We start from the raw sequence: 54,272 nt of genomic DNA, 5'->3' as shown, positions 1-54,272 counted from the left end.
CTTTCAAATTACTTTCTAAAATAGTTTCAAATCCATTATCCTATTTTTGAGGCCCCATTATGAATCTCTAAAGTTAGTTTCCTTTCGTGTCAAACCTCATTGCCAAGTTTGACATGTTATACCTCTCATCATCCAAGCCAGTGATGCTGGCGCCCTGCTCCTTAGCAAGATGCTGGAGAAAAGAAGTCTGTCTCCAGATGCCGTGGTTGTTCTGGGTCTGCTGTGACTTCTTGCAGTCTTATTAAAACAAACTGTGCTGGTGAGCTTCTCTGAAAACCTAGATGGAAGGATATTGCCTAGCAGTCTAGTGGTCACTGGGGGTTGTGGGGAGGCTGACTTTGATCCCTGCTCAAGGAACTAGATCCCGTGTGTGTGTGTGTGTGTGTGTGTGTGTGTGTGTGTGTGTGTGTGTGTGTTAGTTGCTCACTTGTGTCTGACTCTCTGAGACCCCATGGACTGTAACCCACCAGGCTCCTCTGTCCATGGAATTCTCCAGACAAGAATACTGGAGTGAATAGCCTTTCCCTTCTCCAGGGGATCTGCCTGACCCAGGGATTGAACCCAGGTTTCCTGTATTGCAGGCAGATTCTTTACTGTCTGAGCCACCAGGAAAGCCCAGATCCCACATGGCACAACTAAAAGTCCCACGTGCTACAGCTGAAGATCCCATGTACCACAGCTAAGACCCGGCCCAGTCAAATAAATAAATACCAAAAAAAAAGCTAAATGGAAGTTTTCAGCTTAGAAGCTCATAAGCTGACTTCTCCTGAGGCTTCATTTTTAAACTGAAAGTTTGTTGTTAGGATTTGCCATTTGACTTTTTAGAAATAAGAAAAAATTCAAAGTTCCCATAAATAATCATTCATTATGAGGTAGAAAGCAAGAAGGAAAGGGCAAGAAATGAAGGATTATTATTTACTACATGCCAGGCCCTGTTCTACAATATTTGTATCATCCATCTTCCCTTATCCTGATAACCTCCCCAGGAATTGTTCTGTTGTCCCCATTACAATGGCTGAGACTCTGAGAGGTAAAAATAACTTGTGTCTAAGACCAACTTGTAAGCGAATGGAGATTCAAACTCAGGTGTGTCTGATTACCACTCACTCAAGTACAAAACATGTCAAGACACATCACAGACCAAGCTGGTCAGTGTTTTCTGCCACAGATGTTGTTTGAGCATGTTAGACAATGCCTGTACTCATTCATGGAGAGAGTCTCTCTGTCCATTCCAGCATGTTATCATTCTCTGCTCTCTGGCTCAGTTATTTGTATATTTAGCTGATAGGATCAACTTCAAACATTCTCTACACCCTACCCAACAGAGTGCATGAATCCCTTTGCTCTCTCTAAGGTGATCCCAGCACCAGCTAGGTCTCTCCCCCAACCCCCAGATGTAAATAGCACTTTCTCACCTTGCCACTGCCTACAGTGCTGCCTGGTCCTCCTTGAGGCGTGTGTCTAGGCTGCTCTTTACAGAGGACTGATATATGCCCTGTGGGCTGCACTGTCATTTATTGGCTTGATGTGCACACTCTGTGATGCATTTTTATACTTTCCCATTTCTTACATTCTGTCTCCTAACTCAGATCTCATTTACATGGTGATTTATAGGGACTCTGAATATTATAATCTAAAAGGTGTATGTGTTTAGGAGGAGTGAGCACATCTCCTATTTATTAGGAAAAATCTCCAATCTCACACTTCTTTGAAGATCTGCCCTTGAAACTGCATAAGTGAGAGCTCAGTCCCGGGTCATATGAGGACCAGGGAAAAGGGACCAGGTGGTCCAACTTGCTCAGCTTCTACTGTATGCTGCCTTGGGTTTTCTCTTCTCACAGGATGGCCTAGCTCCTCAGTTAGATTTTAAATAGTTGGAGGGCAACAGCATGTCTCACCAATCCTTGTGCCAAGCAGAGCCCCCTGCACATAGTAGGCATTTAATAAGTAATTGGAGGTTGGTTGCCGATCTGTGACTGCTGCTTAAACCTCCCCATCCCCCCACCACACCCCTGACCCTTCTGGTTTAGCTTTTGCAGGACAGTTTCATTAGAAATGGTAACATGATGCATCAGAACGCCCATGCTCACACTGGGTTATCAGAAACTTCCGCTTTGTGTGTCTTTTCAAAGAATAAGTATATGCTGGTCTCCAAAGACCTAGTTTAGAATCTTGAATTTCAAATGTTTGAATATGGGAATGCCCCCTCCCTTAAGCCTACCTCCCAGCATGGTTTAGTGCCTGGCCTTGGTGATGCCACTTTGCCTGAGAGGGTTTGTGCATGAAATCATTTCCACACTGATACCATAGCTTAAATCCATTCTTCAGGCCATTTTTTTCTTACCAAGCTTAAAGATCAGGCGATGCATGGAGGGGCAGCAGGGGGGATAGGTCTCTACAGAGGGGCAGGAGCTGATGTGGGCCATCTTATTGGAGGAAAGAAGCAGGGGGTGCAGGGTAGTGCTGTGGAGCAGTAACTCCTGCCTGAGAGTTTTGGACACACCTGGTGGCACAATTCTTCTTGGGTTGGATGTTTTGCCCAAACCTAGTGTAAAACTGGACTTCCCTGGTGGCTCAGATGGTAAAGAATTTGCCTGCAATGAAGAAGACCCAGGTTCGATCCCTGGGTTGGGAAGATCTCCTGGAGAAGGGAATGACAACCCACTCCAGTATCCTTGCCTGGAGAATTCCGTGGACAGAGGAACCTGGTGGGCTACAGTCCACGGGGTCACAAAGAGTCAGACACGACTGAGCAACTAACTTCACTTTCAATATAGAATTGTCCCTGTCCTAAGAGCCTGTTATGAAACTCTTGAGCATCTTGTTTTGAAACTCAATTTGAAGCCAGAATGGAAGTTTTCCTTTAGTCACAAAGTGAGAGCAATGAAAATAGGACCATCCTGCTGTGTTGGTTTTGGCCTTGGAACAATACAGTGTCAACTTCTCTTTCTGATTTAGGAGGGTTTTACAAAATCTCCATATTTTGTGTACATTTTGGACATGAGAATCTGTCACCTCAGACCCCATCTCAGATTGATTTAAATCTCAGAGAAACAGCAGCTCTCTGCAAGTTTCTGAGTAACTGAACTTTGTTATAGCAACAGACTGGGAGATAGAATCAGTTAATCCCTGAACTCAAGGAACCCTTGGCCCGTATCCCAGATAATGCAAGATGCTGAAAACTGGTCAGGTCCCAGACTCACCTAAACACATTTCTCCTCTCCCTGGAAGATTGCAGCTTTTGACCACCGCCAGCATGAGAGCCCCACCTCCCCATCATACTGTTGAACACGTGAACGGGCAGATTTCTGGGCCAGACATCACCTGGAAGGTGGCAAAGGCCAGACAGGTACCTGTAGCCCAGCTGCTGCTCAGCGATGAGGCTGGCGGCCAAGCCGAGTGCCAGCTTTTCAAAAACAGCCCTTTTGATAACACTGATTACATTTCGCTCACCAGAGCCTTGGGCTGATTGAGCAACAGCCAGCTTCTCCCGGTAACAAAGAGGAGGGGAAAGTAATCCAAACACAGGTTTTATTATAAAAACCTGGGAGTGAGAGAAGTCTGTTTATTCTGTAAGATAACACACCTGCTCAGGGCCCCGGAGGCTCATTTCCATCAGTTGCCATGGCAAACTCGTTATACTTCAAGGCCATGTGGCTTTGTTTCCTTTTGAGATCTGGTCCTTGTCCTACCTTTCCTAACAACTCCAGCACAATGACATGAGGCCTGCGACAGCATAATTGATTTCTCCCCTCTATCAACGGTTCACATTTGCTGGGCACAGGACTGAGCCTGCCTCCTCCTTTGAACTCCTAGCTCACCATGAAGGCATGCTTCAGAGAGCCGTCCTCATTAACATTCCAGCTCCCCCTTCCCTGTCAGCGATAAACAAGCCCCGCATCAATGGCCTCCTTCCTTCCAGCTTTACAAACGAGTGGCTCAGTTCCCTGTCTTGCTGCCGATCCAGGTGCCCGGGTGTACAATGCGGGGTTGAGAAGCACGCGGGAGGGACTAAAAATAGAACAGCAGTTTTGGCCGCATACCAGAGCAGCTACTTCATCTCAACTTGCTTTGCACACTAAGCCTAATGGGATCCATCAGGCATGAGTTCTCTCGCCCTCCCTTTCTCTCTCCCCCGCTGCCATCTACCATCAGCACCTTCCTGGTGAAGGGAACCAAGGGAGGTCAGGCCAAGGACAAGAAGCGTGTGCCCTCCTGGTCTTAGTTCACAGGTTCTAAGAGACAGGGGCTGCAACTACTCCTTCCATACAAGTGTTTCTGGAAAAGAGCAGGCAGGTCCAGACCATGGTCACCTTTGCCCAGGTAGATGCCGATCCTAGACTTCCATTGTTTAGCAAAGGCTCAAATATCACTTCCTAAACACCTGTGTAAGTGTAACCGAGCCCCAGACTCAGACGGTCCTTGGGAAATTCAATAGAGAGCTGAACTACACTGAGCATCCCCCTTGCAGGTCCCACCTGCTTGGCTTGAGGCTAAAGATTTGGGAGTAAAAGCATGGCACAGATGGAGGGGCTGTGGCACATGTGGGTGGGTTGGCAGCACGTGACTGCCCAGGGTCTTTGAAAGCCTCCCACCAGCATCTCATGATTCTATCTGAAAGCCTTTTGCAACAGAAAATTAAACAAATCAGTATGACGTTAGGAACATGCTGTCCTGCCTGGGCACCAGGCCCTCCCAAATGCCAGCTGTATTGAATGAGCCGGGCTCCTTTATGTTGTTGACGTTCATCTCTTCCCAAAGCCTCCCCGCTACCCACAGGAGAGGTAGCCAGACCCATCCATTTCTCATTGCTTCATCTGAAAGGTAGTGCAGGTGTTCCAAACAGTTATGTATCACTCCAACCAGGGTCACTCATAGAATCAGAAGAGGGGAGAGGCAAAAAAAAAAAAAAAGAGGGAGGGCAAGATGACTATCACAGTAGTAAAAAATAAAAACCTTTGCTTTGTTGTTGTTTTGGAAATTGACAGATACAACAAAAAGAAACCAATCTCCTAGCAGGCTTTGTCTGTAGGCTTCTGGAAGGTGTCAAGGTCTTTTCAACTGTGCCTCAGTTTCCTGGACTAGCAGGATGAAATAAATATGCCAAGCGACTTCAAGAAAAGTCACACTCCGTGTAATCACAACCATAATTAATCCCCCAAAGAATTTCCCACAGAACAAGTTGCAACGTGATCATTTATTCCTTCAGCCACCGAGGTGCAGCTTCCCTCAGGCCTCCTATGTTCTTGAGGCTCAGTTTACCTCTAGGAGATACGGGGTCATTTGCTGAATAAATCTACCTTCAAACCCTAGAAAAGTTCTAGGTTCACAGAATAAATGTCTGCAGATGGGCAGCCAGGGTCTCTGGCTTCTAGCCTGAGGATGAGGCTTTGGTGGAGCCACGGTTTCTCTGTACCCCGTTTTTTTCATGCATAAAACAAAACTGCAGAGGTGCGTGAGTTTTAGGTCCTTTCCAGACCGAAGACTCCAGGGCAGGAATAAATGATACAAGAATTAAACTTATATTGGTGATTTCATTCATCCTTTTTGGTTTGGGTGGTTGTTTATTGGTTGGTGGGCCTGGACAGAACTATTTATCTTGAAAAATACTGCATGATTCTTCAAGAGAAGAAGCATTTGTTCTTCGTGGGACATTTTCCCACAGTCTCACCTTCCTTCTCTTTCATTTGCCACTAGGAGGTGGGTCTCCCTGATTCTTCTTGGTTAATTAAGAAGAAACAGAAAGATCCTGTGTTTTGAGGGACTTTCTGGATTATTTCCCAGTGATCACAGGGCTTTGCAATTCATTTGGCAAACTTGATGGTGGCAGTGGGGCATTTGGCAAAGTGGATGAGGAGGTTGATGAAGTGACTGAGGTTGAGAAGAATGCTATTGGCAAAACATCATGAACCAAGTTCTGGAATGTTCAAAATGGAGAGCTTGCCTCTCTTGCTGACATGACTCTGAGAAAAACCCAGTCTTTAAATAGGTGACTTATTTAATAGGAAGCAAAGAAAAAGGGTATCGACAATTTTTCTGAGCACTGAGCTGAGAAAGACTTTGACTGTAGTCTAATACTTTTGACTATAGCCATGAACTGAGATGTCTTTGAATAATACGGAAGTTAAACAGATGCTTTGGAACTAGTCACTGAAATTAAAAATTACATTTAAAATATTTAAAAGTTTGTTGTTTTTTGGCCACCGTGCAGCTTGTGGGATCTTAGTTCCCCAACCAGGGATTGGACCTGGGTTCACAGCAGTGAAAGAGGGGAGTCCTAACCACTGGATCACCAGGGAACTCCCTAAACATTACATTTTAAATATTCAGGTCAGGTCTGAACAAAGCCTTGAGGCTAAGAGGTTTTTTTATTGAGTCAGACCTACCCCACTTCGACCAGGGTAGTGTCTAAATAAACCAAGTGTTAATCTCTGTGTCGGTGCTCTAAAACAGTTGCTGTAATTCCTCTGATGTTTCTATCAGATGTCATAGAAACTCCAGGGGTCAAATATCCATCACTTGGCTAGTTGTTGTGTGTGTGTGTGCACCCTTTTTGTTGTGTGTGTGTGTGTTTTCATTACCAGTGCTACCAGCTGTAACACTTTAATGACTATTCGTGGAACACGAGGGACCTTCCCTCATCATTCACCTAGGGGGAGAAATAGTGGCTGAGGGCTCACGACAGGTCTCCAAAGAGAAGGAAAGGTAATAACATCACACTATTAAACCTCCGCAAACTAGAAACATTTCAGAGTAATCCTTGCTGATGCCTTTTTTTTTTTTTTTACAACTGTGTGTAGAATCCTTGATGATGCTGTCACCTCCAAAAAAAAAGATAATAAAAGGAGAGAAAGAAGATTTAACGTTTGTGTGTGGGGTGTTTTCCAGGCAATTTGAGTTAATTAAACAAGCACATCAGTTTTATCAGGTCTCAAATGCTATGATGCTAAAGGTACTCATAGAGTCTTAGGAACGAGGACTTCCAGTATATGAGCTTTTCCTTTCCTAGTTTTAAAAACAAAGACATTCACTGTACACAGTAGACATCTAGGTTATAATGTAAAGAAAACTAGTGTTCTTTGTAATTCATCAGCAAAATTCCTTATTTCCAATTGATAAATATTTTTCTTTCCTATGGTGACGTATGGGCTTCACTGATAGCTCAGTTGTAAAGAATTCGCCTACAATGCAAGAGACCCTGGTTTTATTCCTGGGTCGGGAAGATCCACTGGAGAAGGGCTAGGCCATCCACTCCGTGTTCTAGGACTTCCCTTGTGGCTCAACTGGTAAAGAATTCTCCTGTAATATGGGAGATTTGGGTTCGATCCCTGGGTTGAGAAGATTCCCTGGAGAAGGGAAAGGCTACCCACTCCAGTATTCTGGCCTAGAGAATACCATGGACTGTATATAGTCCATGGGGTTGCAAAGAGTTGGACACAACTGAGCGACTTTCACGTTCATGGTGACATATAAGGGTTGAACTATATTGTAATACAATTTAGCCTTGTTTAAGAGGTTAGGACTGCAAGGAGATCAAACCAGTCAATCCTAAAGGAAATCAACCCTGAATATTCATTGGAAGGACTGATGCTGAAGCTGAAACTCCAATACTTTGGCCACTGATGCAAAGAGCCGACTCATTGGAAAAGACAGTGATGCTGGGAAAGATTGAAGGCAAGAAGAGAAGGGAATGACAGAGGATGAAATGATTGGATGGCATCATCGACAAGGGACATGAGTTTGAGCAAACTCCGGAAGATGGTGAAGGACAGGGAAGCCTGGTATGCTGCAGTCCATGGGCTGCAAAGAGTTGGACACGATTATGTGACTAAACAACAGCAACAAAGAGGTTAGACAGAGAAGAGGAAGCAGTGGCTCTCAGCCCTGCCAAAAGTCTTCATACCGGCTTATTATCTTGGACCATAATTAATTTCACCTTGTTCTGTGTAGTAGACTATATATACTATATATATTCATACACATACATATATGTATATATATATATTTCATATATGGGTGTGCTGCGTATGCTTTCTGTGGACACCAGATGCTAAGCTGCTAAGTCACTACAGTCGTGTCCGACTCTGTGCAACCCCATAGACGGCAGCCCACCAGGCTCCCCCGTCCCTGGGATTCTCCAGGCAAGAACACTGGAGTGGGTTGCCATTTCCTTCTCCAATGTGTGAAAGTGAAAAGTGAAAGGGAAGTCGCTCAGTCGTGTCCAACTCTTAGCGACCCCATGGGCTGCAGCCTACCAGGCTCCTCTGTCCATGGGATTTTCCAGGCAAGAGTACTGGAGTGGGGTGCCATTGCCTTCTCCGGAGACCAGATGAGCAAGGTATTATTCATGTGAAGGTACTGTTGAAGGTGTTTTAAAAAGAAGAAAATATCCCTGTTGAGAAAATGTAATTTCAGTCCCTTAGGAGATTATTATGAAAATGAGAACTCTGTCACTCCTCAAGAGTATTTATAACTTAGGTTCTAGGCTTTAAACCTTTTAGGATCATTAGGAATATTTTTGTCCACATAATTATAGAAATGAATCTCTGGTTTTTCAGAAAAGGACTTGCTTAAGGTCACACAGCTAGTGTCACGGGAGATCCCTGGTGGCCTAGGGATTAGGATTTGGCACTTTCACTGTGAGGGCACAGGTCTGATCCCTGAACAGGGAACCATCCCTCAGGCCATGTGGCATGAAACCATAGCTAGTTAGTGGCAGACCCAAGACTAGAACTCAGGTCTCCCAAACCACAATTCTAGCCTGCACTGTACGTCCCCCTGTCTCTTCATGCAGTTCACAGACATTCTGATATATGTAGCCCGGGCCTTAAGAGCTATGATTTTACTTAGGATCATGGTAGTATGTGGTACAAAGTCGTATTTTTATAAAGTTCTACTGAAGGAATAAAACTTTCAAGATGAAGTTAAAAGAGGATGCTTAACTATCTGGCCTTCATCTTTTAATACAAAGCAGTCTGTTACATTGGTCTAATGTTATACTGAAGTAGATTTATCAATGTCCCCGGAAGCAACTGCCCATAAAAATTAATATACATCTATCTCCTTTGAGATAAGTGAAACACAGTTTTACAAAAGAGTAAACCTTTTATTATTTGTACATGAATCAGTTTGGTCTGAGGACACACAGCGTCTGGCGAACTCAGAAATGTTGCCCTAAGCGGAGAGTGTTTGCGGTCGCTGGTGTTTACAGTCATGTCACTTGTATTATCTACGTGCTGGGTGCTGAGGGCCCATTCTGGATACTCAGAGTGTTGGGGGAACATGCACGGTGGTGGGTTTAAGAAGCAGGGAATGCAGAACAGTCATGGCCTCCATCTCAAAGACAAGGTCCTTCAAGGTCTCAGGAGGAAGCGGCCCCTGCAGAACAGGTTTCCTGGGGTTGGAAGGCCCCTCGAGGAAGGACGGAAAACAACAGCCCTGAATGCTGCCAGCCGGCCTCAGCCACAGGAGCTGTAATCTGGGGGTGGGGGTGCGGGGTCACAAGGGGACCACCTGAAGGGTGGGCAGAGGCCCTCGGGGAGGAGCCACGTACTCCTCCTCTCTGAGCAGCCGCAGAAGGATGTTCTTTTTATTCTTGGGCCAGCTGTAGATGTGAGTGTTCTGAAGCCAGGTGGGCACATGCTCCTAGGGCAGGGAGAGAATGACAGAAGCAAAAGCCATTAGAGAAACCTGGATTCCAGATCCCAGCTCAGTTCCCCAGCATCCGCGATTTTCCCTTCACAGGCATCTCCTGCTAAACTCTCCTGGGGGCTATGCTGTTTTGCTTTCGGGAGGGGTTTGTGTGTGAAATGCTCTTGGCTCCGGGTGCCAGCTGTGTAGCTCATTACAGAAAGCACATGTGCACGGCATGTCCCATCAGTCTCCCAGGCTACCTGCCCTTCGCCTTTCAGCATGCTTTTCACCACCCTCTCCTGAGAGGGGTAGGACAGCGGTCACACAGAGCCACGTGAATTCCCCAGTGGCTCCGGCAGAAGTGTGCCAAGGCTGTGGGCATTCATCCAACTCATTATCCTTTCACTCCGGCCCCAGGTCTGACCCGCAGAAGGAGATTCCCCCACCGCAGATCCCAGCAATCCGGCAAAAGCCGAACCTGGTAGCCAGGGATCGAAGAGAGCGCGGTTTCAGACTGCCCTCAGGGAGTGGACATTCTGTTGGGGGCAGACAGATGACGCAGAGGTATAGTGTGTTCGATGGCAATGCAGGCCGTGGAGAAAAATAGAACAGAGTAAAAGGGGTAGGGAGTGCTGGGCAGGGATGAAAACAGCTGTGGTTTTAAGTCGGGCATTAGGGAAAGGTCTCCGCAAAGCTTCCTCACTCTACTTGTTTTCTAGTGAGATCTCTCCTTGCATGTTTTCAGTTGCTCAGTCGTGTACAGTTCTTTGAGACCCACGGCCTGTAGCCCGCCAGGCTCCCCTGGGGTCCAAGGGTCGCAAAGAGTTGGACGCAACTGAGAGACTGAACACACAGGGAAAGGTCTCACTGAGAAAACAAGTGAAGATGTGAAACAGTAGAGTGAGGAAGCTTTGCAGAGCCAGCTTTGACCCCTGGTCGGAGAACTAAGATCTCACATGCCGCAGGGCAACTACTGAGCCCACAGCTAAGACCCAGTGCAGCCAAACAAACATTTTCTTAAAAAAAAGACACAGTTACTGCCTTGAGGAGTTCATAGTCTTATGACGGAGTCAAAATGTAACTATTCTCCAGGCAGTAGCATGCCAAGGGGACAGGTAGACGGGAGCAGTCTGCCCTGAGTGTGGGTAATAAGAGGATTGTTGGAAGAAGTTTAAAAAACATTAACAAAACCAGCTAAAAGTGGGTCTGCTTTTTTCTGTCGCCAAGCTCCAGTAATTCTAAACAATTACTCCCAACACTCCCACCCCCAGCCACATACTGTTGTTGACTCCAGGTACTCTCAAGAGAAGGACTGTTCAATATTTTGGGCATGAAGGGGGAGCAGTCAGGAAAGGCTAAGAAGAGATTGGGTGCTAGAGGGCTAAGTGAGAGCTCACCAGACAGACAAGTCAGGGGAGGGCGCTGCAAGCAGCGAGAACACAAGTGCAAAGACCCAGTAAGCGCGTGGCATGTGGCAGGACACCTGAAACGGCCCACAGTGACCAGGGCGCAGTGTCATCTGTGTGCACAGTGGCAAGGCAGAAAGCTGAGTGGGCAGGCAGAGCCCTCTTCTCAAGGGCCTCGTATGCCATACAAGGAAGATGAACGCGATCTGTAGTCGGTAGGAAACCCACCACAAAACTTCTAAGCTGGAGACAGATAGATCAGATCTACATTTCGGATGTTCCTCTTTGATGGCAGAGCAGAGGATGGCTGGTTCAGAGTCAAAGTGGACACAGCACAATGAGGAAGGAGATCGTGCACTGAGAGCAGTCAGAGGCTGGGCAAGGGACAGGAGCACGCTGTCGGGCACGTTGTGAACTGGGCCAGCCCAGGGGTCCTGGTCCCATAAACTGGTCCCTCCTTTATCCAGGGCAGGAGTCTCAATGCAGTCCTGACATCCAGGGATACTCCAGGGTAGGGTTGGGCCTGAGCTCAGGGTGCTGGGATCTGGCTCCCAAGACCTTCACTACACAGCTGCCATCACTTCTCCAAGCCTGGCACAGGCTCTCAGATGTTTTTCGTCCCTGTTCTCCAAATCCGCTGGCCTGCCCTTCTAGTGAACACAATCCCTCCTATGAGCCACAGCAAAGTTCCCTTTGGTAACTGTGTAGGTTTAATTCCTGTATTCTACAGCTTTGAGCACTGAGCTATGTTCAACAAAACATTTCCGTGCAACAGCCAGCCAAAAATGCTCACATCTTGACTTTTATGTACAAGAGATAAGAAGTATCAGATGAACAGCCTCTTTTCATCTCATGGGCTAAAAACACAAACTACTTCTTTGTGTGTAATGGCTGTTTGAACAATTAGGACAGCGATGGTCTATCAGATAAAGCTTTAAAATCTTCCTGATTCAGGCTTCTTCACCGAGTGCTACAACTTGTTGATCTTTCTGGCAACACTGCTATCTCGAAGGATTGATAAAGAGCTGACAGGGTTTCCCACTTAAAATCCTGGAGCTTTTAAACCAAAGCTGGACTTAAAGACTCGTTTGTTCATTTACCTTCTTGGCATTTGGGAAGAGCACAGGGATGAATCTGAAGTTCATGCTTCCTTGTTTGATGAACTCAATCTGCATCTGGAACAGAACACACTTGAAGGTTTAATTTCAGGACTGAGGACGAGAAATTAATGGTTCTCACCATCATGCAAGCCCACATGGGATTTTTGTTCTGCTTTCTGTCAGTGCCACACACTCCTAATTTTAAGCTGTCCATCACACATCCACGCCTTTTGCCCATTCATCAATCACGTATTGAAAGCCTATTAAGAGTCAAGCTCTGTGTTAGACTTGGGGTTTCAAGGACTAGGATACTTTCCAAGGTGTGCTGAGCTGCCGCACAGCAGTTCACAGAAGCCTGGTGTGCATCTCTTCCCAAGTCTGTGTTCAGTGATTTCACAGTGGTAGTTTGAAGTCAGTCCTGCGAGCGTATTTGTACCATGGAAATGGACAAATGCTACAAATCAGGATTCCCCCTCCTTTTTTTTTTTTTTCCTGAGGACCAGTTTACCAGGTACCACAGCTATAAAGCCAGCAGCTTACTGAGCAGGCAGAAAGGAAAATTACCGACCACAGTACAGTGTGAAAAGTATGAACAAATTGCTGTGGTAGCCCAATGGGGGCCATCCTTTTCTACATCAGTGGTTTGAAGGAGTTACAAGGGAGGTGTCATTTGGATACTAAAAGCAAAGAAGAATTTGCTCAGGTAGGGAAAATGGAGGGAGGTGGGGGAAGGACGGCTTCAGCAAAGGAAATAGTATATGAGCAAATGTCTGGAGGTGTGAAGGAATGTTTGGGGGCTGGGACTGGTTAGGAATGCAGGGGGCCAGGGAGGGTGAGGGAAGCGAAGCTGGAGGTCAATAAGATGAGCTCCATCTGCCAAGCCTTAGGTTCCCCACACCACTCTGACATAGCAGCGGCCCCCAAAAGATCTAGCTGCCAAGAACTCGATCAAAACCAGAAATTTCAGCATGAGAGGAGTTAAGAGCCTTCCGAATCCTGTGACCAGCACAAAGCTTTCAGTCATCTGATGACAAAGGAGATGAGGAATTACGTGTTCCCAACTATCTCATCTTCCAACTGAATTTTATAACTGAGAAACCTTCACCATGCATGGGAATAAAAACAAAACCGAGAGGAAAGTGACAGTGGTAACGACTGAAATCACCATAGAAACCCCCTTATAAACACACACACACACACCTTCCAGGAGGTGTTTTCTCAGAATAACCTCCTGTTAAAAATCAGAAGATAACCCCAAAAGCCTATTTTAAAAGGGCGCTAGAGCGGTGGACTTAAAAGCACCAACGAGAGGAAGGGCACAGCGCTTGTAAGATAAACGTGAAGAACTGGACTCAGTCTCTGACTCCCAGGACACTGCATCCTGTAAAATTTTGCTTGTCTACTAGGCTACCCCAGTGACAGCACTTTCATTCTCTCTCATGTTTCCAGAGATAGACCTTCTGGGAAGCTGTTGGCTCTAGAATGCAGTTATTCCGGGGTTTGTTTGACCCCTCTGCCCTGGAGTTTTCTGCTGCTTGGAGGGGACCAGGAGGTCAGCCAGCTGGGCAGAAAGGCACTTTCCTATCTGGCCTCTTCGACCCCTCCACTGATGAGGAAGGGCCTGAGACATTGTTGTTGCAAGAAACGGAGTTTGGAGACAGTCTGGTCCATGGCTGGGCACTGTCAGACAAGCTCCAAGGTTCAGCTGCCTGTTACTGCCAGGCGACACCACACACCAGCAGAGCTTGACAGGTTTCCTGGGGAACTGGCAGCGACCTGGGGCCCTCAACACACACACGAGCTGACGGCCGGGGGACTGGCAGTTCCTAGAGATGGAGTGCTTTGGGGCCATGAAGTGCTTTGGCAGTGAAGGGGGATAGCACCTAGAGCCAGCTGTGACCTTTTAGGGCAGAAACAGTACCCCTCTCTGGGCTCCACCCGGGGGCTGCCAGGCTGGGTAAGAATGAAATAAGAGGGATACTCATCTTACTCTCTGACCTCCCCACCTTGCCTTGGCTTTTACTTTGGGTTGATTGTGAGCTCAAGTAAGGGGTCAGCACTTGGTAGAAGAGGAACCAGAGACTCTGAAGAACCAGACGGGGATATCCACGCATCCAGCCTGCCTTTTTCCTATGCTCCTCCTGAGCCACAGGATTTCAGTCCACTTCCCTTGAGTTAAAGCTGCATGTCCTTGCCCCTCCTGACCCCCTGGTGCCCTGTGCTGCTTACTTATTCCATCTGAGCCACTTTTGCTTCCTGTCCCATCTTCCTGTCTTAATCAGGGAACTTTTATGCCCATTCCAGGGGCCTTCCCCGCCTTGTGGAATGTTCAAGCTGAAATGGAGCTTACAAGTTCTAGTCCAGTGAGTTTCAAGCCTTTTTAAGTCTCAGAATCCTTGGTAAACAAGCCCGAGAAAGGCAGACAGCTCTGGGGGAGGTGCCCAGCAGGTATGGGCACAAGGGTGGCTTCACAGGAGAGTGTGACCGTCACAAGCCTAGTCTGGCATCCCAGTCAAGCAGGTGCTGTCTCCTCAAAGGTCAGTATGATCACAGAAAGCAGGGAGGCTGCTTGCCCGTAACACAGTCCGTTTCAAAGCTGGATGATATTTTCAGCCAGAATGTTCTGTCAGATGCTAAGTCTAACTTCCTGTTTGGTTCCTCTGCTGGTTTTAGTTTGACCAGGCCCCCAGAGTTCAGGTGTTGCTGATCTATCATGAACTAGAACCATACCTTCCCTTGACTGAGCATCTGATCTAGGCCTTATGCTCTACAGACTTTATTTCACCTAATCTTCACAACAATACTGTTCAGTTCAGTTCAGTTCAGTCGCTCAGTCATGTCCGACTCTTTGCGACCCCATGAATCACAGCATGCCAGGCCTCCCTGTCCATCACCAACTCCTGGAGTTCACTCAAACTTACATCCATCGAGTCGGTGATGCCATCCAGCCATCTCATCCTCTGTCGTCCCCTTCTCCTCTTGCCCCCAATCCCTCCCAGCATCAGAGTCTTTTCCAATGAGTCAACTTTTCACATGAGGTGGCCAAAGTATTAGAGTTTCAGCTTCAGCATCATTTCTTCCAAAGAAATCCCAGGGCTGATCTCCTTCAGAATGGACCGGTTGGATCTCCTTGCAGTCCAAGGGACTCTCAAGAGTCTTATTCAACACCACAGTTCAAAAGCATAAATTCTTCGGTGCTCAGCTGTCTTCACAGTCCAACTCTCACATTCATACATGACCACTGGAAAAACCATAGCCTTGACTAGACGGACATTTGTTGGCAAAGTAATATCTCTGCTTTTCAATATGTTGTCTAGGTTGGTCATAACTTTCCTTCCAAGGAGTAAGCATCTTTTAATTTCATGGCTGCAATCACCATCTGCAATGATTTTGGAGCCCAGAAAAATAAAGTCTGACACTGTTTCCACTGTTTCCCCATCTATTTCCCATGAAGTGATGGGACCAGATGCCATGATCTTCGTTTTCTGAATGTTGAGCTTTAAGCCAACTTTTTCACTCCTCTTTAGTGACCTATTTTTTGAATAGTAACATGGAAGCACAAAGAGGTTTAATGGTAAAGAATCTTCCTGCAGTACAGGAGAGCTGGGTTTGATCCCTGGGTCAGGAAGATCCCCTGGAGAAGAAAATGGCAACCCACTCCAGTATTCTTTCCTGGAGAATTCCATGGACAGAGGAGCCTGGCAGGCTACCATCCATTGGGTCACAAAGAGTCAGATACAGTGGAGCGACTCACTTTCACTTTCCACGGTCATACACCCGATACAGGAGGAAGGCAGGTTTGAACACGGGCTGCCTGACACTACACTGTGTCCTCTCGGATGTGCTGCTCTGGCTCTCTGAAAAGGCAGAGGACAGAACTGGGCACAAATGCAGGGAGCCTGCTCTCGTTACAGCCCTGTCTCCTGCCCTCCCAGGACTTCACATCTGTGGGTAAACAATTAAACCAGCAGAGTTCTGCTTTCCCGAATCTTGAAACTTAGAGATCACAGATTAATCTCCCTGTTACTGAGAAGGAACACGGAGTCCCAGAGGCGTGGGGACTTGCCCCAGGTCCCCAAGGTAGATGGAGCCAGAACCAACACCCGCCTCTCCTGCCTCATTCTTCAACCATCAGCCCTCACCCTCAGTGGGTATCCAGTGAAGGACAGGCTTTCACAGAAGCAGAAGCCCGACTCCGAGGGCTGGCAAGGTGCTGTGGTTTCATCACTCACCATTCGATGAATGTACTTAGTATGTAAGCCATGTTCATCCTCGTCCAGCTGCGACTCAGCGCCTTCCACATCCTGTTTGTATTTGGGGCTGATTGCTACGATTATCATCACTGTCTTCTGTTAATGAGAGGGAGAAAGCATGTTTATGGAAGTGTGGCGTGTGGTCCATTTGGGGAAGGCAGGCTGGAAACTGGCCAGCAAGACTGTGAGCATCTTCTGATATACTGCAGGGTGGAGGGCCGGCCCCCATCCACGGAAAGTGACAGGCAAGGCCCCAACCCAGGCAGACTCCTGGCTCCCCACCCGCTTTCCCCCTCCCCACAGCCCTGTCTCCCACCCCAGCTCCCTTCAAACACAAGAGTCTCTCCTAAATGGACGCGGTTCTGCCCACCATCTTCCACAACCATCACTAATAAAGGTCTAATGAAACCCGGAATGACTAAGTAACTCTGCATTGTGGCAGAGAGGCTCTGCCTCCCTCCAGCAGCGGGATCTAAGCTGTCAGTTACTGCACCCTTGACTGCCCTGCTTGCCGCTGACGCTTAGCCCAGTCGGGAGGAGCAGACCCTTCAGCACAAAGCAAACATCAGGCTGCAGACAAAAGGAAAAGCCTCAAAACCCCAGCCAGCTCAGACTCCGTCCCCCACCGGCTGACGCGGACAGGCTGGCGGCAATCAATTTCTATCTTGTTAAAGCACAACGTGTCCCAGTGGCGGGTATAGATTCTGTCCGTGAAAAACAAATCACAAGGCTGTGAGGGGGCATCTGGGGTGGGGGGTGGGCGGCGTGCTGCCCTGCCTGTGAGGCTGCCCAGGAAGCCTCTTCAGTCTGATCCTGCAGAACACTTGGTGCTGGCCTCAGATTAAATTGAAGTCTGCTGCTCCCTCCCTACTCCCCGCCTTCATTTCCTCCTTCCCTATTCTGGTCAAAAAATTGTTTGCTCTGATTATTATCAACCACCTGTGTCTGGTTCGACAGTTATTTCCTGCCTGTGCATGTCCAGGAGGGTGACCCCATCCTTTCCAGGTCTTTGCACGGCTGCCAACAAGGGAAGCTTTGTTGGGACTTGGTCAGCTTTGGCCGTGGTGGGTATGCCAGTGCTTCTTTCATAAAATAACTCCACAAGCTAATTGTCTTTCTCACCAGCAAACAAGGTCAGAATTTTGGAATGTACTTACATCCCTAAGGTAGCGTTCCATCCACTTAATGATATCAATGCCTCGGATTCTATCTTCAAATATGTCAATCTACAAGAAAAAAAAGATGTGGAAAGTGGCTCTTAATGAGAAGCTCTGTCTAGATGCAAAGCAAGAGAAAGCACAAGAGGCTGTATACATTTAAGGCTGAAAAAGTCACTAATGTGTTTTTGCAAAGAAGAGCCTGAAAGTCTAAAAATCAAGATGTAGTTTTCTTAAAATGTTTCCTATTTCAAGATTAGTAGGCATTTGAGTATTTAATATTAGTAATTATGTTTTAAAAATTTGAGAGACATAGTAGACCATCAAGTTGGATGTAAGCCAGCAACATATGCATTATATATATACACAAAACATATGCACATATATATGTGTGTGTATATATATATATATATCTGTAATTTGAAGGCAAACATGATTCTGGAGGATTTTAATGGATGTGTTGTATGCAAGTACTGAGATACAATATGGCACTTTGCTTGCATTAGCCAGGTCATTATTATGGTATTATATCCAGTTTTGACCTATATATTTAAAAAGGATTGTGTGAAACTTGAAGCAAATCCAAGAAACAGTCACAAAAACAATTATTGAGATAGTGGGGGAAAGGTTTATGATGAAAGTTGGGAAGTAGAACTCTTGGGCCTTGAAAAGACTGGTATTAAATATCAAATTTTTGAAGGGGAGAAAAACCAGTTATTTTCCATTTTACAGAAGCCCAAACAAGCCCTTTCTTGGGCTCAGGCTTGTCCTGCAGCCAGAGAGGAGTGTGTGTCTGCACAAGGTGCTCCTGATTGGAAGATGGATTGTGTACAGGGATGGTGATGCAGGGAGAGAGTCCCGAAGAGGGGTGATCTGATTCAGCCCCACTGCTCCCACGTCAGTTGTCCTCAGTGTCATGCTGCCGTTTAGGGCCAGTCAAGTTCCAGCCATTCAGCAAGCTTTCCATGCGTCCATGATCCAGTGTCACGTCTTTTCCCCACACATGTCCCATCTATTCTACTCTCCACATTTGCGCTCCCTGCGCCATAAAAGCACAGTGCAAGCCCCCCTCTCTGTGAATCCTCCCCACATACTGCCTTTCTCCTCCTCCCCTTAATGAACTCTACCCCACTGTGACTACTGATGGTACTGGACAATGAACACATTATTAGGGCATTCTTTCATTTACTGAATGTCTCATGGATGCCTGGCTTATCTCCTGAGCCAGGTTCTAAGCTTCCTATGGAACAAGATCCTGTTCTACACCAAACTCAGATACATATAGAATATGAATTCAGAATATGTATTTTTAAACTGATGGAACATAAAAGATGGAATGGCTTTTCTTTTGGTTTGGATGATTCCTGCTTTAAAATGTTCAATGGCCAATGACTACATTAGGTAACCTTGAGAGAGGCTTTCCAGTTCTCTGAGACTGCATCAGTTATCCATTTCTGTTTTACGAGAGAGAAGCAATGTATGTCAGGGCTGACAAGAGACGGGCAGCGTGGCTTTCCTCTTTCCACTTGGAAGACTTTGAAAATGTTCCCGAAGTTCTCTAAGTCTTACTATTTTCATTTGTAGTATGTGGTTAATAAACCTACTTCCTAGACTGCTTGTGAGGATTATAATGAGTTAGAGTGGAAAAGGCATATCATAATGCCAGGCATAAATAAGTCCTCGGTAAATGGTCATTCTTATTATTATCCCAGCACCTCAATTCTTCCTTGCTATGGAGGTAGACATTCTGGAAGGAACAATGTGCTGGAGGTCTTCCACTGGTCTCTCCAGACATCTACTAAAATATACAGCTTCTGTCAGGCCAACTTTTCCACCCAGCTACTGTTATGAGCTGAATTGTGTCCCTCCAAATTCATGTTTCAATATATGTCTTAACCCCTTGTGTCCCAGACTATGACTGTATTTGGATATAGGGCTTTTAAAAGGTGACTAAAGTAAAAGGGGTTTCGTAGGTGGGCCCTGATGCAGCATGACTGGTGTCCTTATAAGAGGAGACTATAAGGAAAGACCAGAGGAAAGACCAGGAGAAGACAGAGGGAGAAGACGGTCCTCTACAAGACAAGGAAGAGATTTCAGAATGAAACCAACCCTGCTGAAACCTTGATCTTATACTATGAGCCTCCACAACTGAGGAAATAAAGGACAGTTTAGGCTCCCTAATGGCACCCCACTCCACTACTCTTGCCTGGAAAATCCCATGGACGGAGGAGCCTGGAAGGCTGCAGTCCATGGGGTCGCTGAGGCTCGGACACGACTGAGAGACTTCACTTTCACTTTTCACTTTCATGCATTGGAGAAGGAAATGGCAACCCACTCCAGTGTTCTTGCATGGAGAATCCCAGGGATGGGGGAGCCTGGGGGCTGCCGTCTATGGGGTCGCCCAGAGTCAGACACGACTGAAGTGACTTAGCAGCAGCAGCAGCAGCAGCAGCCTGTGGTACTCTGTGGCAGACCCGGCAAACCAATATAGTGCCCCCTTTAGGTTGTAGGAGTCACTGGTCCCTTGTCTTTTTAGGCCTCAGGGTGGTAGACTCTCCTTGCTTTTGCTAGGCCTGGGATATTGCACTATTCATTCTCTATGGGTTTCCTCGACTCACCTAGAACTTTGAAAATGATCCATTTATTAAATTACCCATTAAATTAATTTTTATCCACTAAGGGGATCTTGATGTAGCGATACAATAACTTAGCTATCCAGGATGAGGCTCTGGGATTTTACCACAAGCTTTAAGGACTTCCCTGGTGGCTCGGATGGTAAAGAATCCATCTGCAATGCAGGAGACCTGGGTTCGATCCCTGGATTGGGAAGATGCCCTGGAGAAGGAAATGGCAACCCACTCCAGTATTCTTGCCTGGAAAATTCCATTCCCAGAGGACTTTGGTGGGTTATAGTTCACAGGGTCACAAAGAGTCCGACATGACTGAACAACTCACACTTTCACTTTTCACTTCATAATGATGAGGATTAGGGTTTAGGGACAAATTTAAATTGGGCCTAAGCAGCCCCTAATTGTTAAGGTCATAAAAACCTGTCCTCTTCTCTGGGGCAATCAGTATGCTTATGTGGAAAGGACTAAAATAAGATCTTTTCTACAATGTTGGCCTTATGTCCTATAATTTGATTTTATATGACTTGCCCCAGTGTTTCTTATCCCAGAAACGAGAAATTGAAATGCTGATCTGTATATATTCACATATCTATATAGTCATGAAGTTGGGGTGTAGAGTGTATACTTGTAAAAATTTTCGTATACTTCCATTTAAAAATAATTACAGACTAAAGAAATATTTGAATAAAACTCCTGTTAGAAATGCTAAATAATCCTTAAAATGGACATTTAGTTACTAAGTATTCTTTCTTTATTCTTCAACATTTGTATTTGTAGATATTTCCCTTAATTTTTCACTACTCTTTAGCATCCACTGTCACTAAATACACAGAGGAGGCCTCAGGGAAGGAAGAGAAGTGATATCAGTGTTTGAGGAAAGCCAGTCCTCCGAGTAGCCTCCTGTGGTATTCTATTTATCCTAAGGAAGACTTACATGGGTGTAAGCTGTGCTTTTCCAAGGCACTGCAGGGCACTTGAAGAGTGTGTGCTTCCTGAAATTTCTTGGCCTACGATCACAGTGGACTGCAGGGCTGGGGTGTCTACCTTCCTGAACTAGCCTAGACCAACTGAGAACCCGGCCCTGGGTCGCAGAACCTGGCTCCCTGTTCAGAATTGTCGGTGCTGGACTGCCAGCTGTGCACAGTGGGGTGGGGGGCCCCAGGCTGCCGGGCTTCCACCTCAAACCATGCAACCCAGTGCAGAATGCAAGGATCTTGTCAAATGAGCAGGTGACCTGGTGAGCCTCCTGCACCGCAAGAAGCACAACCAAAGTGACATGATTGGTGAGGAAGGGCAAAGGTGCCAAGTGCAGTGAGAGCCCGGCTTTCCTTTAGGCTGAGCACCAGCTGCGTGCATGCTGGGCATCAACACCGTGCTAGCTGTTCAAAGGCACTTGTTTGTTGCTGCTGCTTAGTTACTTCTGTTGTGTCCGACTCCGTGCGACCCCATGGACTGTAGCCCACCAGGCTCCTCTGTCCATGGGATTCTCCAGGCAAGAATGCTGGAGTGGGTTGCCATGCCCTCCTCCGGGGGATCTTCCCATCCCAGGGATTGAACCCTGGCCTCCTGCATTGCAGACAGATTCTTTGCTGTCTGAGCCACCAGGGAAGTCCTCAGAGGCACTTGGGGTCACTCAAAAGGCATGCAAGAAAAACATGTTGGAGAGTTTGGATAGTTTGAATTCTAGAAAACAATTACCTAAACCCATAAGCATTTGGGTCATGATCACATAAATCATATAATAGAGTTTAAGCCATCAACAACTTTTGACACGTTTCTCTTATTTTTTTTGTTTTCATTATACTCACTTTAATTGTTTAGTCTTCTCTTTGGATAAAATACTTACCGCAGTTTGGAAGCCGTTTACCAACAAAAAGTTCACGAATTTTACCACCTCCATGGCTGTGTCCATAGAATAAGTGATAAAGACTTTCCCTAAAGAGAGATTTTTGTCAATTATTAGAAACTAGTCAAATCATTCCACTCTAAACAACACTTGCAAATCGCATGCAGTGTCTTTTGGCCTTTTAGAACAGTGAAGGGACTCCTCAGAATGAGGGGGCGGTCTCAGGGCTTATGTCTGCAGCAGAGTGAACTGTCCTCAGACATAGATCTACAGGCCCAAAGGGGCAGGGGGTCCATCCCAGGGTGTGCAGACTGCTCAGGGTGCGTCAGAGAGAGTGCTGGCAGGCTGAGAGAAGCAGAGGAGGTCTTCTGAAAAACCACATGATGCATTAACAACAACAAAAAAAATCCGCCATCCAGAATCTGTGGGGCCTTAAGGTTAGGCCACCCCGGGTATATGAGACGCACTTGGCACTGTGCCCAAGAAAATACTCTCACAGCAGGCCTGGAAGTTGAGCCCTGCTAAGAGGCCACCCAGCCGTGTCCTCTTTTGATCTCATGATGTGATGCTCTCTGATACCCTGAACTTGATGAGAGCAAGTGAGGGGAGGGAGAAAGTGGTTCTCCACCACCTTCTTCCCCTCACTACTTATTGGTCGGGGACTGGCAAGGAAGTTAGAGTAGACTAAAGGGCAGCTCAGAAATGTTATTAAGAACTTCAGTAGCTTGAAGCAGAGACCCTGCCTCTGGGCAGTCCAGCATCACTGACTCCCTTACTTGTCCATGAGTCAGTCTAGAGCTGCAGATGGCATTGTGCCCACAAGCTTAACCCAGTCAGGATAAGAACCAGTGTTCTCCCAGGCTAATGTCTTGGGTAAATTATCTGGCTAGCGTGTTAATGTAGTAGATGAATAATCTCTCTCTGTTGGCATTTAGTCTGAAATCAACTGGCTACATCTCAGGAAGCTCTGGGGCAGAGGGTGGAGAAGACAGTGGGGGCGGGGTTGGAGGGAACCCACTTACTACGCTTGAAAGTGTTAGTTGCTCAGTCGTGTCCAACTCTTTGCAACCCCATGCACTGTAGCACACCAGGCTCCTGTACTCATGGAATTCTCCAGGTAAGAATACTGGAGTGAGTAGCCATTCCGTCCTCCAGGGGACCTAGGCTCTTGTTTTTGAAGCACCTCTCTCAAATGAGAGGATGTTCAGTGGTCATATTGACTCATTTAAGCAGCCAGGCATATTGATGGCACTCAATATATTTTATTCTCAACACATAATATTCAACCAATTCCTCTGTAAGAATTTTAGGACTCCCTTTATAGGTTATGGTAAAATTAATACGCTCTATACACTGATATCCAGACTATATCCCAACATTATCTGTTCTCCAGAAATGCTCAAAATTTAAATGTATAAGATTTTAAGATTAAAACAAAATTTTTTAAATAAAAAACAATTGTCATAGAAATCTTTCAGAGCCTTAAATGACTAAAGAATATTGATTCCCCAGTTGGAATTAACAAATGCAAAGGGCTTAATTTTAAGTTTAGTTCAAAGCAGTACCTAGATTTGGAAAGGGCTTATTGGAATTATGGCAAGCACAACAGAATAAAACAATTTCATAAGGGGTGACTGTTTTCTTAAGATTTCTGGAACTTACAGTCCTGACTGACCTTCATATGAGAACATTTTGGTGATATTTCAACATTTCTGGTTCTGGCTGCAAAATGTGGAAAAAGCATCATCACCTGACACTTAGTCGAATGTTTCTTTAAATAAAAGGCTTAGTTTGCATTTGGTTGTACAGCAGCATGGAGAATGTGAGACTGGTTTTTCCAAACACGATTGCTCATTCCTACAGGAAATGACCTCCTTCTTGAAGGCTGCTGCTAATTTATGGTGAGACACTAGGTCCCTGGCCAATACCACATGGACATCCAATCAATTTATCCAGGGACAAGTCCACTCAAGAGAATCATTTAGAAGAGGGAGAAAGCATGGGGGTTATTTGTTGTTGCAGTACAGTTGTAGAAAATCTAGTGGTAAGCACTTTGGGAGTATTGCAGGTGGTGTCAGAATCACTACAAACACTCACACAAAATCCTGGTTAGTTTTTAAACAAAAAGCAAAAAAGGATATTTCATTTCACTGTGGAGTATGTGAGAAATATCCAAGATTATAGATGAAGAATCATCAAGTACTCTCAAAGTGTAAGACGTGACCAAGAAGGAGGAAAAAACCACATTGCAAACAACTTACGCAATTCTTCTGGCAAATTGCTTGTTTTCAGAGTTCCTCTGGCTAGAGGGTGACTCGGGGGTCTGGGGACAGCAGCTGGCGATGGAGCCTGGGGATCCTGTGGCCTCAGCTCGGCAGGACACTCCAAGGACCCCTCAGGAGCACCACCTCTATTAGGTGGCTGGTTATACAGCTGATCCCTGGAAAGGAATACATTCACAGTAAATGTTCATGTTGCATAAAGGCAAACCTAGAGGGACAGAAAGCCTTTAATGACTGTGGGTAATACCAGTGAGCTATCTTTCTTCTGCCTCCATTTCTTTTCTGAGCCAGAAGGACAAAGGTTTGGTGTTTTGTTTTGTTTTTTTCCTCAGACTTTTTGTCAATAAGCAGTTCAGCCAGCTGGCATTTATAAGGGCCTGTGCTTGGGGTCAAAGAGGGAAGCAGGATTTGATTTCTGAATTTAAGGACTGTATAATGGGGAAGATGATTCTTATGTTCAGATCAGACAAGACCACCAACAAAACAAAGTAATATAATGGGTGACATAGAAGGTTTGATGTTTAGGCATTCAGATAAAACGACAGAACTTTAAGCTCATAATAGATAACATTTGGGCTTCCCTGGTGGCTCCGACAATAAAGAATTTGCTTGCAATGCAGGAGGTATGGGTTCACTCCCTGGGTCTGGAAGATCCCCTGGAGAAGGGAATGGCTACCCACTTCAATAATCTTGCCTGGAGAATTCCATCAACAGAAGAGCCTGGTGGACTATATAGTCCTGGGGTCTCAAAGAGTCACAATTAACACAACAACAACAGATAACATTTATTTATGTATTAAAAGATAGAAAAGACCATGTAGGTTTAAAAGTATCTATGTTGTGGGGTCTCTTTGCTGGCCCAGTGGTTAAGACTCCTTGCTTCCACTCTATGGGGCACAGATTTGATCCCTGGTCCAGGAGCTAAAATTCCTCATGCTGCATGGCACAGCCGAAAAAAAAAGTATCTATGCTGCTAATATTTCACAAATGAACATCCAATTTTGAAGATCTACTAAAGACATGTCTACCACATTATCATATGGCATCTTTATTATTATTTTGGTCACCAGTATTCCTATGAATAGTCTGCTGAGAAGAAAGATCAGGTGCACTTGTGTGAGATTTGGAAGGTAGAAGGACATGTAAGCCATGCTTCTGCCACTTCTGTGGTTTCTGTTGCTAAGTGCTGTCATGGGGTGCTGAGGAGGCCTCCCAGTGTTCCGGTACAGCTTCAAGGGAAGGGCATGGGCATCGGTATTTTGCCAGTGCAGATCTGGTAGGCACGGAATGTTTCCAATAGCTGCAGTGGCAGTTTCCTGATTCTGGTTGGTGCTGGCAGCGTGGCCTAGATTGGAGAGCCCTGTGGTGGCTTTCTGGCCCTCTGCCTCTCTGACCAGGCCAGAGGAAGCAGCCCCTCTGTTCCCCAGTTCTGTGATATTGCCCGGGGACCATTCCTGGAAGCCCAACCTAAAACCTCCAGCCTCCAATGTCATAAGCACCCAATTCCTTATATTAAATCCCTTCTGTTTACAACAGCTAGAGTTGTTTCTGTTTTCTGTAACTGAATTCTAACTGCTAGGGGGACTAAAACTGTATCTATAATACTTTATTTCTTCAAAAAAATATGAAGTAAATGTGGCATTGTTAACATTTTAAAAAATCTAGGTAGCGGGAACAGGAATGTTACTTGTTATGTGTTTGCGATTGTTTTATATTATAAATTAAAAAAAAGTTTTGAATGTAATATCTATGTGTATAGGCCTAGTTTTAGTGGATTATTGCTTCTGCTTTCATATTTTTACCCAAAAGAGTAATCAAAAAATTCTGAAAGTCCTATGTAACAAGATTTAAAATTATACAAAATCTCAACTATGCTATTAATACATTTCTAATTGTGGTGTTTGAGGAAGTTATTTTTATTTTATATTATTATAGAAAAAATTTCTACACAATATGCCTTCATCTAATGGGGATCCAATTCCATATTCTTTTTGCATTAGTGCCTTTGTACCCAAAGTTAGTTGTTTACAAAAGATGATTGCTCATTTGACAAAGCTTCCCAGGTGGCGCTAGTGGTAAAGAACGCACCTTGGTAACCCACTCCCGTATTCTTGCTTGGAGAATCCCATGGACAGAGGAGCCTGGAGGGCTACAGTCCGCAGGGTCAAAAAGAGTCAGACACGACTGAAGTGACTTCATGCATGCATGCTCATTTGAAAAAAAAATCTTAAGGCCTTGATATTAAAAAAAACTTTCATATATAAACAATATAATGGAGAGTAATGACAGAGTAATCTTTCTGTATTAAGATTCTCCTTCCAAAGATCAGTAAGAAGAGAATTAATCTCATTACCTGAACTTACTTTTCATTATCTTAAAATGATAAATCCTTGGAGACCATAGTAGGCTTTAATTGATGTTATAAAAGCAATTGCTCTGAACTATTTTACAATAAATAAATCCAAAATTATTTCAAAATAAAAGTTCATTTAAAAAATTACTATTGCTTCTCCTATTCAACACTACACATAGAGATGCTTAAATTTTGTTTTCTTGGAATTTTAGATTGCTTTCTGCAAGAGTGCTGATCTGACTATAAACTCACTACTTAATTCCATTACTTAAATTCCATTCTATTTTTTTTGTAAAAAAAAAAAATAAGGCATCTGTCTGCAAAGAAAATCTGAGGGTTATTGGCTTTTGAGTGAAGAGGAAAGGCACCTTATTTGCCATTGTAAATAGAGTAGGCCTTTTTTTCAATACACTTTTTGAGCTGATTACCTATTTCTCCATTTCTGAAAAAAAACTGCTTCAATAAGAGGTTCATATCTCATTCCGTTCTCAAAATGGAATATAGATTTACTTTGAATGATAGATAAAAGTTGTGCTTGAGCAAGAGCAAATGTTTTATCTACTCTCTTTCCAATTTTGTCATAAATTAGGAAGCTCCATTTACATGAGTTTTCCCTGTATATTTTAGATCTATAAATGAAGAGAAAAAAAAAAAAAAAACTTGAGGAGTCAAAAAAGAACAATGAATAGAAATATGATTAAAAGATTAGACAATAATGTCAAGAAAAGCCAAAATTATTTTTCTGGAAGAAATATTGGAAAGACCTAATAATGGTGTTAAACATGAGTGAATGCTTTTATTACAAAATAACAGTTGTTTTAAATTTCTATTGAGAACCAATTGAATTTAAAATTTCAAAGTAAGAAATGGACTTAAACAGGTGTAGAGACTAGGGATATAAAAAAGAATTTTGTAGCCTTGGAAGTCAGTCATAGTGAAAATGAAAACCTATTTTTTGATCCAAAAGGCCAAGAGATCTGGAAGTAAAAGGTGTGACTTAGCATCTTAAGAGCCTTTCCTTCAAGGTCTTCATGTATCTGGTGAAGAGATTCTTATCACACAGCTTCCGTTTCCTCCTGACCTGAAAAGTCTGTGTGGGGTGTTCAACTGTGTGACTTGGTCACCAGCCTGCGTGGCAAAGGAATAGAGTTCTGATGCATATTGATTGCATTGGTGTCATTCTTTTTCATGTTAATATTGTCTGAAATTTGGCCCCATCAGTTGTACTTACTGATACCTGGGGAGACCTGGGGGAGAGTAGTTTCTCTGTGGAGGTCTCTCCTCTTGGTCCCAGGGGCTGGGACAACTCAGGATGACCTTCTGCACAGGGTGCAGGCCCCTCACATGGGCTCCAGGTGGGGCCTGCCCAGGTAGAGCTGGCTGGATCACTTGCTGGTAGGCTGCTCGAGGGTAGTTATGGCCATCTGTAGGTGAAGACAGCAAAGAAAACAGGAAAGACTGACTGTGGCTCCTTTGCATGAAAGGAGAGGTAAGCTCAGTGCAAATTTCTGTGTTTATACCAACTGAGGGTTCCATATATCATTTACCACCTCCGAGATGTTTGCCACATTTCTGTACTATTATTTACTTGATAGTTTTCATTAAACCGAGTCATTGTCTTTATTGTTTTTATAAACAAAAACATCTGTGAAATCATGAGTTTAATGTTTTAAATTGGAAACACAGAGCTCAACATAGGCCCCTATTTAAATTAGATGCTTAAAACAATCCAAACTGAGCTGATTCCAGCCCCACAGCTGATAAGGACGAGGATTTGGAGGGCATCTTTAAGAATGGGGAGGTAGCACCACAGAGAACCCTTTGGCCTAGGATGAGCTCTACCACCAGGTTTTGCTATTACAGCCTTCCTGGGTCAGGCCACATACACTCCAAGGGGTCCAGATCACCACGATTCCTACCATAACTCCCCAAGTTTTAAAACCCAAGGCTAGGAGAAATTATCCTCATGATAGCTACAGAATCACTACTTGTTCATTTCCCTCCCTGGACACACACACCCACACCCACCCACCCCCTAACACACACACCAGTCCTTCTTTGCTGCTGTTCAGTTGTTAAGTCGTGTTTGACTCTTTGTGACCCCATGGACTGTAGCATGCCAGGCTCCTCTGTCCTCTACCATCTCCCAGAGTTTGCTCAGATTCATGCCCATTGAGTCGGTGATGTTATCTACCAACTCATCCTCTGCCGCCCCCTTCTCCTTTCTCCTTCAGTCTTTCCCAGCATCAGGGTCTTTTCCAATGAGTCGGCTCTTTGCATCAGGTGGCCAAAGTATTGGAACTTTAGCTTCAGTATCAGTGCTTCCAGTGAATATTCAGGATTGATTTCCTTTAGGATTGACTGGTTTGATCTCCTTGCTGTCCAGTTCAGTTCAGTTCAGTTGCTCAGTCGTGTCCGACTCTTTGCAACCCCATGAATCACAGCACGCCAGGCCTCTCTGCCAATCACCAACTCCCAGAATTTACCCAAACTCATGTCCATTGAGTCAGTGATGCCATCCAACCATCTCATCCTCTGTTGTCCCCTTCTCCTCCTGCCTTCAATCTTTCCCAACATCAGGGTCTTTTCAAATGAGTCAGCTCTTCACATCAGGTGGCCAAAATACTGGAGTTTCAGTTTTAACATCAGTCCTTACAATGAACACCCAGGACCAATTTCCCTTAGGATGGACTGGTTGGATCTCCTTGCAGTCCAAGGGACTCTCAAGAGTCTTCTTCAACACCACAGTTCAAAAGCATCAATTCTTCTGCACTCAGCCCTCTTTAGAGTCCAACTTTGACATCCATACATGACCACTGGAAAAACCATAGCCTTGACTAGACAGACGTTTGTTGACAAAGTAATGTCTCTGCTTTTTAATATGCTGTCCAGGTTGGTCATAACTTTCCTTCCAAGGAGTAAGTGTCTTTTAATTCCATGGCTGCAATCACCATCTGCAGTGATTTTGGAGCCCCCCAAAATAAAGTCAGCCACTATTTCCACTGTTTCCCCATCGATTCACCATGAAGTAATGGGGCTGGATGCCATGATCTTACTTTTCTGAAAGTTGAGCTTTAAGCCAACATTTTCACTCTCCTCTTTCACTTTCATCAAGAGGTTCTTTATTTCTTCTTCACTTTCTGCCATAAGGGTGGTGTCATCTGCATATCTGAGGTTTTTGATATTTCTCCTGGCAATCTTGATTCCAGCTTGTGCTTCATCCAGCCCAGCGTTTCTCATGATGTACTCTGCATATAAGGGACCCTCAAGAGTCTCCTCCAGCACCACAGATTGAAAGCATCAATTCTTCGGCACTCAGCCTTCTTAGTGGTCCAACTCTCACACTGGTATGGGACTTCTTGAAAAACCATAGCTTTGACTAGATGGACCTTGGTTGACAAAGTGATGTCTCTGCTTTTTATTTTTTTATTTTTTTTAAATTTCATTTTATTTTTAAACTTTACATAATTGTATTAGTTTTGCCAAATATCAAAATGAATCTGCCACAGGTATACATGTGTTCCCCATCCTGAACCCTCCTCCCTCCTCCCTCCCCATACCCTCCCTCTGGGTCATCCCAGTGCACTAGTCCCAAGCATCCAGTATCATGCATCGAACCTGGACTGGCAACTCGTTTCATACATGATATTTTACATGTTTCAATGCCATTCTCCCAAATCTTCCCACTCTGCTTTTTAATGTGCTATCTAGGTTTGTCATAGCTTTCCTTCCAAGGAACAGTATCTTTTAATTTCATGACTATAGTGACCAACTGCAATGATTTTGGAGCCCAAGGGGAAAAAAAAATATGTCACTGCTTCCACTTTTCCCCCTTCTATTTGCCACAAAGTTATGGGAATGAATGCCATGATCCTTGTTTTTTGAATGTTGAGTTTCAAGTCAGCTTTTTCAATCCCTCTTAGGAAGAAGTAAATGAATGAAAACTTGGCTCATATCCCGGGGAAGTAGCCAAGCAGCTGGCAACACCTCACAACTGTCTCAGTACCCTCTTGCCAAAGGCCATGAGTACTTGGGACCAGGCAGTTAGAAGAGGGCAGGTCTTAGAGCAAAGCCAGTCCTCGCATCAACTTATATGAATTTCTAACCTGGGAGAAAGTTAACCCCAGCCAGGCATAGGAATAACAGTCCCAAAGGATTAAAGGCAACCAGCCTGACCCGGTGAGAGAAGAGAAGTGAGGGCCAGAGGAGGGATGCAAGGAACCCAGGAAGGGTGGGAGAGGAAGGCTCTGAGGGGACTGTCCAGATCCAACGGGGCTCGAGTGTGGGAAGTCTGAGAGGCTGGATGCACATTGGGGTGAGCTCAGCCTGTAGAAGGACTGGAGAGAGGCACGTATAACCCTGCAAAAAGAGCCACGTGGATCACCCCACGAGCACATCCTGGGGATCCAAGTATTGCCACCTCTGCCCAAGTAAGAACTTGGATGATCAAGCAGGCATAGCTAGTTAAGGCAAGAAGGAACCTTGACACTCAAAAGGTCTTTACTGGTCTTTATTCTTCTTCTGATTATAAAAGTAATGCCCAATTTGCCTGTCGTGTAGGTAGGATACTTGCAGGGAAGTAGGGTGAAACAAAACTTGCAAGCGAGCAAGAAATAACAGAAGAAGCAGGTCGGCAGCACCAGGATGTGGAGGGTGAGACTGTGGTTAAGATTTTTATTCTTGGTTTGCTAAGTAGTCAAGAACCGTCTAGAGGAATATGGCCTCAAGTACAGAAGACTAATAATATGTGTGTTCATTAGTGTGGCCACTACCGGGTCCCCACGGTGTGGGCTCAGGAAACTTGACTGGGTGACCCTGGAAATGTGCCCCAGCCAGTCTTTCAAGCTTGGTCAGATTCCCTGGATTTAGTCTATTGTCTGCTTTGACCCATGACACCAGGTCATGCTTCCTCTGGCAAAACTGACCACATCCCTCTGAACAGAGCTTGTCTTGAGGCCCTGACCATGACCTTTGCCCTGCTCTTGCTTAGGCCTGGTCATGATATCTGGAGCTTAAGGAAGGGGAGGGGGATAAAAGGATATGCCTGTGCCTACCCCCTGGCTGACAAAGACCAGGGCTTGGATAGCATCTCTAAGAATGGGGAGACAGGACCACAGAGACCCCTATGATCTAGAACAAGATAAAACAAGGTTTTGTTTTTATGGCCATCCTGGGTCAGGTCAGATAATTTCCAAGGGGTCCACCTCACCAGCTGGAGTTTCAGGGCTATAGGACTGGTCTCTCTTGGTGCTCTTTTCCCCAGTTGTTCAGTCACTAAGTCTTGTCTGACTCTTTGAGACCCCATGGACTATAGCCCTCTAGGCTTCTCTGTCCACAGACTTCCCAGACAAGAATACTGCAGTGGGTTGCCATTCGTTTCTCCAGGGGATCTTCCTGACCCAGGAATTGAACCCATGTCTCCTGCATTGGCAGGGGGATTCTTTACCACTGAGCCACCAGGAAAGGCCCTTTCCCAGCTAGAACAGACCAAAAAGTGCCATTGCCATCAGGTCATTAGGCAAGAGCTAGCCCAGGGACAGGGGAGCCTGGTTGGCTACCGTCTATGGGGTCGCACAGGGTCAGACACGACTGAAGCGACTTAGCAGCAGCAGCAGCAGCAGCACACTCTCAAAAGTTCAGCAAGCCCTAGCTACCCTGGCTGTCTTTCTTCATCTTGAATGCCAAGCTGGTCCCCACCTCTGGGAGCCTGAGTCTGCCATCCCCTCTGCTCAGAGTGTTTTGCCCTGTATCTTTACAGATCAACTTCTTGACATTCAGGGCTCAGCTCAGATATCATCTGTTCACCAGTTACTTATCCCATCTCATCATTTTACTTTCTTCCTAGCACTTTTCATGTTTGTGTAAGTAAGCATGACTCCTACTTGTCAACTTCTTGCCTGCCTTGCCTACTAGACTCCAAGCTTTGTAAAAGCATGCACTGTGTCTGTTTGCCACCATACCTCAAAGCACAGTGCCAATACCTGAGGGATGCTCAATCTGTGAATGAAGACTGAAAGTTACAAAGTCAACTTGATACATACGCACAAGCAAAGCCATGTGGGAGGGCACAGTCTGCCTGCTAGGTCTTGGGTCTTCTAGGGAGTCTATTTCTCATCTGCTCTCCATCTGGGATATTTTTCAGTGTCTCCTTTGGAGGTAGGAAGAAGAAAGAAAAGGTGAAAGAGGAGCAACTTTGCTAGTGGCCTTGAAAGTTTTTAATGCTTGGAGCCATTCTTGCTTCCCATGTCCATTAATAAATGGCTAATAAGGTTTTATTTGCTTTAAAAGGACTACCAAGCTCTAATCATAGGGTTTGTTTCTTTTCCACAAAGTGTATGTTAGTGCTGTTAATCAAAAGCCTTTGAAGCAAGGTCATATGATTTTGAACAGATTATTCCTCGCACAACATGTTTTTGTCTCATAGCAACAAATCATATCATTAAAATCACTAAGGCATGAGGACTAAGTGTTTGATTAGCTGTGACTCTTGTTTCTGAAATGGCCACCTGTGATAAAAGCTTACAATGGTTTATATGAGCAGATGAAAATGATCCACCTCAATTTTAAAATTAGGGTACTGACAAAAGAGTTCTCTATGCTGTCTTTTGATTGTTTAAAACAAAGAAAGAAGATTTCCTTAGTGGAACTTGACTGGTTCCACTGGAATTTGGCTGGTTGTGTGAAGAAGTCGCGAAATAAAATTTACATTTTCAGATAAATGAACGTCTTTTCATTGCTCAAGTTTTGATAGTTTCCTTCTGCTATTTTGATCAAGGCTTGCTAGTCTAGTTGGGTACGGTATATGTAATAATGGCTAATATTTACTGAGTACTTGTTACATGCCAAGTACTGTTCTAAGTTCCTTATTCAGGATTACAGAGTTCAATTTTTTGCTTTCCTGAAGATGAAGTTAAACTGAGTAAAAAATCCAAATTCCATATCACAGTCCTTGCCTCCTTCATTTTCTAGCATATCATTCTCTCACTGCTCACTCTGCTGTATCTCCACTCACTTGCTTTCAGTACATTAACAATACTAAAGTCCTTGCTTCCTGGACCTTCTCGTCTTTTAGATTTCAGCTCAAATGTGTCCTCCTCTGGAGAAGGCAATGGCACCCCATTCCAGTACTTTTGCCTAGAAAATCCCATGGATGGAGGAGCCTGGTAGGCTGCAGTCCATGGGGTCGCTAGAGTCGGACACGACTGAGTGACTTCACTTTCACTTTTCACTTTCCTGCATTGGAGAAGGAAATGGCAACCCACTCCAGTGTTCTTGCCTGGAGAATCCCAGGGACGGGGGAGCCTGGTGGGCTGCCGTCTATGGGGTCGCACAGAGTCAGAAACGACTAAAGCGACTTAGCAGCAGCAGCAGCAGTGTCCTCCTCAAAGAGGCCTCCTCTCACCATGCTGTTAATGCTTCCTCTAACACCTGGCTATTTTCTTTATAACATGTACTCTTTGTTATTTTGTTTGCTGATTTCTACTTATCAGTAGACTTATCTCCAGTAGGCTATGAACTCCACAAAGACAGGATGTTGTATTCACAACTGTACACCCAGTGCCTAGCATAGAACTGGGCAAATATTTGGATAAATTGATGAACAAATGAGCAGGTCTGTTTCTAAATCCAAGTGACCTCCTTTCTTTCCTCTGCCCTCCCATAAGACAAGCAAAGAGATAGCCTTTCAAAGGCTTGAGATCACAAAGCCTCTACTCATAATTAGGGAATCACTTCTTTTTCTAGGAAGTAGGGAACAGATTTCTTTTTATTCATTCAACAAATATTACTGAAATTTCTATGGCTAAGCATGCAATGACTAGAGATAAACAGGCTATAGTTCTCCTGAGCTGCTCAAAATAAATCAGGAGAGAAAGAGAAAATCTGTTTGTCTGTGGATGTCTGTTTTGAAATATAAACCCACACTCGTTAGTGTACAAGTAGGAGACATGCAAGCCAGCAGCCACCTACACGATAGACTTAAGAACCACTCCCCAAGATATCTCCCCCAGAGACTTGTGCTCCGTGCCTAGAATTCCATCAAGAGGATGGAGTCTAGAAGGTGGTGGGGGATGTGATGGACAAGTGATTTGTTAGCAGAGTAACTCCTACATTCTGACGCAGTGTTCATCACAGAACAAAAATACAAATCTTGCACAATCATGCATGGGTGCCCAGAACTGTATGTTGCTCGTCAATCTTATGATCCTCTTGGCTTGGGTTACACACGGTCTTCGTGTTACTGGGCTTTGACCACTTGGAATTTGTAAACCAAATCCTAAATGAGGTTTTCCACTTATCAGTCAAAACATTCAACATTTTTCTTCCTTATTAAGAATGATATTAAAAGAATTTATGAGGGAGAAAGTAAAATGTGATTTTCAAGTTGTCAAAAAAAACATGATGATATAACACAATTAGTTTAGCCAGGAAGACAAGATGGCCAACATAAACTGTTACAGGAACTCCCCCAGCTGTAAACAGCTGTAGTTCCTGAAAGGGACTGCCTTTCTTTATCATCTCTTCCATCTGCTTTGTTTTTTCCTTACTTTTAACTGTGCATGCATTCTAGCACACAAATAATCATGTTTGGGGGTCTATATGAACAATAGTGGGCATGTGTCCACAGGTTTATTTTATTCAGTCTCTTTGGTATAGAAAGCAAGAATTTTACAGTAAGATAAGAGCACTTTAGACTTAATATATTCTTTTTTTTTTTTCCAATTTATTTGCGTCGAGGGTTTTATTTGATTGCAGAGCCATGACCTCCATTCTGGTGACCTTCAGAGGAAGGATTTTGAGGCAGTAAGAGGCTGACTTCTCTGGGGGATGACGGTGAAGGAAAGAAATAGATTTTTCCACCTTTTGTTTTCACCTACTTTGATAACTTTTTTTTACATGAAAGGAGTGACTAGTAACCATTTGTGCTTTAACTTGCAGGGGCAAAGCTGTGCCATTTGCATGATGAGCATTTATTTATATTTTCTCTAACAGATGAGGAAGTAATGATCTTCTAAAGCCAAGTAGAATCATGTAGCCATGGTTTCCAACTGCAAGAGAATTGCTTAGGTGAACAGCTCTTTTGAAGCGGTTCTGTTGGCAATTAAGTGCAGTGATAGCCCTGACACAAAACTAAGCATTTGTACACCTGCTTTGAATGCTTAAAATCTGTGCCAGCAAGAGGGATCTAGAAGCAGAGGGGCACTCTACAGGGCTGGGCTGCAGGCTCTATTTAAATAATAGCAATAATAACTAAAAGCTGCTAGTTTTTGATAGCTTACTACAAGCCAGCCACTTTCCTAGTGTCTTTAATACATTATCTCATTTAATCCTCATAGCAACCTTCTTGGGAGCCATTGCTATCAGAGGCTTCAGAAATATTCTGGGTTTGCAGTGCCCTGAGGACAAAATATAAGCACTGGTTTTCCCAGGCAAAACCAGCCCAACCCTGACCCTCTTCCCTGTAATTAGAGGCCCCTGGAGGCCAGGGCCAAGGCACATGTGGGGTGATTTAGGGTGAGCCCACATGTTCTCATTTCCTTTTTCTTTTTAACTTTTACTCATTTTTTACATTATAAAAGTTATGCCTGTTTGCTATAACAAATTTAACAAAAGTATAGAGAGTTAGAAGAAAAATCTCCCTGTCTCTCCTAATTCCTTATTCCCCTCCCCTTCACGATCACTGTTAATGGTTGTGGCCATCTTCCAGTCTTTCTCAAGCCATTTTTAAACATATATAGTTAAAAAAATAGCACGTATGGGATCCACAAAGCATGCTTCTTTAATCTTTTTTATGTCAGAGTGTAGTAACAGGGACTTAATAGTCTATTGTATAAATAAATCACAACTTATTTACAATAATTTATATCCTTTATAACATAATTTGATAATTATTTATAATAATTTCCCCCTTATTGATAGGCATTTTAGATTTTTTATTCTTACTCTAATGCAACAGTGCTTTAATAAACGTCCTCATTCATGTATTTTTACATGCTAATTGAATGTGTCTATAGAATAGATTCTTATAAGTGAGACGCTGGACCAAATAGGACACGTTTAAAATTTTGATAGTGAAATTGCCTCCTGGAAAACTGTACCAATTTATACTCCTATCAAGAGTAAATGGGGGCTTCCCTGGTGGCTCAGTAAAGAATCTGCCTGCTAATGCAGGAGACACAGGTTCAATCCCAGATCTGGGAAGATCCCACATGCCGCAGAGCAACGAAGCCTGTGTGCCATGACTATTGAGCCTGTACTCTAGAGTCTGGGAGCTGCAACTACTGAAGCCTGAGCGCCCTAGATAGAACCTGTGCTCCACAAGAGAAGCCGCTGCAATGAGAAGCCCGAGCACGGCAACTAGAGACTAGTCTCTGCTTCCTGCAACTAGAGAAAAGCCCTAGCATAGCAACGAAGACCCAGCACAGCCAAAAATAAATAGATAAAATCACAAAATATATTAAAAAAAAAAACCAAGAGTAGATGGGAATGTTCATTTTCCCATAATCCCACTAACACTAGATATTGTCCCAGACTTTTTATTTTTGTGTATCTGATTAGGAAAAATATATATTTAAAAATTTTGCATTTCTTAAATTCAGTGTGAAGCTTGGATTCATACACTTATTGGCTGTTTATACACCTTCCGTAAATTTGTCCCTTCTCCTGTCCCAGTTTTCTCCTCTCTGCCTTTCATTGCTTGTCTTCACTCCCAGGATCCTAAGGCCCCCCTTTCCTCCCCAAGTCAATAGAAGGAAATAATACAGAGAACAAGGGGAGGCAATCTGAATAAAGAAAGCAGGTGTTAGAGACTAAGAGTGTTCCCAGCGGGCGTGTTCGCATTTTAACAGAGCCTGCCCTGGGAGGGCAATGCTTACCTCCAAGGACTAGATTGCTAATGATGACATTTCAGGGTTCAACAGGAAAAATATCTTCAAGTGGGAAGATCTTCCTGGGACCCTCAAATGATAATAGTTCACGCTTTCTCTATCACAGTGAAGCTTTCTCTTGTTAGTGGTTTAAGGCAACTGCTTGGGACTTAGTATCACAAAGCCCTTGACGAAGCATTCACACTTCCACACATTAAGGAATTAACCAGAAATGCAGATAAAAGCATGGGTACATGATGTATCGTATAATTGCTTATTGGCTCAGAAATGGGAAACTAAAATAGCCAACAACAGAAAATAGCTTAAAAACAACTTGATAGATCCATCTGATGAAATACTATGCAACATTTTGAAACAATGCTAGAAAATTATCCTGAAGTTATTTTAATATCATAGTAAATATATACATGCAAAAACACCCAGTAAATATGTCAGACCCCAATAAGGAATTATATTTGAGTGACAGAAACATGAATTAGGCTTTTGGGCATATTTGAGTTTTGAAAGTGAACAAATATTACTATTATGATCAGAAAAACTACCTTTAAATGCAGAGAGTAGAATCTTAAAAAAAAAAAAAAAAAAGTATTGTGGGATTCCTTTTTAACCTAAGAATCATTGAGAAAAAAAATGCAAATCCTGACCCTGCCCAGGTTCAGTGATTTATGTTTAAGGAACTTCGTCAGCACACTCACCCTGTTCCTGAACACTCGGAGCACCAGTGATGTTCTTGCTTCAGTCAGCTGACTGCCCCGCATCCAACACCAACACCAGAGTCCCAGCTGTAGATCTCAGGGGCTCTTTCTCCCAGAGCCCTGCTGCTGCCTCATCTCTTACCCTCACTCTTAACTCATTCATTCTTCCCTGTTTTCTTTCAGGCATCATCTAAGTTAAATTCTTTTACCTCACATTTTCTTTTTTTAAACTATGAAAAGGAAGCTTTATATTAAATGTACATGTACAAATAAATAAATTGTGATTGATTATAGGATTCGTGATTATTTCCATAATTCATTTTAAAGCTAGGCATCAGATTTGGTCAGACTCTTCAAACTGTTTTTGATATGGTATTTATTTGCTAAGAAAAATATTGCATCTCCCAGCCTCTCAGCCAGTGTTTCATCTGTAAAGCCCTATTGCTATTTTCCAGCAGCCTCATGGAGACTTGACATCAAGAACTGTAATGGACCTTTTACCTCAGTCTAAGAGTTTATCACTTTCAGAGATGCTTACTGTACTGATGCATTTTATTCATTCATTGGACATAATTTGTTGAGAGTCTTGTATATATTGGTCACTGTGTTAAATGCTGGGGAATTACGGATTGAAAATACGTAAGTTGCTGATGTGCAAAAGCTTACAGTCTGACAAGAGAAGTAAAAAAGGCCCAAAGTAGATGCCATACTGGCATTAGGTGTGCCAACAGGCAGAGCATAAGGAGACAGAGAGCCTGAAGAAGGGAGTGATCTGGGGAAGCTGTCAGAGGGACACCTGAGCTAAGTCTTAAAAGACATATATAGTGATGGCTGCTGCTGCTAAGTCGCTTCAGTCGTGTCCGACTCTGTGCGACCCCATAGATGGCAGCCCACTAGGCTCCTCTGTCCCTGGGATTCTCTAGGCAAGAACACTGGAGTGGGTTGCCATTTCCTTCTCCAGTGCATGAAAGTGAAAAGTGAAAGTGAAGTCGCTCAGTCATGTCCGACTCTTAGCGACCCCATGGACTGCAGCCTACCAGGCTCCTCCATCCATGGGATTTTCCAGGCAAGAGTACTGGAATGGGTTGCCATTGCCTTCTCTGAGTGATGGCTGCATACACTAAATATACTACCCTTCAATGAATGAGGAAGGGCAAACTTTACAGTATACACATTAGAACTTGAGAAAACAGTTAAAAGATATAGAACTGGTTCACATGTATACAAGAAGGGGAAAAATCCTAGGTAGAGAGAAGAACATGGACAATGCAGGGGTCTATGAAGTAGCTCTACATGTTAGGGGGCTGCCAGTCCTTGAGTGTGGCTAGATCATAGGGTAGGTGTGGATGGTTCAACCTCCAAAGGGCTTTAAGCAACAGAAATACAGGAATGATGGGACCTTCATGTAATGCCATGAATTTGAAGTCTCAATGACATTCTGGGCACCTTCTGATTTTTTTGACTGAAGGCCTCTTTCTCTGAAAAATCTAAGGTGGAGAACAAGCATGTAAAGAATGCCCAAGAATTTGGACAACAAAATTTTCTAGAAGTCATTTGGGATGGCTCCCTGCCTCTAGGTAAGTTTCACTTCAGCTACCCTAGAGAGCAGTCTGTTTTCTTCTTAACGTTTCCTAGAGAGGCAGGTTCCAAGTGAGACGGGCTCTGGGCCAAGATAAAGCATTCTTCTAAAGCCCCTTGCAAATCCAAACGCACATGGAGGGCCCCATAAGAAGCAGAATGCCCTCCCTGCCTTCTGACCTGCCTGTGCTGGTGTAGCGATGCAAGACACTGACGCGAGATTCCCGTTTACTCAGTTACCTGGGCCACAACATCCAGAGGAGAGCAACTCACTTACATGGCACCTGGTGGTCAGGGTCTCCAGGACAATAGTAGTGATAGTTCCACTGAGCTTGCACGGAGGGCTCGGGGGGCAGCATCTGTGCACATGCTGGGTATCTCTGAGGTTCACACTGATGGAACTCCCTGGATCTGAGAGGTCTGGGGAGGTCCTGGAGGTAACACACGGAGGTGAGGGGTAGTGGCCTTTCCAGTTGCCTGATGCCCAGGACATCCTGCGGCTGTGAATCATACCCCGTGTCTATTGTAGGTGGGTCTGGGGCTGCTCGGTTCCTGAGAGGCCGGGGCACCATCTCCTGGCTACCACTTTGGGGGTCTGCTGAGGCATTAGGTACACTTTGGTCAGATTTGTCAGAGTCATGGCCAGTGTCAGGGGAAGTTGCTGAAAGCCAAGATCCCAGCCATTGATTATGTTTTTCCATAATGGAAAACTGATGCTCCTGGGGGAGGGCTCCAGCCACAGACTGAGTCTCAGGCTCTCCGGCTGCACAGGAGCCTGAGGTGAAGTCTTTGCTGGGATCCATGTGTCTCCTCCACAAGCTGTCTTCACTCTCTGCCAAGACTTTGGCGCGCAGGCAGGTGACCCTCGGGGACACAGGCTGCTGGAGATTTGATAGTTGCAGGGGCAGGTGAGCCTGAGGAAAGTCTCTGGAGGAAGACTGAGCAGTTGGGGATGCAGACAAGTTGTTAGGCACCATGTTCCTTGCATCTGGAGCAGCCAGTTCTGACTCCTCTGCCAGGGAATATTCTGAGAGGGGTTTCAGCAACTGACTTGGGTATGGTTCCGATTCATCCACCTCCACAGGAATGCTTCGGTTCATTCTAGTGTCTGGAACAAGAGAAAACATGCCACAACCTCAGGAGTCAGGTCAGTTCTTGAAGTCCCCACTTCATGACCTTAAGGGACCCCATTCAAGATGTGGTTTAAATTAACAGTAGAATGACACCAGCGTGCTGGCAGAGCCCCCAGTCACGTAAAATCATTTGCTTATCCTCCAGGGAAAGGCACTAAGACTTATGAAGATCATTTTTTCTGGAAGGCTATTCAAAGAATGTGACTGGACCATCATGCGGTAGAAGTCATACACCAGCAAGGGGAAGACACAGATGAAAACCAATGGCCAATTTCTGAGGAAAGAGAAATGATCAGTATGTGGATTGCTTCATGTGTGTCTGGAATCCATGATGAAAGAAATATCAGTAACAGATGTGGAATGACCTCCAAAATATACTGTTAAGTGATAAGAAAAAAAAAAAAAAAGCAAGGTGCAGACCAATGTGTAAATGGTGCTGCTATTTTGTGGGAAAAAATTAGGAGAGGGGAATGTGTGAGTATGTGTGTGTGTGTGCATATCTGCTTGCACACGTATAAAATGTGTATGGAGGACACATAAGACATTGGTGCATTGGTTGCCTTTGAGAATGGGGCTAAGCTGAGGGAGAGGAGGATGAGGGAGAATTTTCACCGTCTGAGCTTTTAAACTATTGCTCCATGTGACCTATTGCCTAATTTAAAAAGAAAGAAAAAAAGAATTTTAAAGCCCGAGTTTAAAAAGCACTGGAAAAAAGGTCATAGTGACATTTTCCAGTTACAGCTATAGGTTATTTGGAGGACTTAATTCCCTCTTGCATGATGCCTGCACGACCATCTGGCCTGTGATGTAGCAGCTCCATGGACAAGGCTCAATAAACTAGCCTTTAGCCCAAGCAGTCAGCCCACAGTCCAGGGAATACTGTTTTACCCATAGAAATAGAACTCTTAACCAACATGACAGAATGGGAAGGAAAATTGGCCTCCCCTTATCATCAGATCGGTTGAAATGATGCCCCAGAATACTTAGGCTCCAGGGGAAGCAAGGAGGCAGGTCAGGGGAAAAGATGTCTCTGAAGTGAGGATGGGGAGCCAGAGCAGGGACAGTGGGAGTGAAGGAGTCACGAGAAAAGACCCCAGCGGTCTGTTCTGTGAAGGCCTCGTACGTAACATGCCTCAAATGCCATACAGAGAAAAGGAGTGGTGCTGGCGGTTGGATCTTTAAATTCCTCTTTCATCCCTGTAGAATTTCAACCACACTCACTCACTGAGGGCTTACTGCCCCAAGGCACGATGCCCATCAGTTACTGCTCTAAGACAAGTTGGAAAAATAGGAATTCCCCTTCTCTTGAGCCTAGTACCCAACCCAGTGGCACCATGACAGCATGCATTTTAAGTAACATACTTTAGAAAATATTTTTATTTGGTTGCCACTAGGTCCTAGCTGCGGCATGTGGGGTCTAGTTCCTTGACGAGGACCAAGGTTTGAACCTGGGCCCCCTGCACGGGGAGCCTGGAGTCTTAGCCCCTGAACCACTAGGGAAGGCACATGCATTTTAAAATGCTGCCCCGCAGAAGCAGAAGTGGGATCAGTGGTTTCCCACATTTTTCTTCCTGGCCTATAAAAAGAGATGTCAGTTTGCCGTGTGTGTTCAGCAGTGTCTGACTCTTTTGCGACTGTATGGACTGTAGCCCATCAGACTCCTCTGGCCACGGGATTTCTCAGGCAAAAATACTGGAGTGGGTTGCCATTTCCTTCTGCGGGGGATCTTCCTGTACCAGGGGTTGAACTGAGTCTCCTGCATTGCGGGCAGATCCTTTACCGCTTGACCCATCAGGAAAGCCCGAGTTTTCCTTGCACTCTGCCAAATGAATGTCCGCTAACACTTCTCTGACCCTCACTTGGTATCAGACTTACCATCTGCTCCAAACAACCTCTGTACCACTTTCTCACAAGAGAAAATTCTTCAGGCTCCCAGTCCCAGCCTTCCCTCCCTCCTTGCCGTGGGCTTTCTAGGTTGCTGTCTAGTCTGGGTGTGCTTCCGGCCCCACGGCTCTGCAGAGAAGAGACCTCAGCACCGAAACTGATTAGACCCTGGAAAAACACACACCTTTCAACCGATATCAGTTGATTAGACCTACCCAAAACACACATATTTCAACTTCTGAGCATTTAAAAATGTTCACCATTGTTTTCCTTTCTTTCTCACAGTTTTTCTACAGCTCTGAAATTGGATATGCCATACAACATGCGCTTCAGCTGGTCAGGAAGCAAAAGTATTTTCCAAAGGACTGGCTGCATGTTACATAATCTTCAGCAAGCATCTGTGGACCCACAGCTGAATGATGGGGGTCGGGGAGGGGGACGGGGGGAGGGTGGAGAAGCTGCCAGAGAACCAGCCAACAAAAGAACTAAATGCTGTCGGCTGTTTCTTGGTATGCGATTCATTTTCATTTTCTACATTTCAGGTACAATTGTTTATATTCTCCCTGGGTTTCAAATGTGAATGCCTTAGAAGTGCTTCCCTAAAACTTATAAAATTAAATTTAAAAAGTTGCAAATGCTCTTCCAGCTGAGGAGATTTCAAGGACTTGGAGGAAGCTAATAAAAAGGGTGACAAGGGCGGCCATCTCTGGAGTGTGGTCACATAACTGGAATTCTGAGGTCGTGTCCTAGGGAGGGAATTCTAGATTTGAAACTGGTCTGAAAAGGAACAAGTGGTTCCTTGGATGATAGTGAATAAACCTGGCATGGCAATGAACAGCCTTTCAGGAAAACTATGGGATTAGTAATTTTTAACAAACACAGTGAACACCCATATTTTAAATCTGTCACTACAAATATTCAAACAGCAAATGACTACTGATCCCTGTTGTGTGTCTGACACTGTGCTGTGAACCCCTTCTTCTGAAGCATAAGCTTAATTAAAATTCTTTTACAGTTGATACCTACAAGTGACACATAACTCAAGAGGTCCAAGAGGATATCTATTAAAAGGTAAACAAAATTATTTCTGGAGACATAAAACATTATTCCTACCTTCAGGTGGTTTGTAATCCAGCTGAAGGTAAATGACTAGTACAGGAAATCAAACTAATACAAATCGAGGGCCTTTGCACTTGCCATTTCTTCTTCTTCAAACACTCTTCCCCTACATATCTGCGTGGCTTGCTATCTTTCTTTTTTAAGTCTTTACTCAGCTCTCACTTTCTCCATGAGGGCTCCTTGGTCACCCTCTAAAATATTTACATGTTCCCATCACTCCGCCTCCCCTTCCTACTCTATCCTTCTCTCAGCAGTTGTCACCATTGTATATACTAAAAAAAAAAGACGTTATCAATTCTAATACCTACTACAATATTCCTTGTGTATTGTCTCTCCTCTCCCCCCAGGATGTAAGCTTCATGAGGGTGTGATTTTCGACTCTTCTGTTCACAGCTGTATTCCCAGCATCTAGAATTATACCTGGTACCTAGCAGGCGCTCAATAACTATTTGTTGAATGAATGAAGGACCAGTGCCTGTTTTAGAGAGGAGACAGATCCATGTAGCTGGAAGAATCCCTGACTGTGAGGAAATCAGGTCTGTGAAGGGTGACAGGGAGGATTTGGTGGGCCAAGTCCTCCGAGTTCTTGAAATTAGACCACATGGGTACCCTTCCCTCTTCCTCTCAAATATGTATTAAGCTCCACTAAGTGTCAGGCCCTGAGGCCAGGCCTGAAGAGGTCCCATCCATGACGGGGCTGACCTCAACCCTTGCTGGCAGAGTAACAGTGAGCCTATCCCGCAGCATGATGGGGTATCTGCTCAGACACGGAGTACCCGGCCTCCTCCTACATCCTCAGCAGCGGGTGGGGCAGGCCTGCGCCCACCACAAGGGCCCCTCCGGCCCTAGACCTCAGCCAGAACTGACAGAACAACCCTGCCACCCTCCTGAGGGTGTCACAGAGAATACAATGCCACATCAGAGGGCCATGGGCAGATCAGTGGGTTGGGTCGGAAGTAGCAGTTTTATTTTTTGGTCTTCAATGTCAATATTGTAATAAAAAAGATACCTAGACATTAAAAAACATTAACTCAGTATCCCACCTCTCCTAACCATTTCCATTTCCCCTGTTTTACTCCAGACCTCTTCTATATGCTATGCAGGTGGTTGTAACCCTGGCACAGCCTGTGTTCCCATCTCCCTCAGAGGGTGCAAATTGGCTTTAAGCAAAAAAGCTGTTTTCTAGCCATGATCTAGAGAAGTCTGTGATCCCGAGGAGGACAGAAGACCTCCCAGTTAGGGCCTGGAGAACCCCATTGGTGGCCGTGGTCTGGGCAGTCTCAGCTCATCAGCACGACACTGAGCTCAGAAAGCCGGGAGAGGCTGAGGCTGTTGGGGATGCAGCCGACAGATAAGTCTAGCTCATGGCTTCAGATCCCTGGGGACAGGGAGAGGCTGGCCAGCCATGGACCTCAGAAGAGTTTCTGACTCAGAAGCGCTTTCTGAGGCTCACAACTCAGATGCCCAGGCCCCACCCCTTGAGATTCTGAGAAGGCCAGAGCACGCTTTTGTTTCTAAGTCCCACAGGTTGGAGAAGGAAATGGCCACCCACTCCAGTATTCTTGCCTGGAGTATCCCATGGACAGAGGAGCCTGGCGGGCTACAGTCCATGGGGTCGGACACAACTGAGCGACTAAACCACCACCACCAAGTCCCACAGGTAAATAGGTCCTCTCATATTTTACCAAGGGAAGTGTCATCTGTACGATTTAGCCATGACTATCGGGATTTTTAAATCTAATGTCCTTGGACCTAATAATTTCATTTCCAAGAATTTCCTCTATAGAGAGATGCACTTATTTGGTAAAAACAAAGAGGCTTTGAAGATAGGCAATGCAGCAAGGTTTGTAACAGCAAAGACTGCAAAGGACTCACCCATCCAAAAAGCTTCTGCTTTTTTATAACTGTGGTTCAGCCTTGCAATGAATACTCCACATCTTTTTGAAAAGACTGAGGAAGTGCTGTGTGAACTGATTTGGAACTATCTCCAAAATTTATCGTGAAGTTAAAAAAGGCAGGAGCAGAACAGTGTGTAGAGTATATGTTATCCTTTGTCCAATCTAAGTCTGTCTGTGCCCACGCTGGGTGGTCAGAAAGCTGGAACAGAGGGTGCCTCCAGGAAGGGAATTGTGTGACTGGGAGTGGAGGCGGGCGGGAGACTTGCTTTTCAGAGCATTTTTTTACCTTTTAAGTTTTATACCAAGTGCCTGTATATCTACTTACAAGATAAAAACGGAAAAGGAAACGCTCCACCAGTGATTCTGATGTCCACAAAGATTAAGAGTCAATGAGAGAGAAGCACTGCTGAGACCACCCAGGAGAGAGTAAACTGTTCCTTAAAATACAAAAGACCATTCAGCAGAGGGTGAAGACATTTGTCCGCAGTGGGGATGGGTGGACTTGGAGTGGCACGAGCTAGGAATGGAAGACTAGCCCCAGGTCCACGTGTGTGCGTGCTAAGTCGCTTCAGTCGTGTCTGACTCTTTGTCACCCCATGGACTGTAGCCCATCAGGCTCCTCTGTCCATGGGATTCTCCAGGCAAGAATACTGGAGTGGTTTGCCATGCCCTCCTCCAGGGGATCTTCCCAATCCAGGGATCGAACCCAAGTCTCTTATGTCTACCTGCATTGGCAGGTGGGTTCTTTACCACTCCTGCCACCTGGAAAGCCGCTCCCTGCCGCCAGGTGCATACAACTAGGTGAACCAGTGATGCATGTGGGTCTGGTTCTTGGATCTGATTGACTCAAGAGACAGCAGTTTTCCTTCTCTGGAATCTCACTGCCCTTTGGACTGTGAGCTGTGGTTCTAGCCCTTAGATTCTGACCAGCATCTTCAAATCTGTCAGTTTTTCTGTCCCAGTCTCTCTGGCTTCCTCTCTGCTTTCTCTCCTTCCTGAGTAGCCCGGTTTGCAGATAATTATCAAGACATCAGCAGCTTTGACATCCCCTGTGGCGATGCTCCCTGGTGTCCCAGTCACAGAATTTCCCATTCAGTCTGTCTGTCTGTCTGTCTGTCTCTCTCTCATTGCCTCCAAGTCTTTGCTCACGTCTGTTCCCAGCAAACTTTCTTTCCTCCAGCACATTCTGCCTCTGATCAATCTGTCTGATTTCATAGTCCCACATTTCTCATCTCATAGTTCATCCAAAACTTCTTTTCCTCCCATCATGTCTGCCTGTCTTTCTGCAGGTCTGTCACGATTAGACCCTAACCTTGCTGTGCACAGGACACAAGTCTCTTTCAGCACACATATTCAGATCTGATGTCCATGTTCACAGTTAACTATGGCTTCTGCCATCCAGAAAGGCTTATCCTGAATCAATACATATTTCTATGATGTGGAAAATATGCAGGACTTAGATGTACAGACTCTAGAGTCAAGCTCCCTATGATTGGATTCTTTCTCTGCTAGTGGCATGATTGAAGCTGAAACTCCAATACTTTGGCCACCTGATGTGAAGAGCTGACTCATTTGAAAAGACCCTGATGCTGAGAAAGATTGAGGGCAGGAGGAGAAGGGGACAACAGAGGATGAGATGGTTGGATGGCATCACCGACTCAATGGACATGAGTTTGGGTAAACTCTGGGAATTAGTGATGGACAGGGAGGCCTGGCGTGCTGTGGTTCATGGGGTCGCAAGAGTCGGACACGACTGAGTGACTGAACTAAACTGAAGTGGCATGATTAGATGTGTGACCTTGAGAAAATTACTGATCTTCTCTGGGCCTCATTTTTCTTATCTGTAAAGTGTGTGGAGGGGAGATAACAGCATTTGCCCCACAGGAGGGTATTGCGAGGATAAAGGAAGAAGGTGTAAATAAAGTGCTGACTGTAGAGTCTGGCCCATATCAAGCTCTCCAAAAACAAAGGTTATTTTGTTATTATTTTTACAACAAATAGTTGGCTTTGGAATTGTTTTTCTAGATCATGTTTGCTTGTTTTATACTTGGATGCTAAAACTATTACATAAACCTGGCGTGCTGTAGTCATGGGGTTGCAAAGAGATGAGACTTAGTGACTGAACAACAGCAAAGTGTATGGAGTCTGTATCTTTTTAACCAACGTGTATTTTCGGCAGATTTGGTACACATCATCTCACCTGGTCCTGAAACATCTGGGTCAGAGGAGGGATATGTGGTATCACTACCATTCCTACTATAGAGAGCCTTAGGCCCAGCTTTTTCAAAGTCACAGCCAATTCCAGCCTACAGATCTCCAAGCTCTTTCCATTAAACCACATAGATCAGACACTGGCAAACCTTTTCTGTAAAGAACCAGACAGTAAATAGTTCATTCCTGTGGACCACAAACTGTCTTTGTCTCATACTCTGCTTTTAGGTTAGCTCATTTGTACACAACCCTTTAAAAGAATAAATTCTTAGCAATAGGCAGGTATAGAAATAGACCATGGGCCACCTTCGGCTCAAGGGTTGTAGTTTATCAACCTCTGATATACATTATGCTGATAAATCAATATGCACTCAACGAAATGGATATACTTAAGAAAGCTGACCCTTTCTAACAATGATTGTTAATATTTGTCAAATGTTTACATCTGTTTTGTTCAAATGTAATTCCAGGTCAAATATTGTTCCAGGTGTTTTGGATGTATTACCTTATCCTCACAGACACCCTATTCGTAGGCACTGTGTCAGCCCTATTTTAGGAATGGGGAAACCGAACACAGGGAGGTTAAGTAACTTTCTCAAGGCCACAGAGCTAGTAAAGAGCAGAGCTAGGGTTCAAACCCAGGCAGTTCAGCAGCAGAGCTGTGCACCGAATCCTCCTGATTCTTGGTTGGAAGCATGGACTTGCACAGCTTTTGGGGGCAGCAGAGAAAGGGGATGGCAGGAGCTGAGTAAACCTTAGAAGCTTCTGGAATAAATAGGTTTCAGAACCATTCACCTTGAAGCTAAGGAGGCGTGGATACCTGCCACCTGTGTTTTATGAAGAATGGCCAGGCTGGAAACCTGTGATGGCTTTCCTTCATGCCACTACAATAGAGGATATGGGTGAGACTGCCGAGGCATCTTGATGTGAGAAAAGCACTTGATTGGATCTCATTAAATTTTAATCATAAACTGAATTCAAAATAAATTGAAAACTTGTTGACAGAGCACAAACAAAGGGTGATGATAAATGGCGATGCATCTAGAGAGGGGATATTTTCCAGGGGACGCCTCTGAGGCAAGGACGGATGGGATTTAATGAAGGTGTTATGTCCCTGGAAGAAGACAAATAGCAGAGCAAGAAGCAGGGGAAGGGCAGGAGTGAGCAGCCTGAGTAATTAATAACCCACATTACTAGCTCCTAAATGATCAAGTCTTGCTGTTACCAACTGCTTGGATTTTTTTTTTAAAGCATTCTTTGGGTCAACCCAAAGGGTTGAAAGGCCCTAGAGACACAGCATGAATATTTTGGGGGGAATATATTAATAAATATATAAATTTACAGCTAGGAAGAGCCTCAGATCCAATTTGGATCAGATCTTTGCAATCGCAGATTCTCAAGGTCTTACTTCATTCTCCAGGGAGTAATTTTTTTTTATAAGTGTTTGAAAGTTCTGGATTAAAAAAACAACAAGACTTTAAACTCATTAACATTCTTCATTTACTACCCAAACGCATGCAAACTTTCCCAACGTCAGTTGGCTTAGTGGAAGTTGGTTTTGAGTGAACTGTGTGGCTCAGGTTCAAATTCCAGTGAGTAAATATTTCCAAGTTTACTTGCAGAATTTCCCAGACAGAGAAGTTCTTCCACTTGGTTTGCCAGAGGACTGGAAGCAGTGGTGAGCCCTGGAGATGAGGGAACGTTTACTGCCCTTGTTCGGGTCCTGCACAGAACAGCTCATAGCAGGCCGAAGGCAGTGCAGCGTGACCCGACCTGATTACAAGTTCGCTCTGGAACTCCTCTGAGCTGCTCAACTGGCGGACGGGGCTAATGGGAATGGACTGACTCCACCGTGCTGGAAGCTAGTAAAAACCGTTTAGAGAACAACCTCAAACCAACCCATGGGTTCTTTTGTTTGTTTGTTTCAGATAAGGTTTCTCTAAACACACATTTGTGATTCTTAATTCAGTCCAGACCCCAGAGTGAAGAAGAAGGGGCAGAAAGGAAAAAATCTGGAGAGGGAGAAGAAGGGATGGAAAGGAGGAAAGGAAAATGGAAGAGAAGCCAGAAGAGTGGGAAACTTTGAAGGAAAAGTTAAAAAAAATTTGTCCTTTATTGGTGGAGGACAGAGGCTCACTTAAATTGTGATTTAGATGTGTTGCTGGGTAAGACAAGGGGCAGCTGGAAGGGGAGGGAGAGAATGAGTGCAGGTAAAAGGCAAGAGTGTTGGAGGGGAGCTGCTGAGCCCAGAAGAGTCTGGGCCAACAGCACAGAGAAGGAAGGGCACCAGGAGGAGACCTGGGAACCCCGCCTGGGAGAGGAAGAAGGAAAAACACTGGTACCGTTAGTGCAGGAAACAGGGAGGTGGGAAAAGCCAAGTTCCCATCATCACTGAAGGAGCTGCCCAGACCTCAGCCAGCCTGGGTCTTCAGGGTGAAGGAAGGGCGTCATGTGGGCTGGGGGCTCCTGTCAGTCCCAAGCGACTTGATCTCAGCGGCCTTATCAGGAAATCACTCCAGACTGGCACAGGTCATGAGGGGGATGAAAGCTCACCTTCCTCCCTCAGCCAGTTTATAGCTTCAAGTCTCCAGGAAGTTCTGTGTGTATACACACATACACACACACATGCACACAAACACACATGCACAGAGGGAGAGAGTGAGCTTAACTCTCAGGCATCATCGCACACGTGGGTGAGCAGGAAGCCTGCTGGGCAAGAGACGCAAAGAATGTCGAATGTCTGAGGGAGAAGGACAGCCTGGGCTTCATGAACTAAAAATACCTCGGTGACAATGCACTAGAAGAAGCAGAAGGGGCCCAGGAGAGAGCTGCTGGACTCTAATCCTCAGATGCTTTCTCACGGAAGGGCTGCAGGGTTGTTTTGATAAGGAAATATGATCAAACATTAGGGGTCATTTCATTGGATCTGAAAGGAATTTACAGTTTAATATGCCTCATCTGTGTGCTCTTTTTTTTCCCATGCAGCAGTTGCCTGCAATTCATATGTGTTTTGAAAGGCTACTCGAAAATTGTCCATCATGGAAAAATGATTTGAATTCAGGGTATTTCCAAGATTTCAACTCTTTAAAACATAGATTTAATTTAGGCAAACTACCCGCATAGCTGATCTTTCTGAGTGCCTGCAACTGTGATTCTGAATTTCTGCAGCTATGACTGCCTTCTCCTTATTTTCAGAGCATTTGAAAGTCACTAGCTCCTTAATTTTGAGAAGCAGGCTTAAATATTTTCCATCTTTGAACCCTCCCAAAGTGAGTATCCCTGAGTTAACAGTCTTCTCCCCGACACGCCCAGACTTCACGCTTAGTCAGCTCACCCCAAGCACATAGCAAAGCAGGGGCCGCCATCACAAACGACACAAGATGAAGAATGTCTGTGGGTGGTCTTTCTGGGTCAAAGCTTGGCTGGCAGCAAACTACAGTTGGCTTGATTTCAGATAATGGTGCATGTTATTTGAAAATAAAAATCAGTTAACGCATCACAGGTGAAACATCTTGAAATTCCTGTCCTCTCATCCCAGAATGAGAGAGAGAGCCATCTGAAAGCATGATGAGGACCATACCAGGGCCTTCGTATTCCACAGAAACAGCTGAGCAATACCAAAAGCCCTGAGTCAGCCCATCCCACTCAACCAGGGCCCCTGTGAACTGTATGGAGGGAGAGAATTAGCTCAAAAGAAACAATGATTTTTTTTTTTTTTTTTTAACAAAGTAGTGGTTTGGAAAAGGTTAAGAATTCAGGGTGTTTACCATCTAGTAATGTGTCCGATCCTAGTCATCACCCTTACATGGTATCAGGACGTGCTTCACAGCTTCCTTTCACCTCCCATTAAAGGCCCCACACAAAGCGACTGGTCTAGCCAAAGAGTCATTCCCAGCTCCAGCTAAGTCAGTAACACAGCCTTCTGGAGCCAGGCCTGTGAGCCAGCTCTCTGGCGCTGCCTGGACTCTGTGGGCAAGTGCACAGGCCATTTCTTCCTGGGTAACCCAAATGGGACATAAACTAATTCAAGAAACCCCCTGTGTTCTCCTATTTTACTAGAGTCAAAAATAATACCTAAATTCCAGGCAACTCTCCCACAGAGCATGTGGCTGCCCAGTACCCTCCCCTACCCCACCCCAGCCTTCCACCCAGACTAAGGCTTCACCTTTTATAGATGAGTGAAACGAATCAGAGCAGTTTATGTGGAAGAAACCTGAGCGCCCCCAAGGTGTTTGATAGTATTCTGAGTGCTAGAGGGTAAAGAAGGATTAAGTCCTTTTCCTCCAGGGACTATCTAGTAGGAGAGTTAAGATTAATATATTTGAATCATCAGTAAACAAAACACATATCTTCTAAGACCGCCCACTATGACTACCCCTCTGGGATTCTCATCACCCTCGCCTTATTTTCTTAGAAGTGAATTTCAACATAATCTTAGCTCACCACCCCCATCCACATTTTATTGATGAAGAAATCCAGGCCCAAGTAAAAAGAAATAAATTGCCTAAGTCACAGAGTTGCAATGGCAACCCTCTCTAGTACTCTTGCCTGGAAAATCCCAGGACAGGGGAGCCTGGTGGGCTGCCGTCTATGGGGTCGCACAGAGTCGGACACGACTGAAATGACTTAGCAGCAGCAGCAGCAGCGTAGAGTCAGCAAGCAGAGAAGGAAGAATCTGAAACCAAGTTTCAGGTCCTCTGTTTTTATTATTTATTTTCCTGTTCATTTAAAAATATCCCCCTATACTAAGAGACTATCTTGAACTTTACAGTCACATGAAGCTTGATAAGCTTCTAAGATCAAATAACAGCACTTCTCTCCTTGCTTTTTCCTAAAGGCTCAGGCCGGCTGTCTCTGCCAGCAAATGCCTGGGTGGTGTGGGAGGGTGGAGGGCTGGGGCAGAGGGGCTGGCAGAGCCACAGCCAGCACGGAACAGGGTTGGACTTCCTGGCTCAAGAACAGGGTGTTGGTTTTTTTTCCCTGAGTGAAAGAGGGATCAAGAAAACTCGGGAATTCTCCTTCCACCTCTGCCGCGGATGCGTCCGCGGGCTGGAAGCCAAAGTCTTCGTTTTTGACTTCCCCGGTTCCCTCCCTGGAGAAGGGGGGTGAGGGAGGGGGAGGGGGGAAGTCTTCTTCATCAAAACTTGTGGGGACACTAAGTCCTCAAACACGGGGGGGGGGGTGTGGGTGTGTGTGTCTTTTCCTCAAAGAGTTAATCTTCGCTCTCCCGTCTGAAATACTAAACCACTGGCCCTGTCTCACAGCCGACACATAGCCGTCATGTTCTAAGCCGGAGCTGTCTCTCTATACACGAACCAACAAACGAAAGGTGGGGAGAGGCAGGCGGAGGAAAGCGAGACGGCACTTTCGGTAAAGGAGAAAGCAGTGTTTTGGAAAATGGATCAGAAGTTAAGACGTAAGGTCAGTCAGGTGACAACTGAACCACTTACCTTAGAGCCGCCAAGGACAGACAGACTGGCCACGGGTGGTCACGCTCTCTCCTTCTCGGGGCCACTCTACCTTGGGTCGCTCCAGGCCTCCCTGCACCCTCTCCCGGCCCAGGTAAGCCGTGGAACAGGCTCCGAAGCAGGAAGTGGAAGCTGTATGCAAATTTCTACCGAGGCTAGGAAGCCTCTGCTCAAAAATCTCCCTGTGGGCAGTGAATCAACAGCCGCTGAGAAGTCACTTTACTTCTTAAAACAGAAACCTTCATTCACTAGAAAAGGCCACTAGCCAATTAGGCTGCTTTTTTTTTTTTTTTCCATCACCCAGCTAAGTAACTGCTGAGGAATGTTCCCTGAACCTCAGGGTTGTCGAAGCACCCAGGCCTGAGACGCTGCCCCGGGAGGGGTGGTAAGATGGGTTATTCATTAGCAGCTCCAGAGCAGGAAACCGGGGTGGGGCAGATTCTCTAACTGCATTTACTGCTCTTAATCACAAAGGGAGGACTCACTGCCCATCCCCCGCCCCCACCCCAACACACACATTCCTTACCCCATCCACAGGCATGAAAAAGTGACTATTTTTAAGAAAACACACACACACAAACACACACAGTCTTCCTCTGGCTGCATTTTTCATGTCCTCAAGTTTATTTCTTCATCTTTCCTTCTCCTTGTTTGACCGGTGCCTACAGAATTTGTTGCTGAAGGAGACACTAGAAACAGGATGGCCAGGACAGCAGACTGCAATGGGAGCTGTGGTGGCC

General features: G+C 45.0%; 1 protein-coding gene across 7 annotated transcripts; it reads right to left on the bottom strand.

Moving 5' to 3' along the window:
• Positions 1–9,085: 9,085 nt before the first annotated feature.
• Positions 9,086–53,997, bottom strand: TRAF3IP2 (TRAF3 interacting protein 2). Of its 7 annotated transcripts, XR_011568317.1 has the most exons (11): positions 53,515–53,997; positions 40,097–40,927; positions 27,892–28,084; positions 24,287–24,465; positions 22,026–22,114; positions 17,550–17,618; positions 16,372–16,488; positions 15,894–15,996; positions 15,061–15,670; positions 12,140–12,214; positions 9,584–9,645 (listed from the first exon to the last, which is right to left on the bottom strand). XR_011568317.1 is itself a non-coding variant. In XM_070795492.1 (9 exons), the coding sequence occupies exons 2-9, from the start codon at positions 40,917–40,919 to the stop codon at positions 9,499–9,501; spliced, it is 1,692 nt and encodes a 563-aa protein (XP_070651593.1). In that variant the 5' UTR covers positions 40,920–40,927; positions 53,515–53,964; the 3' UTR covers positions 9,086–9,498. The 7 variants fall into 7 exon arrangements, 4 of the variants coding, with proteins under 4 accessions (XP_070651593.1, XP_070651594.1, XP_019822757.1 ...); XR_011568316.1 differs by lacking the exon at positions 15,061–15,670 and having other exon boundaries at positions 9,489–9,645; XR_011568318.1 differs by lacking the exon at positions 15,894–15,996 and having other exon boundaries at positions 53,515–53,983.
• Positions 53,998–54,272: the final 275 nt, after the last annotated feature.

The sequence above is a fragment of the Bos indicus genome, chromosome 9 (assembly GCF_029378745.1).
Source record: "Bos indicus isolate NIAB-ARS_2022 breed Sahiwal x Tharparkar chromosome 9, NIAB-ARS_B.indTharparkar_mat_pri_1.0, whole genome shotgun sequence".
NCBI classification, from domain to species: domain Eukaryota; kingdom Metazoa; phylum Chordata; class Mammalia; order Artiodactyla; family Bovidae; genus Bos; species Bos indicus.
Note: the sequence above shows the minus strand (reverse complement) of the source record. Positions and strands in the feature narration are given on the sequence as shown.

Coding starts and splice junctions, on each gene's coding strand:
- TRAF3IP2 (XM_070795492.1), bottom strand. CDS start 40,919: ATGAACCGAAGCATTCCTGTGGAGGTGGATGAATCGGAACCATACCCA. Junction 22,115..24,286: donor CAATTTGCCAGAAGAATTGC/GTAAGTTGTTTG, acceptor ATCTCTCTTTAG/GGAAAGTCTTTATCACTTAT. Junction 17,619..22,025: donor TAAACGGCTTCCAAACTGCG/GTAAGTATTTTA, acceptor TTTTTCTTGTAG/ATTGACATATTTGAAGATAG.